The sequence below is a fragment of the Melanotaenia boesemani genome, chromosome 12, assembly GCF_017639745.1.
Source record: "Melanotaenia boesemani isolate fMelBoe1 chromosome 12, fMelBoe1.pri, whole genome shotgun sequence".
In the NCBI taxonomy this organism is placed as follows: domain Eukaryota; kingdom Metazoa; phylum Chordata; class Actinopteri; order Atheriniformes; family Melanotaeniidae; genus Melanotaenia; species Melanotaenia boesemani.
In genome coordinates, this window is record NC_055693.1 from 5,478,250 (window position 1) to 5,550,338 (window position 72,089).

At 38.8% G+C, this 72,089-nt stretch overlaps 1 protein-coding gene and 1 long non-coding RNA gene across 2 annotated transcripts; both read right to left on the bottom strand.

Annotated features, from left to right (window-relative positions):
* Positions 1-965: 965 nt before the first annotated feature.
* Positions 966-18,705, bottom strand: LOC121650244. The gene is made up of 3 exons (XR_006012227.1): positions 18,694-18,705; positions 9,702-9,709; positions 966-1,038 (listed from the first exon to the last, which is right to left on the bottom strand). It is a non-coding gene; the product is annotated as an uncharacterized LOC121650244 (long non-coding RNA).
* Positions 18,706-67,020: 48,315 nt separating this feature from the next.
* On the bottom strand, positions 67,021-68,172 carry LOC121650241 (trace amine-associated receptor 3-like). The gene is made up of 2 exons (XM_042001637.1): positions 68,000-68,172; positions 67,021-67,831 (listed from the first exon to the last, which is right to left on the bottom strand). The coding sequence occupies exons 1-2, from the start codon at positions 68,170-68,172 to the stop codon at positions 67,021-67,023; spliced, it is 984 nt and encodes a 327-aa protein (XP_041857571.1).
* Between the last annotated feature and the right edge of the window lie 3,917 nt (positions 68,173-72,089).

Genomic DNA, 72,089 nt, shown 5'->3' on the forward strand with positions numbered 1-72,089 from the left:
CAAGTCGGAAAATTAACTTGAACAACATATTTAATTCCATGTTTGGTTACAACAGAACAAATGAAACATGTGGCTTTTATTCAACAAGGGATTAAAAGAATGAAAAAACATCCAAGAAACCATGTAAGAAAATAAAAAGTCAGCAGAGAAATTGATTTAATTGTAAGTCAAGATATTGACTTAACACAATGTTTTCATAAGCTTTGGACAAAATTTGTAGCGTTAGTGCAGATGGTATCAACTAGAAACCTCTTTGTAGCACTACTATAAAAAGCCTGAACCAATAAATAGGTTTCAGTAACCTTAAATATCCTTCACAGGGTTTAAACTACTGAATCCCAGTAGGGGATTTGTAATATAATGGTCTTTACTGTAATAGAATGTGCTTTGTTTCCAGTCATGCCAGAAGTGACAAATTATTAAATGGATTGCCAAGACGTTTGTTCAAATATAATTCTCTTAAGCTTTTACATCAATGCAGGGTTGTCCAGATCCGGTCCCAGAGGACCATTGCCTTGCAGGTTGTTTTCCTACTCTTACACAAACATTTTAAATTAAATGGGTCTTTTTAGCTTGTCCTCAAGGGCAGTGGTGTAGCAAACTTTTCAAAAGTGTATAATAATAATAATAATAATAATAATAATAATAATAATAATAATAATAACAATAATAATAATAATCATAATCATAATAATAATAATAATAATAATAATAATAATAATAACAATAATAATAATAAATGTGTGTGATATATATCATTGGCTTTTTCTTTTACAAGTTTTACTTCACTTTTTAACATTAAATTACTTATTAGTTGTAATTATCAGTTCAATATTTCTTAAAATCTAGACATAAAAAATGATCTCATTTTGGCCCCAGTACCCCTGCCTGGCCCCGCAAAACATTTCTAGACCTGAATCATAAATCCTTTCTACCAACTGTCAACTACTTTGTTAGAGAAGGGTCCTGCTTTGATTTGTATCTCAGAACCTGTTCATAATTTCTCTCATCACATTCATGGCCCCTCAATGATCAGACCTGGGACCAATGATTTAATGAAGACATCTGCTACCTTTTGCTGTTTCACTCTCACTTTATATCTGCATGGCTGTCTGATGACTAACAGATTTTACAGATGTGTCACTAGCAAACCTCATTACCTTATTACATGAAAAGCTATATGAAATAAAGTTAAAAAATATGGCTGTTATCAACATTTCTCATTGTTCAGGTTCAGGTGAGAGTGACATGGCTTTGATTGGCATGAAACCGCTAAATTTTGCTTACTTTTGCTAAAGCGTCCAAAAGCAATACTTTGTGGTAAATATGTGCTGGCATGACCCATAAACTGCTAGATTCCTCTTTTTAGCTGAACGATAAACAAACACAACAAGAGAGACAATAATCTTAGAAAAAGCACAACCTAAATGCAGCATGTAAATTAGATCTGCATTGTTGCACATTCTGTTACAAATTGCATTATACCATGCAATAAAATAAGCAATTAAAATGATAAATTACAAATTATAGTACGTTACTTATACAGTTACAGATTACACATGATTACACACCAGAATGGACCTAAAAAAGGTTTTCCAATTTCTCTTAAATCAAGAGGCTGGAACTTTCTCTGACTAAAGGCTCATTTTTGCTCCAGTATGTACATAAATACTGACATCCCTTTCAAACGTTATCATGTGTCGCCATCCTCATACTTCCATGTGTGTTTTGTGTCGCCATGGTTGTTAAGTCAATTCCTCTACCATTGGGCAGTGCTAAGTTCAAAGTTCACTCCTGCGAGCTGACATCAGTTTCAAACAGCGTTTGGCAGCAGTAATGCATCGCTGTAAAGTTGTTTCCAACTGGTCAACACGCCGTAAACATTCGTTTATGATTGTTCTTCAAAAGCTCTGGGAATTTCTACAGTTGTTCTACTTTCTTCTGCTTTTGTTTTCCCTTCCTGAGTCTCTTTTTCTTCTTTGGTTTGTTTCTTTCCCTGGTTGCATGTCAGCTATTCTGCTCAACACTGCCCCCGTGATTTCCGGTGGTTTTGCTCTGTTTTCTGTGTCAAGCAACAGATAGCTAAGCTCCATGAAAACTGACCAAATTACGCTTGTAACCAATGCAGAAGACGGACGAAATTGTCTGTCAGTCTGCGTTACCGTCTCTGCGTCATGCATAAATGGCTTTATAGGTGGGAAACTATTCCATAACATGATGCCCCTGATAGAAAGTGTATTTCTGTTTAAGGTGTATTTTTTGAATTGTACTATACAATGCATTGGCTCAATTGTGGAGAAAATAAACTGTATAATATTTTATAAATCATGCAGCAGACTTTAGGAGCGATAACAACAGAAGCAGAAAGGAACCGCTGAAGCTTCTTTCCTTCATGATGGGAGATTTTGAGCACCCCTTATGCCAGCAGTACCACCTCCAGATCAATGCATGGAAAACCTAAGATCTGGTGGTGGATTTCCGCCAGTGTGAACACTCTCTTCTGGAAGCAATGAACATCCAGGGAATGGACATCGAGGGGGTGACATCTTATAAGTACCTGGGTGTTCACCTAAACAACAAACTGGACTGGTCAGAAAACACTAACGTACTGTACAAGAAGGACAGAGTAGGCTGTATTTCCAAAGGTGACTCAGGTCTTTTGGAGTGCAGGGGACACTGCTGAGATCCTTTTTTGATTCTGTGGTGGCATCAGCCATCTATTATGGTGTGGTCTTCTGGGGGCAGCAGCATCTTGACTGCTGACAGGAAGAGACTGAACAAACTGGTTAAGAAGGCCAGCTCTGTCCTGGGATGCCCCCTCTATTCGGTGGAGGTGATGACAGAGAGGAGAATGTTGGCTAAGCTTTCATCTCTGATGGAGAAAATGTCCGACCCCATGCAAGACTTTTTAACAACACCGAGCAGCTCCTTCAGTGACAGACTGCTTCACCCGCGGTGTGTAAAGGGGAGATACCACAGGTCCTTCTTTCCTGCTGCTGTCAGACTCTACAATCTGCACTGCTCCCAGTAGAACACACAGCCACAACAGAAAGCTAATAACGTACACAGATGTGCAATATCATTACTTGTGCAATGATGTAAATTCATTCTGTATATATGTTTTTTTACACAGATTTCTATATAGAATTTTTTTACAGACTTTTTTATATAGTTTTTGGTCTGTACAGATTTTTTTCTTATCTATAATGCAGTTTTTTTACACTCTGGATTGTTTCACTCAGGAAGGAAAGTTCCTAAACAAAATGGAATATTTGACCAGAAGCCTTCTAATGACCTATAGACAAATAATTGAAGGCAGGGAAACCTTGTGGGGCAGTTACTCTCAAAACTCTAATTTTCTGCTTATTTAAGGCCCAGCTGATGTTTTCTGAGGCTTTGTAGTTTTTTTTTAGTTTTTTTTTATTATTATTATTATATTAAATTTAGGCTTCTTCTTCTTGCATTTGTCTGCTCCACACCTGTTTTGAGTTGGTAATTACACTCATCTATCCACACACCTGTTTGTCATTACCTTCTTCAGTATATGACCACTTCATCTTATTCACCCTCAAGTTTCTACTGAAGAACTGCCTTTTCATGGATTATTTGAATATGGAAGTAATTAAATCTGGAATATTTAGTTATGTGTAGCTTCAACAAACACCAAATCTGATGTGAGTCACAGTTTAAGTTTGCTGTTTTTGGTGACAACAATGACATTTATTTCAAGTATTCACCCACAGACAGTAATTAGCTTTGAATATAAAAAATGGCAAAATCACCCCATTTTTGTTGCTAGTATACAAATATTTTAAAAGTGAACTGCATTAATGCACCATGTTTAAGATGCCTAAGGATGAACATTTGCTCAAATGAACAAATTACAACAATAAGCTGGGAAATTTCACAACTGCTAGCTTGTAAGGTAGCTAGCTAGCCAGCTAGCAGTAGCATGCCCAACCTCCACAGCTGGTCTGAGGCTGCAAGAAATAATGGTCCATGTCAACTAAAGTACACAATGTAAAACATCCAAAAAAAAAAAAAAAATGAAGCATTGGCAAAAGTTCATCAAGGAAAATCTTATCTATTTTGATTGTTCTCTTTCTTGTCATATGGGTTTTTCTTTCACAACACTTCTTCCCCCTTTTTCCCAACACTGTCAAACCTTCCACATTAACCATGACGTTGCTGAACTGGTCACACGGTCTTCCTGCTTCTTCTATTACTTTTAGTTTATTTTCTTTCCTCTTTTTAAAAATCACTTCTGCATTTATTCTTCATTTAGACTAGTGTGTCACTCATCCCACCTCCCCCAGCTCCTCACAGAGCCTCAGCAGATATCTGTGTCCTCCAAGCCCACATGGTTTAGACCCCAACCTTATCCTTTCATCCATCATGTCACTTCACCTTGTTGTACACCAAACTTAATACTGTTTGTTGTTCACCAATGAATTTGCATCAACTTTTGATTTGACTCTTTTTTTTTTATTAATTCTTGATGAACTTCAATTCAGTTGATATTTTAAACTTTTTTTTTTTTTTTAAATGGCTAATTTCTTAAATATGGGACAATACAGCGATGGCCTGCATTTCCTTTGTTCTTTAGTCACATTTTGCTATTGTTTTTATCCTTAACTAAGTTAGTTGCCCTTGTTAAATTTGTTAGTTTAGAGTAATTAACTTCATACAAACTTCTGATCAAGGTCTCCAAAGGAATCTACAAGAATTGAGAAATAATCTAGCAGAAACAATCATGCCATATGAAATGCTGACCCAATTTTGGTTTTTGAACTAAGGACTCTACTGTGATTCAAATATTTATAAAAAGTCATGATATTGATTTCAATATTTGTATGCCCAAAGGCCAGTGTGTCATACATCTGTCTGTAAGAAATGTTTAAGCTTTGTTAAAATGTGGGTCAGGTGAGTCATTTTGCAAAACTTCATACCAGACAGGAAGCTAAAACTCCTTTCAGATATGGTAATTTTAACTGAATTTTGAGAATATTGGTTTGATCTATCTGGCTACTATGAGTTTGTGTTCACTGTAAATTCTAGAAAACATCTGAGCTTTCTTTTGACAAGATTTGTTAGCACTTTCTTAAAAGGTGGAGCTCTTCAGTTAAGGATCAGAGTGAAATCTAAAAAGAGTGAATTAACTGAAACAATTAAGGAGTTTAAAAAAAACAGCAGGCCTCTACTTCAAATGTATTTATTTTTATTTACCTAATTTCTTTATAAAGCAGATTCCTTGCTAAATCACAAGGGAAACAGACCTGACAAACAGACTTCTCAGACCTGTGACCTTCCAAAGCTCAAAGCTCACTTGGATCCCTGCTTTATTTAATCTTGAAGGCTTTTTCTCCAGGGAACTTCAAAAGCATAGAAGTGGAAAAAAATCCCTGTTTTTTATACCAGTGTGACAAACTGATTTGCTCACAGGTGGAGGCAAAGACATTAAAAGCTGTGTTTTATGATGTTTGTTGGAAACAAACCAGTCAGCTGCAGACATATGGAAACAACTGTCTCTGTTTAGTCTCACAGTGACTGAGTTGTCTATGTGAATCTGTGGATTTAACTGCTAACCAAACAGACTAAAACAACGACTCCTCCGAAAAAAGAAAAAAAAAAAAAAAAAACTCCACGTTTATGTTCTAGTCTGTCCCAGCTGTGGTTAAGGTTCTGGTTAGTCTTACTTGGTTGAGGTAAAACTGTGTCCTTCAACAATGACACATCAGCCCATTAGTCACTGTTGTCTTTATTTACTGGAATATTCCCCATAAATGTCTAAAACTGAATTTTCGGCCCCTTTTAACTCTTGTTGTTCTCCTTCATGAGGTGGCTCCAACAGCAATTACACGGGTTTGCTCAGACTTTTGTTTTTAGAGTCTAAGGAGGAAGAGTAAAACCTTTAGCTCTGGAAAACCTCAGTGTCTAATTTGGACATAAATATAATATAGATGCAGGATAAATAAGTGATTAGTGAATAACAAATACCTTGGTCAGAATATGTTAAAAAGCAAGGCTGGAGTGTTGTGTTGACAAAGCTAGCTAAAAGCAGATATATTTGAAATTTTTTTTCACTACACAGCCTGCGTGCAGCCTGTTGGCAACAGATTATAGAGGAATGACAGAGACATGCCGTCATTTTAAAGGCTACAGTTGACCCACTTAAGACGGTCAGTGTTTATCAATGAAATCTAAAAGTAAACATGCTCCTTCTGTTGAAGCTTAAATGCAGAGAACTGAAATTGGCAGGTCTGAGTGGCATGCTTACATCACTGCTAAGTGGATCTGGAGTGATTACTACCTGCAACTTCATGAAAATAAATTAATCCGGCTGGTGCACAACTGAATGTTGGTTGCAACGTTTTCATTTGTGTAAATAAATAAATAGATAAACTTTTTATTTAGTGATTGTGTAAGGGCTGGCTGGGGTGTTTGTAGTAGTTGATCAAATGATTACTTGCAATGATTCTTTTGATTCAGTTGGACATTTATTGGTTTCAATATCAAGGAAACGATTTCTGGTCCCTTTATTTAAATTATTATTTTAAAGGTGTAATATTGTGAACAGCTGATGCACCCTGCTGAGGTGCAAATGGAGTCGAAGATGCTTGTCGGGGGTGTGTACACAAGCCTTGGCTGAGTTACACATGACGAGAAGGTTCTCATTTACGGCAGCACCTTCAGTCCAAACACGTTTAGGAAAAAACATGTCTTTCATCTTCACGTGCTCACTGGTTGCTTCGCTCTGGATCTGTTTCCCTAATCTCATTTAAGTCATTGTCTTTATGCTGACAATTTTGGCTGTTGCCATGGTAACGTCTTACATGTGAAAAGAGGGGTATGGCACGATTAAGCCTTTCAGACATGTGACTCTGAGCTTCACACCTCAACGATGGTATCAAGAAGTCATTATCGCCTCTCGATGGGAAGGAGATTCCTTGGAGAAGGTGGGATTAATCTTGCTGCATTTCCACAGCGTGTATGTGTGTGTGTGTGTGTATGTCTGTGTGCTGCTTGGCTCATAGTCATTATCATAAACTGAATGTTACCCCAGCGAAGAGGATGCGATTGCTTTCAGCTTTGTGGAGAAAGAGCTCTTGCACTCAGTTGGAGTCACATGTTCCATTGCATACAGACCACATTACCCATGAACCACACTGTTTTAAACCCTCCCCCGTTCTTGTGGAATCTTTGCTTTTAGGCTTCCTCCATAGTCCTTTTTAAAATGTAAACTAAACCAAAAACAGAACTCAATCTGTCTCACAAACTTCATGGAATATCTCCTAACATGTTTGTTTTACTCAGTCTTCTCGACATGGTAGATTATAAAACTGGATCTAATGGTGAAGTGAGTATTTCTCCTTAGATGCAAAAAGAACTCTTGTTTATTTTCCATGATCTGCTGGCAACATTATAAACATACTGTGCCCATAAATCTTCCAGCAGCTCCATTAGCCAATCTTTGTTTTGATTCATTTTGCACTAAAACAATTTCCTCACACCCAGACATGCCTCATTAAAAATTTGTTCCATTAAGACACATTTAGGTTAATTTGCTTTTGTTTCTTTTTAAACTGAAAGTCTTTCCCCTTCAGTACAGTGTACTAATTTCTACGAGGTCACTGATTAAAGTTTGTGTGTATAAATCTTCTATCAACATTATCAAATAATTCAGTCTGAAGTTTAATTATTTTCTTTTATCAACTTTGCTTGTGATAAATAAAAGAAAATACATCATCTGGCAAGGTTTCAGACTGCCAAGTCAGTGTAACTAAGAAATATTATCCAGGACTCTAATGAGACTTAACTGTGGCCGTCAGCGTTGGCTCAAACAGCCTAAACAAAGATCTGAGGTCAGATCGTGACTCTGCTGCTTGCCAGAGGAGAGGTGGATTAAAGGGCCACAGAGTCGGTCACCATCAATTGTTCTTTAGGATGAAAGCAAAGAAAGGCGCTGCCATGGCAACCAGTCAGCTGGTCCACGTCCAGCTGTCTGTGGTTGTTTTCAGGATTATAGGAATGTTAAGCTCCGCCCCCTCTCACATCCATAGGGAGCCACTTGTTTGGCTGCCAGCCAACCCCTGTGTGCAGTCACACATGGCAAAATGTTGGGAGTCTTTATGGTGGAACATCATATCTGAAAACACTGAGATGTAACCTTGGAGAGTTTGTGTCACTGGATGTCATTTTAAACCTGAAGATGGCTTTGATACCGACAGAAGGAATACGCATATATGGAATTGTTTTATTTGTATAGCAAAGGTTTGTCTGCAAACATTAACTTAAAACATGCGGTCATGATCTCTAGAGAATCAATCTAAAAATAATAATAAAACAAAAAACTCAGATTTTAGTCAAGACATGGCAAGTTTTTAAACTTTATTCCACTCTTAGTCTCAGAGGATGAACATGCCCAGCAGGAGAAATGAAGATCTTAAGTGACTGTTTAGCCTCTTCTTGTAGAAACATCATGAAAAAGGAGGCATGTTTGTCTCTTTTTGTGTTTTAAATAGATATTTCATCTTTCAAATGCTCCTTAAATTTACGTTCTGGAGGGGAAAAGTGTCTCACATCTGAGCCGAACACAGAATACATAAAACATTATAAAACACGTCATAAATACACATATAAAAGCTAACCTATCATCATATATGTAAAAAGACAAGTTGGGTGTCTTTCTGATGTTTTAAAGTCCTGAACTTGAGTGTTTTCAGAATACTCTGAAACATTTTTGTCTTATCTCTGGGTCTCTTTGGTGACTCTAATTATGAATTTAAAAACATGAGCAGCTGATAGCTCTCTGAACTCATTGACACTGATATCACACACACTAATCCCAGCAAGCCAATTAATGAGGAGGTTTTAAAAAGGGAAATACAAGCAGGGTTAGAGCACTAACTCTGTGAGAAAACCTCCTTGGTCCTTTGAAGCACAGATGTATTAAACGGGTCATGCAAGGGTGAGCTTCATCCAGACTCTGCCTCACAGCAGTGGGTGAAGTTGTATTTTACTATCTTTAGTTTTGTCCTGCTGAGTGATTCCATGTTTTTCTGCTAATCCTGCTGCTTCAAGCTGCACAGTAGTCTGGTTTTTCTTGTAGGTAAAATAATTCTTGTTCTCTGGGGAAACGGTGGGAATATAGTGGATGTAAACCAGGTTCTGCAGGCTCTGGTAAAGAAGTGGTCTAGAGATTTAAACCAAGACTCCAGGTGTCTAATGCAAGATGAAAATTGGATCTTTCAGACTATTAGAAAATTGTTATTCTTGATAATAAAAAATAATAATAAAATAAAATAAACAATTATTATTATTGTTATTATTATTATTATTATTAGTGTAGAAACAATAAAAAAGTGAATGTTTAGTGGTAAAATTTTTCAGTAATTGTACATGTTGAGCTTAGCTGTCTGTAACCTATGAGGCTAACTGGATTTAGATGGATGATAATAAAATACCAGTATAGAGAGACTACTTATCCATGCATGAAGGACACAAACTGGATTATGTTTATTTGCATGAATGTGACTTCTTATTTTGTCTATGATTATGGTTCATGGAACATGGAGAGCTTAAGCAGAGTCCTGTATTATACTGATGCTAGTGTCAGTGATTTCTTTTGCATACTGTTTATGGATTGTGGCGGGGTTCTTCGTCAACCAATATGAGTGATTTGTTTTGGGGTACAATGCCACTTTTAACACTGTAAATCTGATGTCTTGCAGAACTAAAGTTAACATATTCAGGTCTTTTCAAACAGATGATGAATGATCTGAAAACTAAATTTAGGATATGACGGCTAAAAGATTTATACTCCTGCAGCGTCTGGTAAGATTGCGGTGTCACCGCCGTATGCGCCGTGGCGGCTCAACACGCACGCCTTCCACACCTGTAGTGCACCCAGAAGTATGCAGAAGTACTCCCTTGTGATTGGTCAGTTTGTGATTACGCGTTTGCGGATTTCTGGAGCTTCTCATTGAATTTGTGTGGTTACCTCGGAAGAAAAACTGCAACACAAAGGTGTGACCATACGCTCGGGTGCGAGAGCACATTTCACTGACATCAGCAGCGACAACCCTACCATACACAGATGCCATGCGAGTATAAATCCAGCTTTGATGGTCATTTGTACAATAAAGAAGAAATTAAATGAATTGTATCAGTGACAGTTTTCCTTGTTTTTGTGATCCTCAGAACTGTCAGTGCAGCATGTTTAGAAAGTTTCTGTACCCCACTTGTTTAATGAAAACTGAGATGAAAAAGAGAAAGTGGATGGAAGGTTTCTTATGAAAACAAAATGAAAACCTCTACCGTCTGTGTTATGTGAGAACAACGTAGCCACACAACTGGAGGATATGACGTCAGTGTGGCAAACACGGGGCGATTCCCAATCCACGCCTTCTTCATTTGTTTTTGCTTTGTAGTCCAGCATTACTCGAAGAAGTAGCTAAACTTCTTTATCAGTCCAAACAAATGTTTCTCTTCTGCCTCACAGTGAATCCTTAGCCATCTTCTCTTCTTTCAAGTGAACTTCGTGCAAGACACAGTGAGCCTTTATCTGCACATGCCCACGTCTTGTTCTAGCTTTGACGTGTTACTCTTTAGTGCCCCCACCAGCCTTCTAATATGTACTACAGTGGTTTCGTGGAGATGGTGAAGCCTTTCTCCTAGTTTTTACCACCGGTTTCACACCTGAACCGCCTTCATCGCCGTGTGGACCAAGCCTAAATGATTCCAGCAGAGCAGCAAAGCAAACATGTTTATGATACGTTTCTTGCTAATGTTCCACAGAGGTCTCTTAACTGGTCAGGATTTAAAAACATAGTGATTGGTGATATTTTTGTTGTAATACAAATCCCCGTAATGGATGCCCTCATGACACACATGCAGTTGCTACATGCTGAATGGTCTTTTAATATCATTGTTAGACATAAAGAAATGAACCATGGGGAAAGCAAATGAGATAAAATCCACTTCCAGTTCAACAGATGTGTTGCAGGGTATAAAAAAAAGGCCAGTTTCAAAAAGTGTCATGTGACTATATCATACTTTAATCATGACTGGATCAGTTTTACAATTTGAAACCAGAACATGGACACTTTGTGTAAGGAATGGCATTTTAATTGGAAAAACACCAAATTACAGGGTATTAGAAAAGTAGCATTCATGCATTCAAACAGCTGACCTCAAAGTGGAGACAAAATGCAGAGTAATCAAAACCACTTTAAAAAATAACCAACTAATCTAGACAAATGATCCACAGTGGTATAATGGTTAGACTCATTCCTAGTTTTTCCATTTGGCCTTGCCTCTTGGTCCCATCCATTTATTTTTCATTCATACTTTTAGGGTTGGTAGGATTTAGGACATTTGTATAGGTAGAGTTGTTACCACTTTCCTATTTGGAGCTCAAGGTCCAAAATGCCACAGGTCAAAGGCAAAAAAATACCACTACTCCCACATCCTCATGAGAAGAGGTCCACCTTTTTCCTGTAAAATGAAGGACCAAGTGATGAAGTCAAAAGAACGAATTGGGATTCAACCTTTTTCTGATGCTCTTCTAGGAAATTACAAAAGTCAAATCTTACACAATAGACAAACCTAAGCCAACTTTATGCAACTCTGGCACTGATTCATCTATAAAGAGCCCTCCAGGTTTGTTTTCGGGAATGACAGGTGACTTTTTTAAATTGCATAATCATCGTTTGTACTTGAAGTTTTGGCTGCCAGAAATGTGTGAAGAGTTGGCAGAAAGCAGCAACAGCAGACTTACATTCTAGGTAGTAAAACGGTCACAGGCCTTTGGCAGCAGAACATATGGATTACTTGAAATGGTGATTTGATATGCCTGTTAAAAGCGTATTAGGTTAAGAAATGGGAATGCCGGCTGTTGGGTTCAGTGTGAAGTGCCTGCTCGCTGCTGGTAATTCAGTTCTCAGAGGAAAATTAAGTTACTCAAACAGACTTCTACTGCAGCTTTATATTGTTATAGCGACGAGAACCTCAAGCTTTCAGACTTCATTTTAACCTACTGTGTAATGCAGTGTGAAAGAAACACCTTTAGTAAGTCTCGGTTCAGGTGGCAGCTCATGTTTACTTATAAAGCAAAGAATAAAAAATCCATGTTGGATAAGTCTGGTCCTTCACAATTTGTTTTTTTCTCTAACCTGTTTGTGTGTGTGTGTGTGTGTGTGTGTGTGTGTGTGTGTGTGTGTGCGCCCGCGTGTGTGTGTGGGTTATCTGCCACTCAAAGCCACTGTAGACTAATGTTTGATTCATAGAAGTGATCCTGAACCTGTGACCACAGTTGCAGAAATATTGACAGGGAACCTGAAACCACACACATCCTCCAGGGAGTCTGCTGGGACAGTGAAAGGCATGATGTCATTCAGGCCACATGTGACCAATGACCAAACGCATGAGAAAGATTAAAAACTGGCAGTGATTTATATTGTGGTTATGACCAGCAAAATAAATACATTTTGCATCATTATTGGAACTTTTTTTGGACCAGCAGTCCAAAGATGAGATAAGAATCAACAAAAAAACAGCAAAAGTCAATACTATTTGGGTAGAGTCTGATCACAATGAAAGCAGATGTCTTCCCTGGATACATGATATAATGCAAATAAAGATCAAACTGAAATATGAAATAAAACTTGAGTTATTAATGTTCTTTGCAGGAAAGTCCAAAATTTTATTTTTTTATCTACAGGCAAAGCTAAGTTGGTACTAGTGGGAAAGGGCTACAAACACACACACACACACACACACACACACACACACACACACACACACACACACACACACACACACACACACACACACACACACACACACACACACACACACACACACCACCCCTTTTTTATGCTTTCTGTAATGATGGAATCATTTTAAGAAATTGTTCTTCTTGTAAAACCAGTGTCTGGCTTATAGGTGGTGCTGTAATGTTGCACAGAAATGCACCGAAACCAGAGAAGAAGACTTGGAGCACGAACAGAAACGTGTTGGTGTGTTTGTGCATGAAGGTTAAGGTAGAGATGGAACAATGGCATCACTGGTTCAACAAAGATGGGTTTGGATTGTAAACACAGAAATAAAATTCTGGCATTTTCAGATTAATTCACTTTAGGATTCATTCATTCATTCATTCATTCATTCATTCATTCATTCATTCATTCATTCAATGTGTATTTAAAAGCAGTTTAGGTTATGATCTGAATTGTTATGAGTACATATTGTCTCATGACCTGTAATCTGCCCAGACCAGTTCTTGCTAGTGTTGTAACTGAGCCACAGGTGGGAAAAGTAGCCGAGATTAGTCCCAAAACACATCTCCAATCTGGGGTATTATTGACTAGACTGTATGAAATGGCTGTTCAGTTTAGACACAAGTGACTTTAGTAAGATTTGGGGTTTAAATATATTTTAGATGTATTAGTTTTTGGGGTCTTTTTTTTTGCTGAAAGACTAGTTTTTGTCAGATAACAAAGACATATTGTAAGTATAATTTCATGGTGGATTTTGGAGGACACCAACACTGCTGTTGGTGGATTAAGAGCTTGCATGCTGGGGGTTTTAAGAAGAGTTGACAATCTGGCTCCTCTGGTTTCACAGCAGGAACTTATTCACAACTCAGAACCCCTAAATTATAGAATGAGACGCTCTTCATGAATCATTTCAGAAGGAATCTCTTCCAAGCCATGCTTGCATACAAAAAGCTTGTTTACCCCCCAACCATAAGCCGATTTGAAAACGCAGGGTTCGGAGGGGGTTGGCATAAAACATTAAAATGAAGACTTGTCATGTTGTAAGAAGAACAAATCCCCAAGTTCCTCTCTCTTCCATTTTACTGCTTTAATCAGCTCCTAATCTGATTATTGTAACTGATCTTTACTGCTTGCACTCAGAGGACTGCTTCTCTTTCACATCCAACAAAGCACGCACTTAATATTCAGTAAGCGTTCAATCATTCCATAAAGGTTTTACAGATAACTGAGATAAGATGCCTTGTTAAGCTTATTGACAGTCATCCTTATTGTTTTCTTTAAATAATAGAAACATTTTTGGAGTGAGATAATGAGGAACTGAATTGGGGGTCTCTGATATTCATAAAATGTTAAATATTTAGTGTATTCCCTATTATGCTGATTAATAATCTTTATTATGTGGATTAATATTCCAGATTTAAAGTCTCAGTTACACTCCGTTGTGGATTATCACATGAGGAGCTGCAGGCGGCATGTCATATTATATGGCCTGCTGCTTTATAAACACACGTTTTAAAGGAAGATATTATCTGTGCTTTGGATTAACATTTGAAGGAGGTGAGGGCACATTACTGTTTCCCCAAAGTTTAAATGGTTTTTTTCCTTGAATTACTGAATATTTGCACATCTTGGCTTTTGAATGAACTTGTACTAAGTGACAACATCTTGGACAAGAACCCCACAATGCCTCCCGATGTGCCTTTGGGGGTATGGATGTGTGTGCTAGTAGAAAGTACTTACTATATAATAATAGAAGTGCTAAATGAGTGTGTGTGTGAATGGGTGAGTGTGACATGTAATGCAAAAGCACTTTGAGTACTCAACGTGTAACTAGGAAAACGTTATAAAAGTATTGCTTGTTTACCAATAAAGCAGAACATTTAGTGATCGATTTGTGGTTCAGACTGTTTTTTAGTGGAGAATCACCTTGTTAGACAGCAGCATGTTGTTTAGTAAGAACAGTGCATTTTAAGTCCATTCTGACTTTATACAAAAAACTGATTGTTCCTAACTTTTTGTGGCGTATATGCAGATATTCCTCTCATCTTGTACAGTCACAGACCCTCTAAAAACCATGTGGCTCGGATTCCAGTAGAATCGCTAACAAATTCTGGGATGAAGAAAGTATTAGTGTCTTTGAACGCCACATGAAGGGAATCTGTATTTGGACTTTTCACATGAACATGGTCAGCACGAATCAATTCAGTGTTTTCAGAAAACTTTAATTTCACATGTTGTAACTCACTGTTTGGTTTTCAGGAATGGCTTAAACCACAATCATTCTTTTTTCATCGTATTTCTTTGTGTATTAGTGAGAAATTAGGATTCCAATCTTTTCATTATACATTTTGCACTTGATTACATTATAGCATTCAGTCACTAGATGGCTAAACTGTAGGCCTTTGCAGGAAGTTCAATTGTTACTGATTTATTAGATTATTTTGGGTCAGACTGTAAAGTCATCCAATCTTGCACCAAATGTATTCACCAAGCATCTAGCTTACAAAGCTTCCCCCATTACGAGCTCCATTTAAAGGCGGGGAAGGCAGAATCCTGTTGTCAGACAGATTTGACTCTAGAGTAGCTACTTTGGTGTACAGAGGAGTTCATGTTTATTCAATGCATGCAAGGTCTTCAAATCCTGTGGCTGCAAAAGAAGCCCAGATCATCATCCCTCCACCACCATGCTTGACAGTTGGTATGAAGTGTTTGTGCTGATATGCTGTATTTAGGTGTTTTCAGCCCTGTGATGGGCTGGTGACTTGCCTGGCTGGCTTGTGTACCATTTCAAGCTATTTCCAATGAGTAAACTAACCCAAATATTGGGTAAAGAAGGGACGTTTATCCAAAAGATTTAGCATCAATCCCTGCTTCTTGTTTACTTGCAGTCAGTTAGGGCCAGTTTATAAAATCTGCTGGTCTTTTTCAAAGTTCAAAATCTAACCATTCAAAATGTGCATCACTTTCTTTTTTAAACATGATTTGGATCCTAATCTTTGATCAAGGTTTGCACAGCTCTTTTTCTTTATCTAAAGTCAATATTTTTGTATAAATGTGAGTAAAAACAGACATAGTTCAAGTTTTTTCTTTACTATTGCTGTTCACTTTGAAGAATAATGCACTCCATTTAGAAGGATAGTGCATTTATGTAATGCTCTGGTGGCCCATCAGCTAAATGGAAGAGTGTTTTGAAAAACCTATAACCTTTTGCGTGATGCCTGCAGCCTGAGAGTGAAAAGCCTTCAGAAGCATCCGAGACAGCAATGACCCAAATGGGCAAATTCTGTATGCGCTAAATATAACCTGAAGTGATGGAGGAGGACAGTAATAAAATACGAGAAGCTTTAACATGGAGACGTCCCTTCAAAGCCTCCCTGTCTGACATGCACGCTCACCCTAACAGCTTTAATGTACTGGCTTGAATCTTTGCCACAAGAAAAACTTGTATTTAGTCTCGACAATATTTGCATTATTGTGACTGATGCTGTACTTTTTTTTATTTTTTCCAAAACATGTTTTAAGGGATTATAAGAATCTAAAATGTTTTAAAAATACTGTAGACGCAAGTACAGGTATAACACTGTCAAATTACAACAGCAGAGAAAAGATTTTACTCCCTAAAGTATTCAATTAATGAGCATGCAGGTTTTTAGATGCACAAGCATTTTAATGACCCATTAACTTGAGTCAGGTGCGTTGCAGCAGGGTAACTTCTAAAACTTGCAGGACACTGGCCCAAGAGGCCCTGCTTTGGTGATACCTGATATTGAGCCTGCAAATAAAGCTCCATTTGCAGCTAGATCATAAACCTACTGGATAAATTCCTGAAAAACTTCCATCATAACATTCACCCTAAAGAGTTACAAACTACCATTCCTGAGAAATTATTGACAATAAAAGCGACAGCGCTAAGAGGCACAGGCAATCTAGTGGAATTTTAAGGGTTAAGAAAGGGAAACGCTGCGGTGCAGCATAAACAAATAACAGCTTCCACCTCAAGAATAGAAACATACTACTACTGTAGTTCAAACTTTCATGAAAGAATTAAAAAATGTCTCTCTGAAAATAATCCTTAAGAATAATCCCAGTTTTTCCTAAGTACAACTTTGTCGAGATAATGTTGTTTAGCGACCCCCCTCATGTTTGTCCCTGTTTTTATATATTCTCACCTTCCTTTGAAGCTACGCTTTAAACATATCTGATTCACATTCGAAGCCACAGCTGAAAAGTTGACTCAATTTCTTTGCCAATTATCTAAAAATGGACCAAGTAACGGTGCTAAGATGCTAATGTTTAGCAGGTATGTTGACCTCCTTTTTTCTACTTAAGCATGATAACGTGCTAAAATATGGAGCGTGAAACCAAACCACAACAGAGATATGAATGCTGATGTCTCCATTAGTCTGTTAAGGTGAAGCGAAGGCATTCAGTCATTCACACATTTGTCACTTTTCCATTAAAGTTTCTCACCCTTCCTTCGGACAGGCATGTAAAAGTGATGAAAGGAGTCACATGCGAACATGACATTTACAGTTTGTGCAAACCTGGATAGTGCATGGAGTGGAGTTTAATATTCATATTATTACAGAGTCACAGTTTTCTGACATTTGTCAGGTTGCTATAATGATTCATATCAATGTTATATGGAACAACAACAATGGACGGACACCTTTAAATATATTCTTATTTGGGTTTAACTGCACTAAAGTAACCATGTAGATGTTATTAGCTCACTGAAACCCCCTTTATTTCACCTGAGATGCTGTCTCCACACCCTCAATGCTATTTTTCTTCAAGATAATTAATCCTTATATTTTTCCTTTCAATTTATTATACTGTACAAACATTTCCTAAAAACAATCTCTATGTCAATATTGCACTTTGTTATATTGGTGAGCCTTTTTTTAAAAAAAACCTGAATATTAATAAGTTTTAAATCTGTTATCTTGTCTGCACCAGACAGAGGTTTTCTAATGTTGTTCTATGTATATTTAATGACAAATAAATTTGATTCTGGTGAAAGAGGCTGAAGCTAGACTTGCCTCACTTTCAGTTTGGAACATCCAACCAGTGGCTTTCCTGATGGGACTGCAGTTTTCTAACTGTGTACAGTGAGTGATTTAGGGTTTGTTTAAATCTAGGGCAGCTTGCATTACAGCAGAGCTGCTGAACAAACATCTCCAGCAAAGAGGTCACCCTGTTCTGTCATTGTATGAACTGGGACAGGTGGAGCTACTTTTGTTCTCCAAACAAGGGTGGGTGGGGGAGAACAGCAGAGGCTGAAATACTATTCATCAGGCGTACACTAAAGTCATCTGCCTGTTGAGCCTGAGCCCACTACAGGTTGAGGAAGGAGAAATGGGGGAGACGTGGGAAGGAGGATAGTCTTCAATTAATAGTGGTGGTCAGCCAATGGGAGTGGTCCCTGCAGCCCTGACATAACATGGGGGGATGAGCTGAAGGGTTAAACCAGGGAAAGGTTAAAAAAAAAACAGCACAAAGAACCTGTTGTCTGTTCACATTGGAGTGTAGGTTTCCCAGGAAGGCATTACTATTCAGCTACAGGTCTGATTGAGAGAGAACCCCCTCCTCCCTTTGTGTTGTGGCTATGGAGGGGTCAGGAGACCGCGAAAGAGAGAAGAGGAGGGGTCTCCAGCTGGAGGATGTAAATTTACTGCCAGTCCAAACCAGATGTGAGTGGTTTCTCTTTGTTATGACTCTAAGATTTGCAGTAAAAGCTTTTAAGGAATGTTTATGTCATTATTAAGGATGTCGTAACAAAGACCAAAGGGAAACCTGCATTTTTGGCTCAAAAGAAACTGTTTCATTAAAGATATACGTTCTCCATCATAAATGACCGAATAGCTGGAATCTAAAGATATATTTTCACAGATTATTAGAAAAAAAATTACACTTTGCACAGCACTTTTTTCTCCCATCTTTGAGATGAAGTCTTTTAAAAAAAAAAGGCATTTGGCTCCTTTTTTTTGTTTTATGTGTTTTGATAAAAATTTTATTCAGTACAGAAACAAGAACCTTTTTTCATTTTAAGAAAATATTGCATAAATAGGAAATTCTTACAGAATAATTACCTTTATTTGTCATGGCTTCTTCTAAAAGACAGTGATGGCTAAAATGCATCCCACCCTGGTCAGCACATCCATCTGTCCTCACCTATGCCCATGACTGAATAAAACTATTCTGTCAGGGTTACATGGCGTGGAAGGTGTGGACCGAAATGCATGCAGATGCAGCAGGAGGCAGACCAGTGCAGGAACAGTTTGAAGAAACAAAACTAAAGCACATGGACTGAATTTGGTATGATTGCCAATCCATTCATAGTCCTCATGCTATGTTTCCTAGTCTTTTTGTCATGTTATGTCGACTTTTTTAATGTAGCAGAGACTAAATGACAGTGAGGTGTGTATATATATATATATACACACACACACACACACACACACACACACACACACACACACACACACACACACACACACAGAGGACCGATGACGAACAGCTGAAGTGAATGAGCTAAATCAAACCAGGTGCACTGATGACTGGAAGCAGAAAACAGAACAAAACACACAAGCCAAGAAACTACAAAAATAAAACAGGAAACATGCCTGAACAGTAAAAAACAAAAAACTACTGAACCAAAGAACCATAAACCACATCATATTCAACCTTTCCGCTCATTATTATGTTCCCTTCATTTTGTTACACTCTGCAGCTTAATATTACCTGATTTCTGATTTCCGTGTCCATCTATGCTGGGAAAGAAGCGCATGCTGGCTGGAAACTTGTTCCAGACGTTTCACAAAAAATTTTAAAAAGTGATTAAAAAAACTTTCTTGTTCTCAACAAACTCCTGTCATTAACAGTATTTAATCTTGTAATACATACTTCTATAATAGTTTTAATTTTCAATACATATTTTATGTGAAATTTGCTTTTTAAGCTAAACATGCCGTTGCCTGACCACGGATCACATGTCACTCTTTCTGGTGTTTCATACCAGGAATATTAAGAGGAACTTTTAAACTGTAAAAACAGGTTTGAGGTCATAATATTTATATTTCTCTTGAAACATCATTTCCTCCCTCACAATATAGAAGTGCTGAGATTGTTATCCTGCAGAGAAACCAACCTGTTGGCTGTAAATTCACTTTTAGATATTGATCCCTCAGTGTTTAGAAGGAAGGCAGCTGCTGTATGAAGGGAATATTACTGTTAAAAAGCAGCTTATTCGTTGAGTGTTTGAAAAGCAAAAGTTACTGAACTACTTTACAATTATTTTTACATCACATGATTAATCACAGTTAGAAATGAATAATTGTTTATCACTACTTAAAATTTAGAACCAAACTTTAGAGATGAATAGGGGAACCTGAGTGAAGACTTGGCAAACAATAACACCATATTTTCACCCTCTGTGAACTGTCTCCAGCCTCTCACAGGAGCTGCTGAGGCTTCTTTTCTTTTGTAATATGTTTCTTATATCTATTCTGAGGTTTTTGATGATGCTGCAGGAATGGTTGCAACATGGACGTGTGCTGCAGGAAGGTGGAAACTGATGACGCAGGGGAGTGCTATGTGAGTCTACAGCCACGTCAGTCCAGGGTTGTGTGCACATCTGTGTTTGATCACAGGCCAGCCCAGACTTGTTCGTCAGCCAAGATTGAAGACTGAGCCGGGCTGTAACTTGTATTTACTCTGTTAAGTACGTTAGAAGCACATTTTTTATGATTTCGGGCGGAGGGTGTGTTTTTAGAACAGCGAGGGGAGGTTTGAACCTGTCAGAGTTAAATGGAGATTTGTTATATTTTTGAGAAGTCACCCTTGCAGCCCACGCATAACAGCTCATCACTTCCTGCTTCTTGCGTCTGCAGTGCTTACGGGAAGAGCAAACCACAGAATGAGAGTGAAGCCCTGAGTTAAACTTAAAAACAGCTGCAAAAAATGCTCATGTAGTTCTTGCCTGGTACTGATTCTTGTATTTGTTTGGGAAAGTTTTTAGTGGCAGTCGGAATATTTTCAGGGTATCAGTAATTCAACAAATGGCCTCAGAGCATCATGTCATTCCTGTATCTTTACCATACAGATACAAAAGCTGTAGAGACTTTCTTAATTTCTGCTCCTCTGGTTATCAGTCACATGATGTAAAATCTGCCACAGATATTTTATCAGACGTGTGCTGACATGACCGTGACCAACTCATCCATCCTGGCAGGTGATGATGAAATTCTCTCTATAACTGAAACTAATAATGATGTTTTGGAGGTAAGTTATTTATCCCCCTGACATACTGTTTTAAACCCACTCAAATAAGTTATACAATGATTACACATTAATTATATTTGTTAAATATTTGTTTTGTTCCACCATTATATTATGAGAAACCATCACAGAACAGCAAAAACACTGAAACCTCAGGATGATTCAGCTCTTCTGTGTGAGTTTATTGTCTGTCAGTGAATGAGAATTTACTGCAGGTCAGCAACAAGAAGTAGCTGACATGCAGTCATCCAACCACAAAAAGTACATTTTTAGACATGGGTAAAGAGAAATGATTCAATGTTTTTCCACTTTATATTCCTGCTACTAAACAAAGGAATACAAATATGTTTTAATTTTGTTTGACCAAGGTTATAATAGTTTTGGATTTTTTATTAGTTTTAGTTTTTGTTTCGTTTTGACTTTTTCTTTTCAAATTCAGTTAGTTTTAATTAGTTTTTAGAGCAAATTTTCTAGGTTTTATTAGTTTTCGTCTTTTTAAAAATGCTTAGTTTTAGTTTAGTTTTTATTAGTTTTAGTGTTAGTTTTAGTTTTTTGTTTGTTGTGCAAAATTCAAAATAATCAGAATAAGCACCGTATAATAAAAACTTAAGATACAATTTTTAAAATCTGTATCAGGAGGAAACATGAACAGCCATTGACAAATCAAATACAACAGCCCATAAGATAGCAGCCTTAAGGTTAATACTGTAATCAGAATATACTGAAAATTCACACATCTTTTATTTTCGTTAATTAAAAACTTAGTTTTATTCTCTTCTGAAGATTAAAACTTTTCTTCAGCACACAGTGCAATGTGACAAGTAAATATTTTAACACTGTCAGGACACAAAGTCTAACACTGTGCTACTTATGGGGAAATGGTATGAAATATATCAGATTTACATTTTTTTGCATCACACTAGAAGCCAATTCCAGCGAGTTAACATCATGCCTCCTCTGATTCTGCAACACCATAATGATTTGTGAAAGTACAAACCAGTGTGGGATTAGGGCAGCTTGTTTGGCCCAGTTATGAATTGACAAAAGCGACTTAGACTGTGGCTCACATTTGCAGCTATATAGCAGAGTATGTAAGTAATCCCTCAACTACAACTACTTTACCTTACCATGCTCATGCAATGATGATACAATATTAATTCAGAATAATATGCAGTTAATCTGGCAACATATATGGCAGTAGCTTATTTACTTATGCCAGTAACTGTGTATGATTTTTTTTTTCAGCATGCCTTTCCTCCAGGTGGCTTTTTGAACTTTTATCTTACATCTGTTTGGTAAAAGCTTGGCTCATGACTGATAATGGTGCCCGTATCAGAATATTTTGAATTCTTTGCCTTTAATATAAATGAGCTGATTATGCTGCAACAGACTGAGAATCTTGCTAAACATGAGCCATTTTTTATGAAAGTGCACAGCAGCAATGTATTTTTATGCTGTTCTATTGTTTTAACCATCTCACAGCCACAGCACGTTAATCGGTGACCCCTTGCAGGGGGTTGGAGCCATCACCACAGCTTAACGCTCTAAAACATTGCAGATTTTGGAGAAACAGAATTTTATTTTTTAGCTTTTACAGATGACATGGCCAGTAGCCCTGTGTGGTCACACAGATATGCTTTGAAATACTCATCATAGACAGGATAATGGAGATCCGCTAGTCTAATTCCTAATCCAGGACTAGCCTGCTTCTGTGGCCTGGCAATCACACTGCAAATTGAACTCCATCTTGGTTTCAAAAGGAAATGATTAAACAGCTAGCAGGCAGTGACATAGGTTTTTGCTTTTGAATAAAAGTGATGCAGGGTTGTCTCACTCGTCTTACACTGAAATTACAAGCCATCACTGTCTGAACAGCAACAACCTCCTCAAGGGTGCAGCCAAGCAAACGTGTCGGCAGTGGTTTGTTGCCAGCTGTCGTCTGATGTTTTGATTTGGTGTGGCAGAGCGGAGGTCTTGATGATGATGGACAAGCACATAGTGAAGAGGCCAGAGCCTCTCACAAGCCTTCACATGTCTGAAATATTCCTCTTATCCTATAGATAGACCAGTGTCAGGGTCTACAGCTGGGCCGTAATAGTATTTGATTACAGACCTAAATAAGGTGGGGGATAATTGCGAGAATAGTTTGAATGGTTGTAACTGAGAGCAAACAAACTTTGAGCTCCACCAATTAGAACAAGGGTTATTTCTGCTGTCAAAGATACATTTCACTTAAAATATGCACTATTTATTTATCTTTTATGGCCAAAATAATTAGAATAAAGGATATTAGAGTATATTTTTGTATCATAAATCACATGAATTGGAAAAAGCTATATTTGAAGCAAGAGATTAAAGCAAATATTGACAGTTCAGAAAACATTTTCACATAAACTGCATGAAGGATTTTCCTGTCTTGTGTCTTCAGGGAGCTGAATTGGACACTGAAACATAAAGCTATGTCTGCTATTTGTAGTTATAGAATGTGACAACAAGAAACTCTTTATTCACATTCAAAGACAAGTTTTTGTAAGAGTGTATAAACTTGCAGCTGCCCCAGTTGCTTTGTGGCAGCTGCTTTTCATCAGATATCAGGCATCCCGTGGTGTTGACCCTGTTTCTAAAACCAACATAACAAACTTCACATCAGAGATAAACTTCTTGGAAATGCAGTGTTGGACAGAACACATCGAGGGTAATCCTGCTTTCTCAAAACTTCACAGAAATGCAATTAAAAAATTTGACAGGTTCCAGAACAAAATCTGTTTATTTGGAAAATTGATTAGGTTTAAGACGTGTTTGATAGCTAAAAGTGACTCATCTGACAGCATAGCCACAGTTAGACAGAACCAATGGTAATTTCTCAAGATAAACCCCCTTCTGATTAAAATCAAGATTACCTACTGGATGTGGTTTTGGCTAATAAGCACACGAATCAATGCAATAAGCTAACAAGTCTGTACAAGCTAGGTGGGTAATATTGCAACATTCAACAAAGTTTCAGATATGTTGGCTTTTGACAAGATAATTAAAACAAGGTCATCTGACAGCACAGCCACAGCTGGATAGAAGTGATGCTTATTTCTTATGATAATACTCTGTTCTGATAAAAACTCAAGATGACTTGCTGGATGTGACTCAAGCTAATTTGCACGCAATGAAATGATCAGCTAGCAAGTCTGAGCAAGCTTGGTGGAGAAGATGTTAGAAGCGAGATGGAGAAACTCGTCTGTGTTTTTTGTTGCAAACCACCTGATATGACTCGCTTATGGTTGTTATTAAGTAAATTTTGTGAACCTTTCGAGTGCCCAAGATATTTACATGACCCATTTTAAGGCTATTAAGAATTTATCTTACTGCAAAAACACACATTTTAGGGAATTAATGACTGCTGGAGTGGAAACTTAAACACCTCCAGGTTGTTAACAAATGTAATTTACGGTACATTAGCACATTTGAAAATGTTAAATAATCTGTACTGCACAACCACTAAATGAACCATATATCTCTCAATGTTGCTGTTTTAAGAGTTGTATGTTGATATTAATAGAATTCAAATTAAAATTCTAATTATGGTGATTAATTTAATCTTATTCTTCCCATATAAATAATTAATTCGGGAGGACCTGTTCCTCTTCATGTTGTAGATTTTCCTTCCTATGTTGAAAATCTCCATGTTAACAACAGCAATGACTGGCTTCTGAGGACATCTCTGTAATAATCCCTCTGCAAAGCTAAGAACAGAGCAGCAAGATGAAAAAGAGCCACTATTAGTGCTGCCAGCCCTCATTTTCTTCCATACCAAGCACCCTGTCACCAACAATTGTGCATATTCTCCACTGAGACTCTCTGGTGTCCCAGGATGCTTTGCATGTGCAGACACTGCATCAATATGCAGAACACATATAGGGAAGGGTTAACTATCATGTCAGACATTGCTTTGGTTTGACTGAAAATTTTCAGCTGTGTAAATCAAATACCACATCACATCTGGCTATGAAACACTGCTTTAATGTTGCGTCTAATACAGGTTATATACATTATGCATTCAATCTGCCAATGATGTAGTGCTTCAGCCTGTTAAGGCATGGACCAGTCCTCAACATCTGAAGGTGTCCTATGGTATCAAGCTGCAGAACCTTTGAGCCCTGTAAGCTATGAGGTAGGGTCCTTCATGGACTGAAGTTGTTTTTCCAACAAATCCCACAGATGATCAGTTGGATTATAATGTTGCGGCACTGAATTAAACACCTTGAACTTATTTATGTTCCTCAAACCACACCATCAGGAAATGCCACTGGTGGTCTGAATCAGTGTTTAGGTAGGTGGTGTTTGTCAGACTCATAAGTGAATATCAGTTCCTCAGGTTTTTTTCAGTAAGGGGCAGCATGTGTATATATATATATATATATATATATATATATATATATATATATATATATAAATGTATATATATCCATCCATCCATCCATCCATTTTCTGCCGCTTATCCGGAGTCGGGTCGCGGGGGCAGCTGCCTAAGCAGGGAAACCCAGACTTTCCTCTCCCCGGCCACATTCACCAGCTCATCCGGAGGGATCCTGAGGCGTTCCACCAAATGTTTTCACCAAACCCTTGCAAGGTCCTTCACAATGATGTAAAAAAACTGTGCAGTTTAACAGCCTTAATTTGCTAGTCTTAAATCAGCTGGGGAGTCCGTACACAGATCTTTTAACTTAATGTTTTGTGGTCCCAATCATTTAATTTAAATTTATATACTATAATCCTCCCTATGACCTTACAACCGCGTTGCGTATCAGCTGCTAGTTTTCTGGCGAATGTAACCTCTGCGTCTTCGCTGACAGCATAAATACTCTACCAGAAACAGACCAAATATATAGCAGCACAAACATGACACAGAGGTCCGCCATTGCTGTTGTTGTGCTTTTCGCAGGTTAAGCATGGTCTGATTGCACAAGTGAAAGATGATGTGAAAGACATCATCGTCGCCAAAAGATTCCACGTCCAGTTTACACTGAGGGGGCTCTCCTTATGTTGTGAGAAAATTTGACTCTTGAAGCCATTGTCAAATCTTTGTGGTTTTATCCACCTAAAGCTCTGTTACTGTGTAAACAAGAGACCAGAACACAGTAAAACTTGTTTTACTTTCTCAGCATTGTGGTGAAAACAGCACCTAATATAAACTATGTGCTTTTAACAGGGGAATGGTGACCTAGTGGTTACAGAGGTGGACTTGGGCTTAAAGGACCGGTGTTCAAGTCCCCAACCTGGCCTCAGAGGTGAGCCACTGTGGGCCCCTGAGCAATGGCCCTTAACCCCTAACTACTCCTGGGAAAAAAAGGCAGCACAATGGTCCTACTGTAACTAGTGACGCGTTAAAAGCAAATAACTACTTTCGTCTGTTTCGTTAGATGTATATTGCTATATATACATATATTCTTTCTTTCTTTAATCATTAAAACAGGGAGGTAAGATCCATTTATTGGTCATTTTAGCTCTAAACAGTTATTTTGAGCTCACCATTCTTGACTTGACAGCCCAGGAAACATGGTAATACCAAGAGAAACATGGCCTTAATCATAAACCTCAAAAACCTCAGGAAACAAAATGAAAAACTCTGCTGGATATGAGAGATGTATGAAAAATATTGCTTTTGGTGTCGATGACCTAATGAATATTCACTTCAACATTTACTTTTTCCCTAAATTCTTTCTGTTCCGATTGCCATGAAGCCAGTGACACGAGTGTAAGCAAACTCCATGGTAACCTAAAACATTACAGTAGGAAAGTGGTGAGTGAGGGTTGAATGGAGACAAAGGTCAAGAGGTTGATGGCAGACAAACAGACAGAAACCGCATGATGGATTTGGGGGAGGGTTGGTGTTAAAGGAATCAGAGCAGTGATGTTTGATTTCCTTCCAAGCTTTCTGCAGCCTCCTGGGGATTCAGAGCAGCTGCAGGGCTGGAAATCCCACCACTTGGCTGGTTGAACTGTGTCAGACATGAAGAGCTGAGCTGACTGCTGCCTTTCACTAAATCTTTTACTTGTTTGTCCTTTCTGTTGCTGTTCCAGAGCTTGAGGGGGGGGGGGGAGTCACATTTACACACGTGAGATGTGGCAGCTTGTAAAAGAACAAGCATGTTGTTTTTTAGAACTTAATATTAATGCTAACAATAGATCATGTGCAAATGAGTCTGTCTGAAAGTTGGAAACCACAAGTGTTTAATTTGTTTCAAATCAGATGCCAGCACATCATGAATTGCTATGTTTACAGAGATGGCGCTCTGTGCTTGGAAACCTTCACACAGACAAGGAAACGGACTGTTAACGGTAAATCGAAACTAGCAAACTTGTGAGGCTTACATCATAAAAATGTCAGTGCAATTTTTTTTTCTTTTCTGTAGGTAAAGCAATGGAGATACTGCATAAAAAGCCATATACACGCATCAAATTTTGCTGCATATAGTCAGTTATGTTTCAGCATGTTATGTTATGTGCACAGACTTTTGATCCTTGACTTTAGTCTTCAGGGCAGTCTCCTAATGCACGAAAACCAAACTGCTAAAACCCCAGGGGTGTAACCATACATTTATCTATATTGATACATCAATTTAGTGATTAACGAGCCAAAAGCATCCATCCAATCTGAGAATATCAATCAAATGTTAATTCAGTAATTGTTTTAGAACATGTGGAATTGTTTACATTTACTTGGTTCTAACAACCAACAGCACACAAACACACACACTGTTGAATTTTGTTTTGAGTGGCTGGATAGCTCAGTTGGCAGAGCATTTGTCTCCCATGCTGGAGACTGGTGTTCGGCAAGACCCTTAACGCTACTGCCTAATCACTGTAAGACGCTTTGGATACAAGCGGCAGCTAAATGACTGTAATGTAATGAATGAGGAAATTCAAAGTGGTGAGTAACTTTAGACCCATTTTCACCAATGGGTCCAGTGTGGTACGGTGCGGTACACATTTCTCTGCTTCTTCACAGGCAAAAACTGGTAAGGGTGCCAAAATATCTGTTCCAACCTGAGATATTTTGTTTGGGACCTCACACGTAAAGATAAAAACTCAGGAACAAACTGGAGACGGCGTGAACACGGACTTTATATCCTTCCTTGTTCTCCAGCCAGCTCGCTCTCTGATTGGCTACATTCCAGCCCACGTCATCATCCACGCAGTTACAATTCATGAGTCGTCGGCTTTCCTCACACATATGAAGCTATCAGGTCGTAAATATTGAAAATGTTTACTATTTCCGATTCTCAGCTACAGCCCATTTCGGAGCGAATTATCGGGACAAATCTGCTCATAACACACCTCAGACCAAATAATAATTGTACAGTAAAATCTCATAAGACTCATGATAATTGGGCATTTGCCATCCTTGGTCGGGAAGAGGCAAAATCAGGACAAAAACAGCCCGAAAATCCTTGTGTGTACCAGGCTCAAGACGTCATGCTATTATGTAGCTGATGCAGTTTTTTGCTGTATGACCGATGCAACACCTACCAGGTAAACATATGGTTTACTGTGAAAATGCAACAGAGATGAAGGTTAATTGAACCGTTCCGTCCCAAGACGCACCCCTTAGTGGAAACAGATATAGTTTGAGATTCTAAGTATTAATAAGGCTCACACTGTATCCTGCTTTAATATTATCAAATAGGAACCTATTCTAATATACTTGTGATCTACACCCCTAATTAAACAAATCACATTATTATTACCACCTTAATGTATGCTGCTGCCTGGGTACAGAATCACTTTTACCTATTGTGACACACAGCAAGCTGCTCTGTTGATGCAGGTTGGCAGTCATTCCTCCACTGCTGCATCGTTCTGTAGTGCAGGAATACGTCTCATTAGTAATCTCCTGTAGTTTTTTTCAAAATAAAAGCAATATTTCTACAACTTTGACAAAGTACAATTGCGATTTGGTCTCCATTGAATGGTGTTTAGTGCATAAGCCTTCATTCTCGTAAAATCTCATCCTGCAAGACTCCACTTGGATGGAGATGGAGGATGGAGATTTTTAATAACTTGTAAAACTCTGCTTTTGTTATTTTTTTGCTATCAAGGATGGCAGTTATATTTTTCTCTTTAATTATTTGTAAAATGATTTCCGTCTCCTCCTCTTTCCCTACATACCCCACCATCTTTATTTCAAACTAACTGGTCACGTGACCCCATACATTATACTGTGATGTGGAAATGTCGAAAAAGTATTATGATTACACATTGAGATATACTTCTATATCAACACGTCTGAAAAATTACCTCATGAGAGTATAAAAACTTTTTAGCCATATTTGAGTTTTTTATTTGTAGGTGTTTTTTATTGCGATATTTAGGTTTTGTGCAGTTGGGCCAATGGAAACGCAGCTACTGACTAAGAATAATTTTCTCTCATTTTTGTTTCTATTTTAATTTTGACATTTTTTTTGTTTCTTTTTACTCATTTTGCTCGACTACTGTCCTGTTTTAAGAGGCATTAAGTTTTTCATTTACCTTGGAAAAGACTCATAGTTAGGCATATAAATGCACAATAAGACAAAATGTTTCACATAACTAGTGAGGTATCTGGAAACTGTTCCGTTACCAGCCTGGGAAACCTGCACATCCAAAAGTGACACTTTAAAGGTACCTTGTGTGTTTGAAATGGACGCAGTAGTTTATGGCCAAATGTTAATAAGAGTTGGGAGTAGGACAAGGTTGGTAAAACTGTGCCAGGTTATAGTTGCCTTGACAACAAAAAATTAATTTGTAATTACACATTTTTCCATTGTAAATCATAGGGAATAAATAGATTTTTTTAAAAAAGAAAAGAGAAAATAGTTTCAGCTTTATTAGGTCACGTAGGTCTCTTGCTTAATACACATGTCAGATTTGTGTCTGAAATATTAGATTTGGTATGTCAGTAAGTAAATATCACACCACCAAAACACAGCCATGAATAAAAATAATAATAAAGTGTGTAAACATGTGTTTACACAAGTTTTCAGGGTTTTGAACAGAGGTGTGAAGGAGTTCAGCAGGAGCACAAACACTGTGCTTCCTACAGCATGCCAGCATGTTTCTACATGTTTATCTCTGAACCAACACACTCTCCAGGTGTGCAAACACAAGCTTATGTGTACCTGCCTGGAGCTGGATCTCGCTGTGTCTGATGGTCTCTGAGGTATTAGCAGTGGGTGGTGTTTTCATTTTGTTGGCTTTTGAAGAAATTTATCACATTATCTGCCAGTCTGTGATGAACAGATGTGAATGTTTTGCCACGTGAATTGAATTTTGAAATAGCTGAGGCCTTTTTATTTTTCTTAGAAAGCAGACCATAATCATGTTTTATACCTTTAAGCCAAACAATTCTCAGCTCCTTACCTGTCTTGAAATTAGTGACCCAGTGACTGAGACCATGAATAATCAGAACTCTTGGGTTCAGAAAGTATTTCAGCTGTGGTCTGTTCATCCCTACATGGAGGATGCTTGAATGAGCCTGTAAATGCAGTCTGTTAATACTTTGTGGTTTGAGTCAGATTACTTGAGTAAGTTTCCAATGCTGTTTTCCTTCATCCACTGCAGCCCTAAAATGTGCTCCAGACTATTTGCAGAGGTTATCTAGCCAGCAATGTAGAAGTTAGTCTGAAAAATGGCACAAGTGAGACAATGACTGACTCAAGCAAGTGATCAGACGAAGCATTTTCAGCCATTGATTTCTACAGTGCATATTTTGGGTAATGTCCTTTCTTCTTGTACTTTATTCAGTTACCACTATGGAGTGTAGGATAATTATGTGTTGAAATGCAACCACAGAGAAAGTCTGAATTTAATTCTTTACGCATTCAGATGTGTTCTGGTGTTCATATGAAACAGTTCAAGTCAGGTCAGGCTGTGACTGATGACCTGCTTGGAGATCAGTGATTGTTCCATCTGCACATACTACTCCTATGCAACCTCTTCCAAGACAGATTTATGGGAGAAAAAAATATGAAGTGTTGGTTTGGCACTTCATATATTGTTATAACCAAACACCACCATACTTAAAACCAAGCAGCTCACCATCAGCAATGCGAGATGTTGCATATAAAGTAGGCTGACTCAAAAAATAACAAAAACAAAACAAAACAAAAAGAAACATTATAGTTCCTTTGCTTTTTTTTTTTTAAATTTCATACATCCATAGTTACCTGCACAACCTTTATTATTGTTATGCATAATAGTGTTTTTAAATGATTATCAACTAGCACAATGTATTCTAAAAAATAGAAACAAAACAGCTTAAAAAGTAAAAAAGTGAGTGATTCCCTTTATCGTTCATGCCACCAGTCGCCTGTTCCAAGAATCACAAATACACAACTTAGGCTCTTGCTCTACAAAATGGGTATGTTTGTTTTGGGTATTTCCAGGTTTGAAACTAAAAACACTGACAAAAAGGAAGGGAAAATCTGAAACCATTACTTTTTTTTAGTAAATATCTCCCCACCAACTTGGGCTCTATCCAAACAGGAGATTCAAGTGATTCTGCCATAGCTGTTTATTATTTAAGGAACCGCCATTCTGGGAATCCGAAACCCGCAGCTTCTTCTTTGTGTTTCCAAAGTGAATATCTCTGCAAATGGTACCCTTTTTCCTTTCAATATGTACAACCTAGATCAGGGGTAGCCAACGTTGGTCCTCGAGGGCCCCAATCCGGCAGGTTTTCCAGATTTCTGTGCTCCAACACACCTGACTTAAACTAACGAGTCATTGTGGAGATCCTTATAGGCTGCTGGATCCATTTAATTTGAGTCAGGTGTGCTGGAGCAGGGAAATCTGAAAAACCTGCCGGATTGGTGCCCTCGAGGACCGACGTTGGCTACCCCTGACCTAGATGCTGTTCATCCATCCATCCATTTTCTGCTGCTTATCCGGACTCGGGTCGCGGGGCAGCTGCCTAAGCAGGGAAACCCAGACTTCCCTCTCCCCAGCCACATTCACCAGCTCATCCGAACGGATCCCGAGGGGTTCCCAGGCCAGCCGAGAGATGTAGTCTGTCCAGCGTGTCCTAGGTCTTCCCCGGGGCCCGGGGTGGGACGCGCCCGGAACACCTCACCAGGGAGGCGTCCAGGAGGCATCCTAACCAGATGCCCGAGCCACCTCATCTGGCTCCTCTCAATGTGGAGCCCCTCCTGGATCACCGAGCTTCTCATCCTATCTCTAAGGGAGAGCACGGCCACCCTGCGGAGAAAACTCATTTTGGCAGCTTGTACTCGCGATCTTGTTCTTTCAGTCACAACCCACAGCTCATGACCATAGGTGAGGGGAGGAACGTAGATCGACCGGTAAATCGAGAGGTTTGCCTTTTGGCTCGGCTCCCTCTTCACCACGACAGACCGATGCAGAGTCCGCATCACTGCAGACGCTGCACTGATCTGCCTGTCGATCTCCCGCTCCATCCTTCCCTCACTTGTGAACAAGACCCTGAGATACGTGAACTCCTCCATTTGGGGCAGGACCCTATTGCAGACCCGGAGAAAGCACTCCACCCTTTTCCGGCTGAGGACAATGGTCTTGGACCTGGAGGTGCTGATTCTCATCCCAGCCGCTTCACACTCAGCTGCGAATCGCTCCAGTGAGAGCTGAAGATCACGGCCCGATGAAGCCAACAGAACCACATCATCCGCAAAGAGCAGAGACCCAATCCTGAGGCCACCGAACCGGATCCCCTCAACACCTCGGCTGCGCCTAGAAATTCTGTCCATAAAAGTTATGAACAGAATCGGTGACAAAGGGCAGCCTTGGCGGAGTCCAACCCACACTGATTTACTGCCGGCAATGCGGACCAAGCTCTGACACCAGTCGTACAGGGTTCGGGCAGCTCGTTCAAGCGGGTCCGGCACTCCATGCTCCCGGAGTACCTCCCACAGGAGTCCCCTGGGGACACGGACAAATGCCTTCTCCAAGTCCACAAAGCACATGTAGAATGGTTGAGCAAACTCCCATGCCTCCTCAAAGACCCTGAACAAGATGTAAAGCTGGTCCACTGTTCCACGACCCGGACGAAAACTACACTGCTCCTCCTCAATCTGAGGTTTGACTATCTGATGGACCCTCCTCTCAACCACCCCTGAATAGACCTTACCGGAGAAGCTGAGGAGTGTGATAGCCCTGTAGTTGGAGCACACCCTCCGGTCTGCCTTTTTGAAGAGGGGGGACCACCACCCCAGTCCAGGGGAACTGTCCCCGATGTCCACGCGATGCTGCAGAGGCGTGTCAGTCAAGACAGCCCTACAGCATCAAGAGCGTTAAGGAACTCTGGGTGGACCTCATCCACCCCCGGGGCCTTGCCACCGAGGAGTTTTTTAACAACCTCAGCGACCTCAGCCCCAGAGATGGGAGAGCAAGCACCAGCTACCCCAGACTCTGCTTCCTCATCGGAAGACGTGCTGGTGGGATTGAGAAGGTCTTCGAAGTGTTCCCTCCACCGCCTCACAACGTCCCGAGTCGAGGTCAGCAGCCCCCCATCCCCACTGTGCACAGTGTTGACGGAGCACTGCTTTTCCCTCCTGAGCCGCCGGATGGTGGACCAGAATCTCCTCAAAGCCGTCTGAAAGTCATTCTCCATGGCCTCTCCAAACACCTCCCATGCCCGAGTTTTTGCCTTAGCGACTGCCAAAGCTGCGCTCCGCTTAGCCTGCTGATACCCATCAGCTGCCTCTGGAGTCCCACAGGTCAAAAAGGCCCAATAGGACTCCTTCTTCAGCTTGATGGCATACCTTACTGCCGGTGTCCACCAACGAGTTCGGGGGTTACCGCCACGACAGGCACCGATGACCTTACGGCCACCGCTGCGGCTGGCCACCTCGACAATAGAGGCACGGAACACAGCCCATTCGGACTCAATGTCCCCCGCCTCACCTGGGACATGGATGAAGCTCTGCCGGAGATGGGAGTTGAAACTCTTTCTGACAGGGGACTCTGCCAGACATTCCCAGCAGACCCTCACAACATGCTTGGGTCTGCCAGGCCTGACCACCATCCTCCCCCACCATCTGAGCCAACTCACCACCAGGTGGTGATCAGTTGACAGCCCCGCCCCTCTCCTCACCTGAGTGTCCAGAACATGTGGCCACAAGTCCGACGACACGACTACAAAGTCGATCATCGAACTGCGGCCTAGAGTGTCCTGGTGCCAAGTGGACACTCTTATGTCTGAACAAGGTGTTCGTTATGGACAGTCCATGACGAGCACAGAAGTCCAACAACAAAACACCACTCGGATATAGATTAGGGGGGCCGTTCCTCCCTATCACGCCCCTCCAAGTCTCACTGTCATTGCCCACATGAGGATTGAAGTCCCCTAGCAGAACGAGTGAGTCCCCTGAAGGAGTGCTCTCCAGCACCCCCTCCAAGGACTCCAAAAAGGGTGGGTACTCTGAGCTGCTATTTGGTGCATAAGCACAAACAACTGTCAGGACCCGTCCCCCCACCCGAAGGCGGAGAGAGGCTACCCTTTCGTCCACCGGGGTAAACCCCAACGTACAGGCGCCAAGTCAGGGGGCAATGAGCATGCCCACACCTGCTCGCCGCCTCTCACCGGGAGCAACTCCAGAATGGAAGAGGGTCCAGCCCCTCTCAAGGACAATGGTTCCAAAGCCCAAGCCGTGCGTCGAGGTGAGTCCAATTATATCTTGCCGGAACCGCTCAACCTCGCGCACCAGCTCAGGCTCGTTCCCCGCCAGAGAGGTGACATTCCACGTCCCTAGAGCTAGCTTTTTCAGCCGAGGATCAGACCGCCAGGGTCCCTGCCTCTGGCAACCGCCCAGCTCACACTGCACCCGACCCCTATGGCCCCTTCTGCAGGTGGTGAGACCACGGGAGAACCTAGATGCTTAAAAAAACAAAAAACAAAACAAAACAAACAAACAAACAAACAAACAAACAAACAAACAAACAAAAAAAAACACCCTAGATGCTTATTTTTGTTTTTTTACGACCCAGTGGTGCAATCGCCCTAGTCTCCCTTAAGGCCCATTGATCTTTCCTTTACGTACGAGAACACACTTCGGTTTCAAATGTGCCTGCCTTCATACATTCATGTGTCCATTACATAGTCGTTGTTTTTGGCCAATACATCCACTAGAAGGCAGTGCAGAGTTCAGAATTCACCTCCAAGTTCTGAGGTCATTTTCAGACAATAACAAACATGGCGTCAGTGGAGGAGGTCATGATAATTCTCATTCTCAAAGAGACTTAAATGTAAAGCAGAGCAGTAGATGGCAGTTTTTATTACATAAGGCACATAAATGATCATGGATGAAAAAAAAATAAGAATAAAGAAGATGGATAAAATACTCTGTATCCGTCCCATCCGTAGAGGATAACTGGAACTTTAGAAGACATGCACAGCCCTCCTTCTTGCCGTCTTCTCAGGTTTTGATGTGTTACTGTGGCAGCGCTGCAGCCTCACTTACAGGCCTGTATGATAATACTGTGGGTTTGTTTGTACTGGAGTTGTGAAAATTCTGGTAAAGCTTCCATCTGGGTAAAAAAGTTGTATTTTAAAATAAAAACATATTTTTTTTCTTCTTTGGGTTGATGTGGACTTAAGCAAATTATCTAAAATAAACTTGTTGGGAAAAGCCCTGAAAATGCAGGAAGTGAATGGGTTAACCCACAGAGTCCTGGAATCACAACTGTTGAGTCTTTACTGTTTTAAACCCTTTACTGTTTTATCATATATGTTTTTATATTCTCTTTTTATTATTTTATTGTTTTTATTTGGTGTGAAGCACCTTGGTCAACCGTGTTGTTTTGAAAGTGCTATATAAATAAAGTGGAGTTGGAGTTGGAATAGTTCTCTTTATTGTAGTAGATTCAGCGGGTGTTGTCTTCGCTCGGGTTTCCCACATGCCTCAATTAATGAGCTCCTCATTCAGACGCAGCCACCTCCCTATCAGCGCTGAGGGAGGTAACTGGAGTTGGGTGAGGGAGGGTGTGTTTAGCTGCAGGGTGATGAACACAGTAGGAGTTCCCTTTTTTATCACTTCTATAAGCCTGGGTAATTCTGTCCCATATCCCTGTTAGCACAACAATGCCTCTGCCTCTCTGCGGGCCGTCTCTGTTGTTCTCCAGCCTTCTATTAGCTTTGTTCTATTTCAATTAGAAGAGGACGTTTAGTGCCAATAAAGACTAAAGTTGCATCTCTAAAGGGAGTCGTTTCACAGAGGAAGTCTGGCTGAGGAGACTGACGATGCTCCAGTATGATAGGAGGGATGTATAATGTGATTGTACATGCTGTAGTAGATTTGATTTTAAGTGAATACAACTGGATTTTTTTTCCCCATGGTGAAATTGTCACTTTAAGGGAAAAAAAATTACTGGTGGCCTGTCCAAGGTGTATTCTACCTCACAGCCCCTGCGATCCTGTTGTATGAGTGGTACTGACTATGAAGGCATCGAGTTTATGCATCAGTCCCAGCGCCAGGACACAGTAACAGATCAGGCAATTGATGGCTGTGGGCGGGCTCCATTTGTCAAGTGAAGTTTGATTTCATTACTCCAAATTCTAGATTAATAATTTAATATTTGACAGATTTGGTATACAATACCCGTAAAGTATGTTTTCTCCACTATAAAAAAAAAAATCCGACACTTGTGACTAACAGATGTACCAGAATATGTAAAATTTTGTTCATGAATAGCAAAGTCAGTCTAGTTATCTTAACCAATAATCAGACTTTACAAGTAAATCACAGACTTTCTGAGGTTGAGATATTTTAAACAAAAAACAAATGCTCTGAGCAAATGTTTTTATCAAGCTCTTACCGCTCTATAATCTACATCCAGTCAAAGAGGAACTGTGGAGGAATATCAATGACTAATCTGTACAGGCACTCTACTAGTTCATTGTAGAGAAAGGCTGCTGGAGCTCAACCAAACTGATCCCGTTTAATATTGTGAAACTTACTTGAACTCTGTAAAACATCAATGAAACATCTGCAGCAGACAAAAACCTAACATACCAAAATACTGTCAGTAAAAATATGTGACTCCCTACACTTAAGTAAGAATGAGTGGGACTGAGTTTAATCCAGCTGCAGACGATACCTCTAGAGGACAAAGACGCTGTTGAAGCCTATACTGTCTCCTAGTTGACTAAATGAAAAATTTACCTACATTGTTCCCTAAATAGCTCTAAGACTTGTTTTTCATTTAAAACCTTTTTCTTTTTCTTTATTTTTTCTTTACTTGAAGCACCTGGATTGTGTTGCTAATTACCTCTGATCTCATAACCAAGATAATCCTGATCTATCAGAGCAGATAGATCAGATCAGCATTAGGAAAGTCAGAGCATGATGTCTGTTTGTGGTCTTTATATTTTTCTCACTGACATTTACTGAAGATTCTGACTTGCCATGCGAGTCAGTTGGAACTGTTAGACACACATCAACTAGTTTCAGACATGTAAAGGAAAATCAAAGCAAACAGGATGCACTGGACCCCTGAGTGATTACTACAGAGAACAGCCAGTAATTTAGTAAATTAGAAAACAAATTAGTTTAGTACAAATGTGATTTGTTGAGAGAGTATTGCTTCCTCTTCGTTTGAACTCCCCTTCCAGGATTTTATTAGACCAATTAAATAATGTTATTTTCTCATCTCACCTTACAGTGTGAAAGAGGCATGTTACGGAAGTGACTGAATTTGTGTTGATGGACATCAAACATGAAGTTTTTACGTGTCTGTACCATTTATTTTGCAGATGTTTGGAGATTTCTAACAAGAGGTAAACATTGTGAGAGCATTTTACAGCAAGTAGTGGGTTTTTTTTTCTAAATATGAGTAATTTTAAATGAATAAACTTAACCTAGTCTGAGTGCTTAAATTTGAACATGAACTTAAAGTAATGATTGTTTGTTAGTCATGTGACTTCAGTAGTTTAGCTTGTGGATAAAAAAAAACACTATGTCCAACTCAGTGCTTATTAAGGCCATGAAAAGAGATGAGCTTAGCTGTAATGACTGTTGTTTGGATGTTTCATTTACATGGAATCGTCATTTTGTTCCATGTTTACAACCTATACACATCTTTCTGTAACTGATGACACCACATCTCCGGCTCTGCCTTCTTCTGCATGTGCAAACCCTGCAAACAGCTACAACACTGGTGAATTTCGTGTTGGGTTTGTGCTGCAGAAGCTATGCGGCATTGTCATCAGTCTATACAAATGTCTCCTTTCGCTTTTTTCTCCACTATCTTCTTCTTTTTATGTCTGTATACGTTGCACTAGTTTACGAGCATATTATATTTCCGTGGCAGCGCAACAGCGCCACTCACAGGCCTGGCATATGTATACAACAGCATTATTAGTGGTTTTGTGTGGATGCAAACGTTTCTTAAAAAAATAAAAATACACACACACACATATATATATATATATATATATATATATATATATATATATATGTGTGTATTTTTTTATGTTTTTTTTTTTTTTATTATTAAATTGATTTAACCTCTTTGTGTTGCCTTGAACCAGGGACCTAGAAAGAGGGCCATGTTGGCACTGGCCACCACTGAAATCACCCCAAGGAACACCTCAGGGGCCACTGTAGATGGTTTGTAGGTAGTCTTTCCAGACAAGTTTGGATCGCCAGTGTCACTACACCAGTTAAAAATTTACTTTAAAGTGGTTTCCTTATTAGCTGTTTTTTTTTGTAGAAATATTGACATGTAGCTGCATATTTCTAGAAGAGATTTTCTCACTGTGGAAGTACAACTACTGTAATATATGGCTATTAACCTGAAGTTAACCTGAAGCTACGTAGCAATGCTAAACTCATTATTTGGTAGCATTAGACTAGTTTTAAGATAATGTGGAGAAACCATGTCATATTTAGTTTTTATTGAGTGCATTTAGGGACTACACATCAACTCAGTTTTGCAAGATTTTCACATCGGAGTGGAAAATAAAGTACAAAGAATGCTCAGAGTGTCTCAGTGTCCAAGTTACTTTGTGTTTAATAGGCTATAGCTACATGATCCGGTTTAATTTAAACAGTAAGCTAGCAAGGCTTCTGGTTGATTTTTAAAATAAGCTACAGCATGAAAATATGTAGAAATATATCCTATATATATATAGCAACAAGCTATATTTAATATGGACCTTTTTGAACTTGTTGCAAATATTTCCTCTTGGTGATCCAAATGATTGATGTAAAGATGTTTTATTTCTCACATCTCTAATGTACCCACAGTTATCACAACAGTAAATGTGAGAGTGTGTGTGTGTTAAGTAATGATTCTCTTTTCTTTATTTGTAGATTTACTTTCCAGATATCACAGGGAGAAAATGGCTGTTCCACTGTGAAATTATGCATCTTTACACTAATCTTGAGTTTCTTCTGAGCTTGTTGATTTCATGCTGGCGTATTAAGATTTTCTGCTTGTTTCATGCGAATAAGCACGACTTCGGATTATGTGCTGGATCTCCAGCCAGTCAGGACTAAGGATTCCCTCTGTTGCTCTCTATGCCTGCCTCTCTCCACCCAAACAGGCTGACTTCTTCTGAGTGAATGCACCACGATCCCATCACTTGCTGTCTCACATGCAGATGGGGTTGCCAGGCAACCGTCTTGGTCACCCAACAGCCCTGTAATCCAACAATAGATGTGGATTCTGTGTGCAGGTTTGGGTCTGTGTGTAAGTACACGTGCACATAGAACATGGGCACGTGAAGAGATTTGCATGTCAAATATGAAGCGCATTTCTATTAAGATTTATCTCTTGGCACAGTGGAGCAGGTGTGTGTATGTGTGTGTACAGTACATAGTGTATCAGTAGCAAAGGCTCATTTTGTATTCTAGGCAGAATTCCTAATGTGGAGGCCCCAGAGTCTATTTAGGTGAGCATAAATCTGAATGCATGTGTTTACTTTTTTTATATTTGTTTTTCAGAGCAGTGCTGCAGAATTTCAAACAGCTGGAATTATTTCCGACTAGTCTTGCCATACTCTAAATTACACTCCTAACATGTCAAAGTAAAAAGTTCTCACTAGTTTCACCTGCAATTCAATATTTTTAGGTTACTTTGTGTTTTTTATGTTTTTCCTCACCAAAAGGAAATAATATCCTGAATGAAAATATTGATTCAACTATATAATTTACAAAGCATCCAAAAATTCTAAATAATTAGTTAGTTTTGTTAAAGATTATAATCAACCCCAACAAATATCTAGTAAGTTTTTATTTACTTTTAAATTCAACCATTAAAATTACGTAAGGCAGTTTAATTGGTTTTCTGTGCTTGTTTCAGTACAATCGATTAATTGAAATATAGCTTGCTAGCATTGGGCTTTTTATGGTCGACATCTTTTCTGACAGACCAACACAATTAAGCAATTAGCTAGCTAGAACCTGGTACTACGTTGTTACGGCCGCAGGTTTGCCAGCCTGTGTATGATGGAAAGCTGCAGCCAAGCCTAATGATGATTGACAGTGAGGGCCTACTGCAACCCGCCTTCCGCCTTGATTGGTCAACCTGCACTCCAGTTCCCAAGTGGCTGTCCAATCCAGAAGAGAGGGCTCCTATATACCAGCATCATCAACTTTCATTCAGGGCAGCTGTGGACAGTGGGACACAGCTCGCCAGTCTGAGTAAGATTAGCTTTTGTGTGGTAAAGAGTTTTCCCTGTGTGTGGATTTATCAATTGACTTAAGAGTAATTTGTTTGAGTACAGAGTTCTGTTTATCGTCCCTGCTTGAAATGAGGCAGCTTTTGGTTTCTGGTAACAGTTTTTGGTTTGGTTATGGTTGTGTGTGCGTGTAGCCCGTTTCTGGGGACATTTTCAGTTCCATTTGGTTTTCAAAAAGAGGGACACTTTAAGTTCTGTATGTTATTTTAATCGAGTTCCGATTATTTGTTTAGTAAAACCATTTTGTTTATTGTTCAAATAAATCCTTGTATTTTTTTTTATCCTTTTGTCCGGCTCTCTTTATGCTACAGTCCAGTAGGGGGATGTAACATATGTTGAGTGGTGAGTCAGATTAATTTTATTTATGTGCAATGTTAAATACACATTAAGACGAAGCCTTCTGTCCGTGCCCTGCATTAATTTTTCATATTTTCATTTCATTGGCATATTTCAGTCCGTGTTCAGACCTTACGGATGTAAAAAGAGTAGGAATCATGGGGACAGTGTTGTGCAACGACGAAGAAGCAATGCTGTATTTGATGGGCCCCAACAGACCACCACTGACTACTACACTGCCTTGGTTTGTCTTTCTGCAAACGTTCATTATCATGAGCTCCTCTATTGTTGCCATGGTTGCTGTATTGCTATTGAATGTTGCATCAGAACTTAGAAGTGAACTCTGAACTCTACACTGGCCTCTGGTGGATATGGTCAATATGTAAGCATATTGATCTCATTGGTGATGTTGTGTCTATGGTAGTTACTCAGTAAAAACTGCATCCTGGTGTTGTCTTTCCAGACTGTGTTTCTTGACCGTAGAGGGACTTATGATTAAACGCCTTTCTGTCTTGGAAAATGGCTGCAACCATGCTGTTTAGCTTCAGTGGTGGTGAAATGCAGGAAGAGAAGCTGTTATAATGTTGCAACAACTTTTTTCTCCAGAGGCAGAAAGCATAATAACGAGCTATTTCTGCAACTACCATCAAACTCAGACTTCCCAAGGTAAAAATTTGGCTACCATAATGGTTCTTGTTGGCAGAGTTACTAGCGATCTGAATGGATAGGTACATTACACACTTTGTCTGACACACACTCCCACACACCCAGGCACACCCAGATTTCCACAAACTCCCTGTCTTAAAGGAAAATATGTGCCCTGTAACACTGGTCACTGGTGGACGGATATGTGGTGATGAGTCTGAGGAAGTATTTTTGAATAAAAAAGCTAAGAAATATAATTTTAATACAATTATCTTTAATTCACAGAAATTGCTCAAGAGAAATTTCTGTTACTTCATCTCTAAGGTTATAAGGAGCTGTTGGACTGTTAGTTGAGCAGCTGATGCTACTTTTCTCCGTTCAGTGTGCCTTACTTTATCAGCTGTTCTTACATAATGAATGTGGACGTATGCAGGGTGTTTGTGTTTGTGTTTATCGTGGCTCATGGCTGCCTGTGTTTAGTTTTATGCATCTGTGATTTACTTCAAGTGAATACAGAGAAGCTGATTTTGGACATATAGGTGCCCTGTCACAGTGGTGAACCGAATACAACAAAAAACACTTTTTCTTCCTTATTTGTGCAGATTCAAATAAAGTGATCATAGTCTTCAAGCCTTATGTGTGGAGTATGGCGACAGGATAGTGGTATGCAGATCGATATATATGTGTATATGTTACAGCCCCAGGCTTGCTTACCTGCAGTCGCTTATATGCTACTGTGTTGGAGCGACTCAAGGATTGGCTGTGAGCTCTGCATCAAGACTCCTCCCTCCGATGTCCGGATTGGTCGACTGATGTCCTGGACAATTTCAGGCAAAATGGAAGGATTCCTCGCCCATAAATACTGAGGAGCATCCACCTGTGAGGGCAGCTGTGTACTCTAGGCACACAGCTCGTCAGGTTGGAATTGCTTTTGGGTAGTGTTTGTAAATTACCTTGTAAAGGTTTAGAAATTGGCTTTGTTTTGTACTGAGTTTCTTTATATCGCTTTGGGTTTGGTAAAAAGACTCTCTCGTTTGTTTATGACAGAATTTGTGTTATTGTTTATTGTTTGAGTTAAGACGTTCTCATTAGGAGAAGCTATCGTGTTTGTTTAAATAGACTTAGAACTTGTGAGGTCCCAGAGGTCGGTTAGTTTTGTCTTTTTTTTGTTTTTTTGCCATTATGGGTTTATTCATGTAAAAGGACACATTTTGTTGACTCGGTTTTTGTTTTAATTGATACTGCTGATTTAGGGAATATTATTTATATATATATACACATAATATATCTATCGATATAAAATATAGATACCAACATCGGTATTGATTAGTGTAATAACATTGATGCTTTAATGTAAATAAGAAAGTAGCTACTATTTATTGGGCCCATAGCTTTCGTTTACCCACAAAATAGCAGACACTAACAGAAAAAAATGCTAATCAACCAGTACTGTGATTTCCAAAACTTTAAATGAAGTGCATGCTTTTCTCAGTTGCTGATCTCACCATCTTTTTTGTAAAATCCTTGGCTCGCTCTCCTTTTTTTAAGACTTAAAGAGGAACCCTGAAGTAACCTTGATCAGGTTCACATTTCGAACACTTGGAACAACCGAATGCATTGCAAATGTAAGGTATTTTTCATGTAGAACATGTTTGCCACACACATATACTGGTCTAGCATATTGTTTTCTACCTACGCACATAGCTTGCTGCATAAATAATGTTATGGGAAAATATTGGAGCTCTTGCCAACCAATACACACTAAATGGGATGAATAAATAAATAAATAAAAAATCTTCTTTACATCTTATGTCTTTTTGGTTGGGCTAGTATGGTTTGCCCTGACATAAGAATCCCATCTCTTAACTCATCAAATGTAACATACTGAAGGAAACATTTCAGTTCTTAGAGAAAAGAAATCAAACATACATATTCTTGATCATCTGTTTTCAAATAAATTTCAATAGAAAGGACATTTTATAATTCAAAGATCCCACGTCATCTTTTAGTTGACAGTTTTAAGATGAGTGATACATCTAAATTATAAGTGTCCAACACCAGCCTGTGGGCAGTGCAATACTTTGTTTTTAATTAGTAGTTTACGCTCTTCAGTATTGTCAACAAAAATGTTCCAAGTATTCTGAAGAAAAAAAACAAGATTTAATTTTAACTGAGAAGGTGAGGACATGATTCAATATATGACTCATGAACAACAGACTGATCCGTCTTCTTGATAGAACTGATGAGTCCCACCTAACCCACAGCCTGCAGCTGAATGAGATAATCACCAGTTTTTACTTGAGAACCAAAAGACACTGCAAATCCAGTTGGTAGCTGTAATGATGGCTTCTCTCTCAAACCAGTCTGATAATTCATAACTTTAATCCTTAATTAGATTTAAACAGGTGAAGCTGTTTTCCTAATAGGTGGAAAATCTGTAGAGACCATAATAGTTTTTTAAGCAGCAGGTAGTGGTTTTACCATGAGAATCTATGGTGATTAATTCATTTTTGAAACCTCAAGTGGCCACTCGAGGTGTTATGGCCATTTCTAAGACTGGCAAGTTATTGATCTGCAACCCCTTCAGCCTCCTAACTGCCCACTCCCCGCTCCCTGATCACCCCACACCTCCACCCCAACCCTTCCAGTTTCAGGCATTTTTCAAATTTGGCAGTGGGTGGAGTTATATAAAAAGTAGGGTGTGGATTTATACTTTAATAAGGCAGCTTTTGCTCCTGGCATAAAACATTGCTGCAGGATGGTACATAACATCAATGCCAAAAGACACCCTGTATGTATCTAAGTGAAGCTGCTTGCTCTGACAGAGCAGTAGTATTTGATCCTTTTGATGTAAAATAGGGGATGGGTTCAGACTATGACTGACACACTGATAAGTCTATAGCTACCTCCATCACACTTAAGTGTGATCTGTACACAACCATGAAGTGACCTGCATGCACAGAAGACAACAAACTGCTATATTTGTACATAAATACACCAGAAAATTTCCAACAGCTTTTACAGAAAAACAGAGCTGCCAGTGTTTAAGAGTTCTTAAATAACAATCAAATCAAAAAGACATATCACAAACGTATCACACCAACCAGATACAAACTCACAGGAAAAAAAACAAAACAATTCTCAATTAATTATCAATTATTATAATTACTTATAAGGAGTGATCAGTGATGAGGAGTGATGAGTGAGATCATGCAAATGCGACCACTACTCTACGGAGGCTAGAAGCAGACCAGGATAGTCCAGAGACCCTGGCCATCTGCAGCAACACCAGAGCACAAACCCAAGCTACCACACCCCAAAGACGACCCAGCCCCACCTGGAGGGTGGCAGAGAAGGCCCCAGTGGGCCAAGATCGACAGCTGCAGGCCCCGTCAGGAACCGGCCATCCAGGGCGGCCCGAGCGAAGGGTCCAGGGCCCCAGGAGCCCAGAGGCAGCCATCACCCCACAAAACGTAGAGGGACCGCACCATGCCTAGGAGAGGTTATCCTGTTTCTCCTCATGTGGTTCTCATGATCCCAGAAAACAGGAAACGAGGGTCCCTCATTAAGGTTGAATGTGCTGTAAAGAAGAGGAAATATTCCAGACAAGATGCAGCCGTCTCGTCAGCTCTTGCTGATCCTTTCACCTTTATTAGTTTCAGCTGCAGAATTTCACTTTTACAAGCTTCAAGTTACAAAAAACATTTAGTTGTTTTCAGAATTATGGTGTGGGGAAAGAGGAGTAAAACTAGCATTCACAAGGAAAATATGAACCAACTGGAATCACTATGGAACGATTGAAGTATGGCAGTTTCTGTTTTCTAGTTAAGCTGACAAAAGTTATGGATGCAATGGAAGGGTATAGAATAGATTAGAAATAAATACTACCTCTGGGGGAAAAAAACATGCACAATGCATGAAACATTGCAGAGCTGAAGCAACCAGTTCTTCCAATAACTTGCTGCACTGGGTCACAGAAAGAGGAAAGTATGTCTTCAAGCTGCTTCTTTTTTAACTTGCCGGTTCCTAAAAAAACAAATCAGTAACCTTGGACTGTACTGAAGATCCTGTGATTGCAAACGTTACATAGCAAGTAATTAATAAAATGCAGATCGAGATTAAATTTTTTAATGAACAATCAATGTCGCATGTTAAATTACCTTGGAGATTGAATAAAATATGCATTAAAAACAATGGATTGAAACCGATGATGTCTCCAGATTTTTTCAAATATACAGCAGTAATATAAAGTATATTGTATAATAAACAAGGTAATGAATTATCCCGCTTTGTTGCTAAATGAATCTCTGAATGATAACCAGTGTATCATTTAATTTTGTGTTCATTATTATACATATGAGTTATGTAATAAGTGAAAGCCTTAGCTTCCAATCAGTGATGTAATCCTGGACTAAAGTACTTTTCTCCATCCTAAAAAAACCCAAAAACAAAACAAAACAACAGGAAGTCTTTAAATAAAATCATGAGATGCTCTGGTGGAAAACAAATCTAGGAAAATCTGGTGTTCAGCAACATGTTTCATTTAGTATTACACTTCCTTGTTTGTCATGTGACATTGTGGTGGCAGAGGTCACATGAAAAACAGGGTTTGTTTCATTTGAGGTTAAACAAGCAGAACATTTCTCCTAAGATATTTGTGACAGACTTCAGTGCTGATTGGGTTAAGATTTGTTCACATGACATCAAGAACTACAACACTAGCTTTCCAGCTCTGGAGGTCACTTTTCCATCACTCAGCCTGAGGCACTGCAGTGTTTCTGTTTGTTTTGCATTCAGATGCAGGCAACAGGCGCCTTGCTTAATCCTAATATGTGGCATATTAGTGCACACAGCTCCAGGAGACCAGTCTGAGAATTAAGTGTCTAGAGTTTCTGCCCTAGGCAAAAAAGAACAACCGCATAGCTTACAGTGAACTAATGATTCACCTCTTCCTCTGACCTCCAGCTGTGAGGACCAAGTGCTGTGTTGGAGTTTGGCTTCACTGTGGCCTGTTTCAGTCATTCAGCTCCGCCAATCACAATTAACTGTGTCAGCAGCTACACGCTGGTTGCTATGCAGAAGATTTGCATCTGCAGTTCAGTCCCCTCCGAAGGCAACATGCTCCAAAATGTTAAGCTTCATCTCTAATAGAACTATGTAAAATCTGAAAAGTTAGTGTGTGTACAGTCATTATTTATTTATATATTGCAAACTGATCCAAGCAAAGCAAGATTTAGCCCAAATAGATCAAAAGTGTAGCGGATTAATTTGACCCAAACAGACTAATAAGTATATAATAAGTAATACTAATAAGTAATAGATCACTAACGCCTGCCACCAAAAGAAGAGCATTAAAGAATATAATTAATTAGCAAGCAGCAATGCAACCACACAAAAACAACATTTTAGAAGCAAATATGAAATCTGAGAAACTAAATAAATAATTTAACTGCATCACAAAACCTTATTACAAAGTTGCCATGCACACAAAGATCCACTTTAGTCCTGGCCATAACGGACTCAACCCATATGGGTTTACATATAAAAGGGCTGTGAAAGTCAGGAAATGGCTAAAAACATCAGCATGAGCTGCAGTACGACTGATTTCTGCAGCTTGAGAAACCAGATGGGTGAAACCCTAATATTACAAACAGGAAAAAAAAATCAGCAAAGAAGCTATTCGAAAATAATTTTGAACCACAGAGATGCATGTAGGATGACCCAGAAAGCAAACAGGAACTGATCTGGAAAAATTCAGATTTGTGCTGTTGAGACAAAGAAAAAAAGAATCAGATCCAAGTAACATGGGGAAAATTATATTTATATGCAATGTGAATATGCAAGTTTAAGAATATGAAAATAAAATTGGGTTTTATTTACAAACATCTGAAGCAATCAGTCTAATTGATTTTGTCTGTGAAGTGCCCTGAGATGAAACTGTTGTGAACTGGCGCAGTGCACCTAAAGTTGAACTGAGCATCCAACAGAAATCAGAGATGAATCACACTAATCTAGAGTAAGCTCTGTGCTTGATGGATATGATAGTTTTGGAACTGCAGACTGTACCGGAGTTTATTTCAGCTGCAGTGAACCTGACGCTGTCAAATCCAAGTAATTACGGGACTTTGGACCAGTTGGTGACATGCAGATAAAAGCCAGGGTTTGAACCAGAGCGCGCTGAGCTGCCACAGCTTTACCAGGTGAGTTAAATACAGACCCACAAATCCCACAGCTGGATTTAATCCGGAGGAGCTGAATCTTGATGCGTGCAGTACAGATGATCTACTGTATGCGCACATTAAAGAAGTAACAATCTTAGCATGTAGCATACAAAAATAACTGGAAGAATCTCAGCTCAAAGCAGCTATGATATTTTCAAAGTTTTTGTGGTTTTGTGTTTTATTTGGATGGAAATGCTCAATAAAGTCTGTCTTACCTTTTCTGTCTTGTGCTCAAAACCTATATTCCAGGTGGAAAAAATAAACGTTGACCCTAACCCTTTCACTGTGTGTTAGTTGGAAATGACTCACAGTTCTAGGTTATTTATATAAATAAGATTTTTTATTTATTTTTTTTTTTTTTTAGCTCGAGTGTGCCATCTTTCTATAATATACTACCTCTGGGTTCACTTCCTTCTAAATCTCTATTGGTGTTTCTAATGTTGGGTTTACACCAAACGATTTTTACTGTCGCAGACTAAAAAAGGAAGTCTTAGTAAAAGTCTTACAGGAGTCACAGCGCGTTCCCATCATCTCGATCGTTAGGCTTAAAGTGGTAATCTGCGCTGTTTCATGTCAGTCTTTCCCTAGTCTTAGGTCTGCAACAATATCAAAAGTATTTGATATTATCGCAAGTTGCAGTGACGTAACACAATCAACAACCAATAGATGAGCTCTGACAAAAGCAGAAACAGGAATCCTGGCAGTCAGAACAACAACAAAAACATAAAAAAAAAAAAAAAAAAAAAAAGACAAACAAGAACCGGTGACGAAACGTCGTAGATGGACCGTCCAGTAAGAGTACTGTCCCCGTTAAGAACCGCTAATCTAGACCATAATAACATGAACTTTAACTTACCTTGTCCACAAACTCACTTCCAGCTGTAAATGTTGTCTGTGTGGAGATCAGAATCAGAATCAGAATCAGTTTTATTGCCATTGTCAGTGAAGGTTTCACAGACTAGGAATTTTTCTTGGTGCAATGGTGCAACATCGAACATGGAACATAGACTAGCAAGGGGAAATAAATAAATAAGGGCATGCAATTAAGTATAAAATATTTAAAATTGTACTGTTTCCATGCATTTTAATGTAATTCTTATGATAATGATAATATATTCTTATATTCTATAAGTTTATTTGGATTTTTTCCATTTAACTTTATTTTATGCTTCACTTAAAATAAAGCTGTATTTGTAAGGTTTTGCAGCAGCAGAGGGGGTTGACTGTGGCATGCTGTGGAAGATTAAGCCATGTTGACATGAAGACAATCTGTTTAGCTGCTGACCTGCAACACTGGATGAGGAGGCTTTGATGCAGGTCATCTGACTTTAGAGTTGCGGGATTTTTTCCAAATATTAATTCAATCACATTACTCATAGTCACTGCGATTTAAGCCCACCTTCATCAAATATGCTGTCAAGGTCAGACTCATCTGAGCTTCTGAGATCTCCAACAGGTGTTTTGAGGTTTTATTAAAAATTATTTTTATTGCATAACCCGTAAGTAGATAAGCCTGGCTAAAGTGTGGATCAAAAATAAGTATCAAATCAGCTTGCAAACATACATTTTATGTTTTATTTTTTACAAAAGAGGTTTCTGCTTAAAGAGAAAAACAATGAAAAATTAACAGTGCACAGCATCAAAAGGATTAACTTAAACGAAAATTTTTAGACTAAGTACAGAAAAATTACACAGAGATTATCTTTTCATTTCTTTGCCTTAAAGCCGCAATATGAAGCAAACCTTCTGCTGTAACCTCGACCAGAGGAATGTTCAAGACAGCCCTGAACCACTTTACAGCTCTCAGTCATTATTTAAAAGAAATATGTTATGGTTATTTCCATCTTTTGTTCTAGACTTCACACTAGCAGCTTTGAATGATTCATGAAATCCTCATTACCATATAAGATTCTTTATAGATTCTGACACTCAATTCACTACCTTAACAACCATTTTAGTTCTACTTTCTTTAAAGCTTGCTAAAAGCTAACTTGTCTGATTGGCCAACAAGCTGAAGGGCAATACATCTGTACTTTGCTTGTCTTTTTATTGCTGGATCCCCTTGCACCTACAAAGCGCACTTCTTTCTCGAAGGACTCTGAAAGTGTTTAAGTTTGGTCAGTTTGCTTATGAGTGACTGATCATTTAACACAAATATAAAGAAAGGGCTGTCAAATGATTAAAAATTTTAATTAATCATAGCTTACAAATGAATTCATCATGATTAAACCCCTATTTACGAAATTTGCACGTTTTTACCGCAAGCCACTGATGTCAAATAATTAGTGTTAACTGACCTTCCCTTGGGGGAACATCAGATGTCCAAGGGTCAGTAAATGCAGCATTTAACGTACTTCTGTTCTGCATGTTCTAGCTCATAATGCAGAATTCATACATGCATCATCTCACCAACCATATACACATGATCACATGGTGATAATATCTGTCATAAAACCACCAGATGTTGACAAATTAAATTAAACAGATGATACTGATGAAGAAATGCTGATAATTCTGATGATCTGGCTAAAAACATAAAGGTCTCATTTTTGCCCCCCTTTTCCTGGTCAGTGCCCCTACCTGGCCCCCCTTCTAAAATTTTCAAGACTCGCCCCTGCATAGCTGAAGTATAAATCCTTTCTACCAGCTGTCTACTACTGTGTAGAAAAAGGGTCCTGAAAAAAACAATACTTTGGGGTAAATTTGTGCTAGTGTGAACCATGAACCGCTAGATTCCTCCATCTCACCTGAGCAAAAAAAAAAAAAAAAAATGCAACAATAGAGATGGTATTTTATTTGCAATAAAAAAAAAGCTGATCAACCGTCATTATTCACAGAACAACAGGAGATGGAGAGGAGGAGCAGACACAGAGAAGAGAGCCATTAGACCAACCACGTTTAAACAGAATGAAGATAAAGTTAAAAAGAAAAAAAAAAAAAAAAAAAAGTGTGGGTGTGGGACCCTCTTAACTCAAAAAGTGAGGATGTTAAAACACCACAATCCTCGACAGGGGTGACGCCCATTTGTTGTTCCATCAATGTTCTTTTTATTCTCAAATCCATCCAAATCCATTATCTCGAGTTAACTATTATAAAAAGAATAATAGCTGATAATGGCCCATCCCGGCTTCCCCAAATAGAATAAAGAGGATTTTTTTTTATTTAATTTTTTAATGTTTTAAATGTGTTTGACTCACTGCAGAACTTCAACGAAGTTGGACAGAGATCCACAACTATATCTCATGCAGAAGATTCCATCACACACACCGCAACAGTCATTACACAACATGTCGATATGCCCTTGGGTCTTCTGCAAAATCATCGGTCAATCGTTAAATGACCCTTTGTTTCCTGGTGAAAGCTATAAGCTGTGTTTGATTGCAATCCATACAAAGAGATTTGAGGATTTAATCTAAGGCCCACACATGATTGGTTATTTATTTATTTATTTTCTTCAGTAATTTGCTCTGAATAATCTTCAAAATCATTGGAAATTTTAAATGTTCCTAAAGTTACTCTTTATTCCTGACTTTAACTTTAGCTCCATCCTTTTTCTCAAGTTTGCTTTTTTTTTTACTCTTGATATTATCATAACTATTTTACATATACTTCCTACAGTTTTGCAGAAGCTATACCTGATGAACCTGTAACTTTATAAAAGTCTGCTCAAAGCATCACTCATTGCCTAAACATGTAAGATATTCAGCTTCACCCGTTTCAAAGGGCTTTTGATCTCTGAGGCAGAGACGGTTCAGTCGGGGAGACAAGTCGACATCCATCAGGATCTCTACTCATAGTTAGCGGGAATTCTTCAAAGCTGCTTCACACTCAGAGCCAGCTCTGTCAGTTCTCCATGTGTCCTCGTTCTACTGACTGATCACATTGTTCGGTATAAATATCAGTACAAACACGGTTGACAAGAAGATTGATTTGACTGTCACACTTGTCTGTTATGTTTGTGGTTACAAGCGTATACTGTATTTAAATGATAGCTGCAGGGTCTGAAACGTGAAGCCAGTGTCTAAAATGTGCATTCTGCATAGTGGCCAGCAGAGGGCAGCTGTTTTAGTTGCAAAGCTGTACATATAATCTGATTATAAAATAATTTAGAGCATTTATACAGACTTTATAGTCTAAATTACTTGTGTAATGTACTTCAGAATAGGATAATGTTAATTTTGAACATTATAGTCAATCTTATAGCAAATGGAAGTTTATGCAGGGTGTGCTGTTGATGAGACTGAATGACAGTCCTCTAATCAGATGGTGGCTATCAATCTGTACACATACATTTTTTATAGTATATGGTTGTGAGTGGGGGTGTAAATCACAAGTTCTATCACTATTCAATATATTAGTTTATTGGATTACAATTCAATGTTTCACATCACAAATTCTGCCATGAATCAATTTCACTTCAGTTTAATCACATTTTTATTCATTATTCATATTAAATAACAAAAAGAACACGAAAAAATATCAACACAGACATTTAAAGAAAAGTTTAAATAATAAAACAATAGTTTTTCTTAAATAGACTCACATTCTGAATACTGTTCTTTAGATAATTCATGTAATGTAAAAGAAAACTGAAAGTATAAATGTTTTATTTACAGACATGAAAGAAGCAATTTCACATGCTCTGTTTTAACCCTGTCTTACTAATGATTACTCAGTTGTTCCATCCCTCTGTTGCAACCAGAAGCCAGGTAGCTTTAAGCCTTCAGTATTGTTTTGATTAATCTTGAAATCCCTTGGTTGTGGTTGTTTTCTTTGAGTTTTGTTGCCTTTTGCTTTCAGAACTGTTCATTTAGCTTCAGTCCTTTTTGTTTTGATTGTAATATATATATATATATAGTTTTATAGTTACATGTGTGTATTCAGGAAGAATTTCTTTGTCTATATGAGGATTACCCTGTTTTTAAATACAATGTGGAATGAGGCTTTTTTACTTCAAAGTATAATTATATAAAGGAAAAGAGAACATATTAGCTTATGCAATTTACTTGTATAGAAACATTATTTCTAAAGACAGTAAGCCTAAAAATGCGCCTGAGAGCTTTGATTAATCAGAGGTAGATTTTTTTGTGTGTGTGTAGATAGAAACGAGTCTTCCCCACAAGAAAACCCCTGACAGTGACAGATGAGTGACACTGTAGAAACCAGGAACTGGTGAACTGTCACTGTATCACCTCTGGAGTTTGAGCTTCTGTGTTTTTGTTATGGATGCAAATGCTTGCCTGCCTGAGGGTGACCTGCTTCCACTGAGTTCAGGTGATCAAAGATTTAACACTTGCTCCTCCAAAAGCACTGGGAGTGCCCAACCATTCGGTATGGTTCACATCCAGGCATTACAATAGCTGTCCTTAAAATAATCCAATTACAGCTTCAGAGAAGTTGAGACAGGAAGGTGGACGAACAAAGGCATGAGCCTAAAAAGTGTGCAATACAAAAAAGAGCATAGTTGTAGGATGCTTACTCATGCATTTGTAAGCCTCCATGAGCTTTTGCTGATCAAAGGGTGACCTGTAGGAGATCAGCCCTTCTGATAAACTCATTTATCCTGTTAACACGATAACACAAGCACAGCAGGAGTCTCCTGTCGGGACAAAAGTGCGGGTGAAGAAGCTTAACCAAAGCCTTGTGGAACATGAATAGTTTTTGGTTTGATGCTTGCCTCACATTGGATTTTATCGGCTGTAGCTGGCTGACCAATCAGATGAGTCGCTCAGTGTGGAGTCACAGTTGCAACCATCCAGTCCCCTTTCAATGCCGCCGCTTGTTGCCAGGGTTGTTTGCGCCCTGCGGGGGTAGAGGTGGAAGTAGAGCAGAAAATGTCAACGGAGAATAGACGGGCTGTTGATCTGCCACCTCAGAACAAACATTACATAGAGTCCCAGCTTGCTGTAGAGTAATAATGAGAGGCTGAGTATTTACAGGAATCCAACAAGAACCAGCAGGTAGATAAAAACTGTCTTCTTGCATGACTGAACAGTTCATGGCATTCCCTGGAAGATGTGTACAAACATCCGGGAGAAACACTGAGACAAAAGGATGGTGGCCATAAACTTTTCCTGTGTATGAGAAAAATAGTTCAGCTTCTAAATTGAGGAAAGACGAATTCAAGGAGGATGTTAGCTTAAAATCACCACATGTAGTTCTATCACAATTATATTAAAGTAAGGACTGGAAGCCACAAAACAAAATTAAATTAAATGTAGAAAACAATGAATAAAAACAACAAAAATAAATTAACAGAGCAGGTATAGTTGCGGTCAAGGTTTAATTATTTAACCATGTGTGAGTGAAAACAGATACAGAAATTTAAGGGCATTCTATTCTTTTTTTTTTTTTTTTTTTTTTTTTTGTCAATGATTGTTGGCATTATTTTTGAGTTAGGGATAATTTCACATCATGTCGATCTCCCCTATGTTGATCTCTCCCCTCCCAGATTTTCATTTCTGAGATTTCCTGAAAATTAAGTCAAAATCTGTCAATAACTTTTGTAGTTATGTTGCTAGAACAGACAGATAGACAAGCCAACACATGACTTTTGTCATGCCTAAATCATGATCCCCACCTAACAATCTCCAGCAAGCACCTAGTGTTTAAACATTGTCTCCTGGGACTTGGCTGGGCTCATCCACCTCCATGTGGGCTCACCACCTGAACTGGGGGAAATCTAAATCAGGTGCAGCGTGAGCTGGGTGACAGGTAAAAGTGGGAGCCTGTGCATGACAGTCCTCTGCATTACAAACTGGCTATGGGATGTGGATGCTAGTGGGGAAGGTGCCTGAGCTGTTGCACTGAAGATGGAGGTGTACTGACTAAGTATAGTTGGTCTCACCTCTGCACAAAACGCAGACTCTGAATCCAAAGTTGTGGAGAAGGAACTTACAAGTGCACATATGGAGTAACCTGGATGATGTGATTCAGAGTAATTGGCCTCTTGGATTTGAACCCATGCAGTGATTTATTGTTGGGCTTATGAGCTAGACAAGGATTGTCAATAATGAACACAATATTCGAGTAGGCCAAATTTTGTTGATTGATTTTGTAATTATATCATCAGAGGACCTTCTGCCCTATGGGTGAACAAAGGGGCGGAGCTATCAACTAATCACCACCTGGTGGGAAGTTGGGTCTGACAATGGGAACGGCAGCCAGAAAGACCTTGTAAACCCAAAAACGTAGTGAACTGGTGGAGCAAACTGGGAATGTCTGGCAGAGGACCCTGTCCTTCAACACACTCCTCTGGCAGAACAATCAGGAGTGTGTTGCTGGTGCCTGTTGTTACTGCAGCTGGAGGAGTTAGTGATGGACACGAGGGAAGATGTCAAACTAAAGAAGGGGGCCTTTTGGACTTGGTTGTCCCAGGGGTCACCTGAGGCAGCTGACAGGTACCAAATGGCCAAAAGGTCTGCAGTGTAAGTGGGAAGCAAAGCTAAAACACTGGTATGGGAGGAATTTGTTGAGGTCATGGACTACTTTTAGTTGGCTTCAAATAAGTTCTAACTGTCTAAGTTAGGAAGGGACATCAGGGTCAATTGCAGGTATTTCGTAGTCTTGTTTGAGAACCTCTGACCCGAACTGGGGATATCTTCAAATGGTGAAAGGAATGCTTTAGAGGACATAGTGGCTAGCTTAAGGAGATCCTCAGAGTCTGAAGATATGGAGGAAGGCTAATTACAAAGCTACATAGCAACAGGTCACCATTGGTAGATGGGACTCGGCCCAAGATGCTGAATCTTGATATTGTGGAGCTGTCTTGGATAACACACCTCTTCAATGTCCCACACATGTGGAGTGGCAGATGGAGTTGTTGGTGCCCATTTTTTAAAAAAGGGACCAGATAGTCCATCTATCAGATATCACACTTTATTTTATTTCTCTATCTACTTTACACTTGTTCTGCTGTAGTCGTGAAAATTTACCTTCTGAGAGACAAAGAATTATTCTATTTTACGTTAAATGTTCTCATCTTGCTCTTCTTGGTACTATTCTATTCTATTCTATTCTATTCTATTCTATTCTACAGTCATTTAGCAGACACTTTTCTCCAAAGCGACTTACGTCTGGGAGTAAGAACACAAGCAAGAAATCAAACAGGATGGGACGTCATAATTAAGTGGAAGTCAGACTGCTGTGAGTCCAGTTGGACCCAGGTGCTGTCGTGTAGTGCTAGAGGCAGTGCTTTTTTGTTTTTTTCCCTTCCCCTCCCTACAATGGTCCTTTGTTTAATTACAAGATCACAATTTTATCACACAATACCTCGTGCCTACATTTGGTTCTACCACTCAACTTTGGTTTTCTCAGTTTGTCTTGTTAATAAATTGTCATTGAAGTTTAAATGTTCAGTTTTAACAAACAAAACAGCAGCTAACCAAACTGCTCATAACACAATACATCTCACAACCCCAGACTCATTTCCTTTGAAACCTTAAATTTTGGTAAGATGTCCTGTTGATAACTTTTCTTTCTTTCCTTTTTTTTCTCCTTTTTTAATACTTTATTTTGTCATTGTAAACTGAATTATAAATAAATAAGATACACATTAAAGAGCTCTATATGCTGCCTGGATCATGTAGTATAGATAATAGAAAATATAGATTCTATTATCTATCCTTTTGGAATAATGAGATGCACTTTACAAGTTTAAAAATCACAAATGCCTGAAGGTCATGAGGTATGCTGTGACAGAATCCACAGCAAATATCAGATTCTGGTCATTCAAAGAATTCAATCCCAATTTTTGGTCCAGTTATTAAAGTGAGTAAACTATAAAACTTTTAAAAATATTGTGTTGAATATGAGTCATAAACAGCAACTTTGCACAGCTTGATGTGGCAAGGGAAGTTGTTGGGAATGAATTGAGACAAGTTTTTGCAGATTATTTGACAGTGTGTACATATAAATATGACTGCTGGCTTCCTGCATACCAAAAGCAGCCTAAGTGTGATCCTAACAACATGTGATGTAAACAAACAAATAACCCCCTCTTGATGTCAGCATCACAATGTCAAATTCTATAAGCGAAACTTTCATGCATATAATATACATATAACAACACTATACCGTTACAAGAAGACAAATACTCTTGTATAATTTTACAAAATGAAACTTGCACAGTTCTTGGTGTTTTTTACTATAATCACTTTTTTCAGTCTTCATCAAATGTGCCAACAAATCTTCAGATCTGTGGACTCCACAAAGTCCAAGAGAGAAAATTTGTCTTGCTCAGGTTCAGTCAGAATTTATGCAGGAGTCTTGAAGTTCCTTCAGCCCGGCAGGGGGGGTTCATAATTGGGAGTGTCCTGCTGATTTTAATGTGCTGGCTACTGCATATTTCAAAGGTTGGAATTTCAAAGTAGAGAAGGGAAGCTGGAAAAACAGGCCCTTGCTTTCATTAAGCACAAAAAGATTTATTCGGGAAAAGGAGGAAAGGTTAATAGATGGCACAAAAACACGCCTTCAAAGTTGATGCTAGAGTCACTGCAAGACAACACTTGCACTGCTCCTGCAAATGTTCTGCTGTTAGATGGATGATAGGTGAAAGATGCATTTCTTTTTACCTCCAAGTAATAAACAAAAAAATTTATTTAATCAATAATACTGACATGCTTATGCTATGTTACCTGGTTTGGAATAAAGTTTGCATCCACCCTTTTTTTTAAATTTCTCTTTCAAGCTGCCAAACTTTGTTGTAACCTTTGAAAGTGGTCTTGAGCAAAAGTTGTCTAGGCTTTCTGAATCTATTTAAAAAATTTTCTTGGGACATTGGTTGCTTTTTGACCTCACCATTTTCTGAAGAATGTTTGTTTTGTTATGCTTTTTAAAACTGACTTTGAATTAATAATTAATTTTAAAAAAGAGTCAAACTTCAGGGGATGAACCAATGTTGTAAAAAGTTTTAATTTTATCTCCAAAAATGATAAAGGGAATTGACTAAATAGTATTTTTGCACCAACAAGGTGAGTTAGAAAGAAGTGTTGAAGTGCAAGGAGTCGTCTTAAATGAGTACTTGTTTTCATGCTTTCAGATGTGTTTTTGCTACTTGGGCAACTAGACCATCATACTATCCTACCAGTGGCAGTCTAGTCTCATCAGAGAATGTACTATGTACATTTGACCACATCTGCTAAACATATTAATGCTTTCCTTAATTGGAATCATGTTTTGTCCCACATTACTACATTAAGAGCAAAAATGAGAGATGTTGGATTGAAAATAATGACCTCCTTCCTCCCAAAATAAAAATACCAGACCTAGTGGATTTTGAAGATTTTTTATTATTATTTTTTTGCATTCATGACATCATGCAGCAGCATTGCTGATCCAGCCTGATACTCAGACTCAGTCTGCAGGACTTCATTTCAAAACGGGCACGTCTTTGCCGAAGGAGACAAGGTCAGAGACAGCTTCCCTCAAAGGGACGTCAGCTCTTATTAGGGGTAGAAGTGGAGAGTCTGTGTTTGTGTGTGTTGGTTTATTTTCATTCTGTCCTGATGTGGCTTCCCTTTGGGGTAAAAAAATCCCCAAGACCTGTTCATGTAGCTCAGTGTACCCTCCACTCCAGTAATACATTAAAGGTTAAATACTATTATAAACAGAAGAAATTACTGTCAGTGCAAATCAGTGTAAATGTCATGAAGTGATGGAAACACGACTTTGTGTGTTAAAGACAGCCCCCGCTATGAATAAAACACAGGCATCTCCAGGATAGCCATTAGCCTAACACATCACCTCTCACTCCTCTTTCATCGTCTGTCATCCTGAAATGAAAAAGTTCTGAGTTTGCAAACACGTTTAGTCTTGTTCCTACAGGAAGTGGGGAGTGGGAAGGAAAGAGAGAGGCAGGGCGGTGACAAAGGTTATCTGGTAGGAGTTGAGGAGTCATAGTTGGCTATTTTCATTAATCATTTTCATTTCCTGCATGTCTTCAGGGTGTTGTATACTGGAATTTTTGTAATCATGAACATAATGTTCATGATGATAAGGTGGTTATTTTAAAGGTTTACCAAGCAGTTTAATTATAGAGAATTTTCTTTACACTCAACAGAAAAGCAGCTTAATTTGTCTGGTGTTAAAAGACAGTCTGATCGAAGCAAGTCAGAGTAAAGGCGTTCCTAGTCTTTGTGCAATGTTTAGGATTACAACATGTCTAAGAAATCTCTTTCATGGTCTTACTTTAATGCATGCAGGGTCACTGTCATACTTCTGTGACATCTCTCTCCACAGATTTACATTTCATGAAATTTACAAATGTCTTCTTTGGAAAATGTCTGAGGTGAACTGAGGTCTTCTTATTTTCAACCAAAAAAAAAAAAAAGACACTGTCAATAAATGTCCTGATGTGGTGAGAATATGTACTGTAAGATTCCATTAATTCTGGAAATGTATGTGCCGTTAGCCTTTTTCACATACTGGTTCAGTTTTTCTTCATATTGTTGCTGTCGGGCAAAATCCTCCTATGTCCAAAATTCGTGATTTTTGTTTTCCATCATAAATCAGTACTCTTAGTCACCCTTTATGTATGTCTGTTGTTTTACAAATATTTAAGCAAATATATATTATGTAAAACACTATACTAAGTTTGATGACATTATGTCCAGTTATTACAAAACCAAACAGTTTTTTTCATTTTTTGAAAATGACAGTTTTGGAGATAGGAGGTTTGAGCCCGACAGCAGTGATATGCAAAACACAAGATGTCCATGTTAATCCGCTTCTGTTCTTTTTTGGTAATTCACACATATCAGAGGCACCTCAGTGCCACATCAGCGTGTGCTGCTTACAAAAGCAAGTCAGTGTTGTGGAATTAGTTGAGTGAGGAAAGTGTTTTTGTTTAGAGTGGGATCTGAAAGTTACCTTGTGCTGGGAGCAACCCTCTAGAGCAGGGGTGGCCAACGTTGGTCTTCGAGAGCCACACTCGTGGAGGTTTTCCATGCATCCCTGCACCGACACACCTGACTTAAACTAATGAGTCATTGTGCAGATCCTTATAGGCTGTTGGATCCATTTAATTAGAGTCAGGTGTGTTGGTGCAGGGATGCATGGAAAACCTGCAGGATTGTGGCTCTTGAGGACCAACGTTGGCCACCCCTGCTCTAGAGCAGTGGTTCCCAACCTATTTTTTGGGGGGATCCCTTCATGCAAATATTTAAAAGCCATGGACCCTATGCTCCACCCTGTGCTGAAACCATGCTTGGTGTTATGCTTTCAAAAGTGAGATTTGCACCATAAATGATGTATTCTGGCTGAGTCCTGTCCTTTGATAAAGCCAAAGGTAAGTTAACAACATACGGCCTTACATTTTTTCTTAAAATAGGGCCATTGTGTGGATATTAATCACAATGGCTCTGAATGTTCAAAGCCTCAGGGACTCCATGTGTATTTTGGGGAAACTCCTTGGGTTTTTGCAAACATTTGCAAACCCCAATACAGAGATCCTGCTAAAGATTTACATTGCCAAATAAGCCAGTCCTAGTACATAGCGTGACACATCCAGGAATGCATGATGAACAGCTCAGTAATCCTGGGGGTAACTGAATGGCAGCAGTGTTTGTGTCATAGGGCAGCACTTGGTGATCGCACCATTTACATGAGTCATTCTGGCACCCTTTTGTTTCAACAACCAGCTCCTCATTGTTGTACGCACAGTGGTTATTACTTTTTTTCACTGGGTGGAGAATTCTATTTAAAGAATTTTAAATGTATAAACGTGCTTCACAAGTTGGAACATTTTTAATGCTTTTTGGGATAATTAGAAATCACTTAACATAACAGCAATGCCATCCAGTAAAAAGCCACAAACTGGGACTCAAACATGGGCCAGCAGCATTTAGGAAGCTGGTCTGAACACCTCAAGCATGAATTGTTTAAATTCATATTTAGAATTTCTACATGAAAATTTTTATAGAAAGTGTTGGGGTAGTTACTCTACAAAGGTAATTAGTATATTGTAATAGACTGTAGTAAATTGTAATGAAATTACTTTGCTCGTTACTGCATTTGAAAAGTACTTATTACTTTACTTTACCATTTCTTAATTCACCGTGTAGACATGGACAAACACCATAGCTGAATCATCACTGCCTGTCTGCATAGTGTCTACTGTATATTGTAATCAAAATGGCTTTAAAACCATAAGGACAACGTCCCTGTATGTGGGTAAAAATGGACACACTTGTCTCATTACCATTTTATCTAGTATTTTTACTAAATCTGGGCAATTCAATAGTCAATGGTCTCCTACAATGAACCCTGCAACTAGCTTGTTAATATCTGTCTGTCTTATCAGCTGCTGCACTCCAGGAAATGTTGAAAAAATCTCAGCTTGTTTAGGCGGGTCGACTGCTTGTTTAGGCGGGTCGGCTGCTGAAGGACTCCTTCCACTGACCAACGAGCAGGATCTTTAACCACAAGTTTGGACTGAAACTGGACTGAACTTAAAATAACGCGAATGTCGCAACTGACCAAAAGCTCGTATCTCCGACTCTCCAGCTTCATTTTTCTTACTCTTTATTTGGTGCGCAATCAGCTACATCACGCAAATCAATCTCTCTGGCAACGTGCACAGGCAAGCACACACACAGGCAGCAGCATGCGCACACCACTTAAAACAGATCAGAACTTTACACATAGGCTTGAGTAACGCAGAAAAACACGTTCCTGTAGTCCAGTAAAGTAATTTCGTTACCAATATTTTAAGTGTAACGCACTACTTTACTTTATTACCCCAAAATGTAATATCGTTACTGTGTAACACGTTACTCCCAACACTGTTTATAGAGTAGTTATGAACAAAAAGATCAGACTTCTCACTTTTCATTTACTCATATTTGCATATCAGAATCTTTCATTAATTCATTTTTTGTCTCAGCAATCAGCAGGTGAGCAGCAGGGTACCTATTTTTTCAAAATGTAGAATATAAATCACACTATTTGTTTGTGGCTGGATAGCTCAGTTGGCAGAGTATCCATCTCCCATGTGGGAGACCATAGTTCACTTCCCCCAGGGGATGAATATTAACAACTTCCAGTTGGGTCCTTAGGCAAGACCCTTAATGCTAGTACCTAACCACTGTAAGTCGCTTTGGATAAAATGACTGTAATTGTAATTTTGCTTCATTTCAGTAAGGTTTGTTTCATCTGTTCAGTGATCATTGAAGTAAAAATCATTGAGAAAAAAATAAAAGAATAATCTAAAATAGAATAAAAACATGAAGATTGAGGGATTTAAATAGATTATGTATATATATATATATATGTGTGTGTGTGTGTGTGTGTGTGTGTGTGTGTGTGTGTGTGTGTGTGTGTGTGTAGAATAAGCTTGCAAAAATAAAAATGTGTCTTCATATTTCTAAGGCACATCTATAATTAAGGAATTTACAGAATAATTACAGCAAAATATGTCAGATGGAACGTTGGAAATGCCAGTTTTTATGTTACATGAGTAAAACCTGAGGCAGCGATGGAGCCGGTAAACCTTTCAGAAAGAAAAGTGCAATAGCCCCAGTATGTGACTTAGCCTGAGGGGATGAATGTATGATAAAAAAGCATTTTGAATTTTATCCAGCTACACTAGCAACCCATCAGTAGTGTAACCCTGACTCTGATCTGCCTGCTGAGCTTCCTGCCTGTTGAACAGCTGGACGCTCCGGTTGGCAGCCGGAGTCACGCCTGGAGATAGAAGAATGTGCTGCAGCAGATCCAGACATGTTGAGTTAAACACAAACAAACAGGCCTAACTGTGTGTGTGTGTGTGTGTGTGTGTGTGTGTGTGTGTGTGTGTGTGTTCTATCGGCCTTTGGTGTTTGATTTTCAGTCTTTTTATTTTAAACAATAAAAATTTTTTTGTGGTTTGACTGGATTAGAAATGTATTTGGTTATTTCATTACATGTAAAGTTTTACCAGCTACAAGTCACAAGGAAATGTGGTGCAAAATTTTAGAGGAACTTTCACTTTAATTTCTTTACATGTCACTTCTCTACTATTCCACAGTTCCTGGTCCAGTCCTCCACTGTTTGACTCCCCGGATGGAAAAAGGGTTCACAGCTGTCCGAGTCCTCCTAAAGTCCACAACCAGTTCCTTTGTCTTTGTGCCATGTAGCTGCAGATGCTTCTGCTCACGTCAGCTGTTTGCCACAAACCAGCAATCATGCTTAACACACTCTCTAATACATCCAGCTACTGCATAGTAACTGGAAAACTAAAGGCACTGGCAGGACTTTGTGTAGTGAAAAAAGTTCATGGTGTAGAGGGTGAAGAGGAATGGGGAAAGAGGTCAGAACCCTGTGGGACCCCAGTACTCCTGATTGCCCTGTCTGACAGTCTCACAGGCACATATACTGTGGTCTCCCTTTTCTGATGGTCCACAGTGGCAGGTCCAGGTGCGCCTAGATGCAGTTCAGGATGAAGATGGTGGAGTCCTCATCTCCAAGACTGTTGGTAGGCGAACGTGAGCGAGTAGAAAAGTGGTCTGATCAGGACTCTGAACTGTTCCAGGATGAGTCTGGACAATCCACCAGTAAACAAGAGCAGAGCACCATGTAAACAAAGCAGTGGACATTTGAAATGTGTAGAGGGGAAGTGAAGACCTCTTGTGGCTGAAACGATCTATAAACATACACAGTTTAAAAAAGTAGAGCTGCAATCATCATAAAATTATTTTGTGTTTTTTAACAGAATTATTTATGAAGGTAAATGAAGGCAAATCATATCTAACTAGTAATTAATGTGGATAAAGTTCCCCACCAACTCCTTGTTGCACCAACTCATCTCTTTACTTTTAGGGTAAAAATTTAATCAACAGCTCCATCTTCTGGCAATTTAAGAGAGTGGCCCAAACTAGAATTTACATTTATCCATCACTATCACCCTCAGTGAGTCCACTGGAACTGAGCATGTTTAAAAAGAAGGAGCTCTGCTGCTACATCTGGAGATGCTGCCCACACACTGCTCCAACCACAGGAGATTAATGGGCAGGTAGTGGAGCAGGTGGAACATTTTAAACACCTGGGCATTGAGATTAACAGAGCACTGTCCTTTTCTGACCACAGCTGCAGCTTCAAAAAGGCTCAACAGTGCCTCTTCCTGCTGAGAAAGCTGAGGACTTTTAATGTAAGCAGAAAGGTTTTAACAGCTGTTTACAAATCACTCAGAGTCAGTCTTGACCTACAACATTTCATCCTCTCTGTTAAAGATAAATCTAAACTGTGGAAAGTCATCAAACATGCTACTAAAATAACAGGCAACACTCAGATTTCCACACAGGCAGTAAACGTAAAGCCAACACCATCATAAAAGACTCCTCACACCCACTCCACAGTTCATTTCAGCTTCTTCCATCTGGCCGCCGTTAAACGGTACCATTACAAAAGACAAACATAGTAAAGAAATCATTCATTCCAACTGCATTTTGTGAGCCGTTCTGTCGAAGACAAATTTCCACTGCTCTGCAATGGACAATAAAGTTTTTCTAAGTCTGTCTAAGTCTAATACTAATTTATGCTGTACACCACATGTATGAATCATTGCATAGTTTCTTTGCTTTAGACAGACTATTCTACAATGAAGAGCAACAGAAGTGAGCACACCTTTCTGAGATTTGTTCCACTTTGGTTTGTCATTTTATGTAGTCTTTGAATTGTAAATTTAGCTACGTATCCTCTGCGTTTTCTATTTTTCTGATAATTCTGACTCATACTGAAGTAACATTGGTTGATTGACTTGTTCTCCTCAGCATTAAAATTGTATATTGTAGACCTTTTATTTTCCCACTTTTATCTGTCTCATCAGGTTAAACACTTGCATGTTTGTTACTTAATTGAAGGAAAACATCTTATGTTTCCTCTTACTGTTGCTGAAACTGTCTACACATATAAAGGAAAAGAATGTGGAACCGTCTGGATGATTGTTAAAATATAATTGCATGAAGTAGAGGCATTCCAGGTCCCTTCAGCAGTGTTCTGATATCTAAATAATATGAAGATGAGGATCATATAAACACATAAGTGGTGTCAGCTGCTGTGCTATAGTGATGAACGGATCGATACTGAAATATTGATATCATTACTGTGATCAATTCTCACGTTAGAGTATCAATATTTTGATTATTTAGGATAAATTTGTAGTTTATCACAACCTAGAACTGAGTGGAAAGTAACTCCAACATCAAGATCTTGTTTAAATCATACCCAGTTGGTAGGAACTAGGCCCTGTGATGGACTGGCGACCTGTTCTGGGTGTATCCTGCCTCTTGACTGCTAATTTTTGGGATCTCTTGGGGTCCTTTGATGCTGCAGACAGGTACTATCAGGTACTATCAGGTGAAGTGAAAGGTATTTTGGTATTTTATGTTTTTGTGTTGATTCTCAAACAACAGGAGTTCCCCTCGTTCTTAAGACAAAGGCATCCTGTTTAATTATGAACAGCATTAATTAGGGTTATGAAATAAGTAAATGCTATGATAAACATCTGTGTCAGTTTGGCTTGAAGTTTTATGAGTTCTTGAGATCCCCAACTTCAGTTCAACACACCTAAATTTATCTTTGATTTGAGACTGGGTGTCAATAAAATATTCAGTAAAGCAGCCATGGTGGGCTTTAAAAAAAGATTAAAATACAGCTGAAAAATATTTCATAGATAGGATACATAGGCATTTATATATTTATTTATAAATCTGACTGATAATTTCAGTTTGAGCCAAAAAGTATTCTATACAAACGTAAACTATCACTTCTTTTCCTCTCAGCGTAGCCTGCTGTGACAGTGATTTTCCAAACACATTAAGTGTCTGCACAAAGCATCGTTATTGGATCAGTAACGCTGATACTAGCTTGAATTTTCTTGGTATCATCTCAGAAAAAAATCAGTAGTGTTGATTTAACTGCAGAGAACAACATGAGCTGACTCAGAGAACAGCACAGTGTCATAATAAAACTTACAATAGGAACTTTTGTCCATATGTGCAACATTTAGTAGTGTAACAGTAAATCTAACTAAACAGTGGAATGAAACCATCCTGCAATCATTTTTATACATTTAAGTCAAACTATGTTTATTGTCTCCCAAAACCCAACAGTCATCTTCAGGATTGAGTCATATCGAGGCCGAACTTCTTCCACGTCATTGTGAGCGATTTTCAACAAATTTCATGCAGTATTACTTTTTTTCTTTTACAATTTAGCATGATCCCAAACACTGACATGTTACAACTTGCAGAGGAAAAGGTATCAACAGTTTTATAAAACATCAGCATGTTTTTGTTTTCTCTTTTTTTATTTTTGTTTTGTTTTTTTTTTTAGCAGACATAGGTCTTCAATCATTTCAGAGCCAACTGACTCAAACATGCGGTGAAAGTTGTCTAAATATAATTATTTAAATGCTGTACTTACATTAAATTTTAAGATAATTTTAGTTTGTTTTTAAAATATTTACATTTTAAACTTCTTCTAACACACTTATGTGGAAAATAGCTTACATTTTTCTTAATTATAGTACAGATTATTATGGTTTGCACAGTCTACAAATGACTTATCAGTATATGAAAAGTTTAAAAACTAAACCAGCTCCAACAATAAAGTGTCAGATGTCAGTTAATCAGTATAAATAATTAACCCAGTAAATAAGTAATTAACCCATTAAGAATGGAGAAATAATTGGACACACTAGGTTTGCTTTAAATTAGGTTTGTGTTCAGCTAAACATTCAAAATACATGAATAGTTCTCTTAAAACACAAGAAATAAGGTCAAAAGCATTAATTCATTATATAAATTTGAGTTTGAATCTCTCACATTATTTATAATTCATGTTTCTACTTTATTAAAAGCTTGGTAAAGGTTTTAATATTCAATCTAGGATTCTGCCAAAGTTCCATAAAAAACCCTCAAAATTATGTTTTATTTAAACATATCTGTCTCAGTAGGTTAACACAGTTCGGCTGTTAGTGCCTCCTTTGTGGGAAACAGGAACTATTATCACATTCTTAGGGTTTGAGTTTGTTTCAAGGTAAACTTTGCTGCTCCAGCATGCCATGATAATTAAGTTTAACACATATTTGAGCCTTTTCCTACAGTATTTTGGCCTGACAGGACCCACGCTGCAGTATCTGAAGAGTCACAATGAATTTTACAGCTTTTCTGAACCAGGGGTAGAACAGTGTGTAGATCACAGGGTTTAGAGTGGCGTTAAAGGAGAACAGGTAGTACACAAAGAATGCAGTAGTGCTATTTAGAAAATCAGGCTTTGCTAGAGAGACACAGTAATATGGGATGAAGCATATTAGAAACACAACTACTAAAACACCAAGATTCCTGGCTGCTTTTAACTCAGATTTCTTTGTTTGAGTCACTGAAAGCTGGAGTTTGATCTCTGTAACATGAGAGCGCATGGCCCGGGCCTGAGACACAGCCACCACAAATACTTTCAAGTACAGAACTACAATGATGGAAACAGGAGCAAGAAAGGTTACAATGAGATCAACAGTTCCTGTAATGTAATCAACAAGCACACATTCTCTGTAGCAGGAATTATGTCTGCCTGGTTCAGACAGGTCATCCTTTACCAAAAGAATATTGTAGAGAACAGAGCAGAGCCAACACAGACAGACACAGACTTTAACTCTGCTCTTAGTGACTCTGGTTTGGTAATGCAGAGGGTCACAAATGGCCACATAGCGATCGACTGAAATGAGCACCATGACTCCTATTGAGGATGAGGAGATGATGAAAGATGCATAGTTAAACAATGAACACAGGAGGTCACCAAGAAACCAGCAACCTGTGTTCCGCATCATTTCTCCTGGAATTGTCAGGAGACCGACGAGAAAGTCTGAGACAGCCAGAGAGAGGATGAGGATGTTCGTGGGTGTGTGGAGCTGCCTGGAAGGAGACAGAGAGGTATGATAAAATAAATGATAATAATAAACTAAAATATTATCATTTATAAAAACATGTTTTATTATTTACCACATCTAAACAAGTCATAATATTTGACCTTTTAACACATGTTCATTGGAAAAAACAAGCAAATTCTGTTAAACTCTCTGCCTGTAGTGGGAGACTGAGATGATGACGAGGAGGTTCAGAGTCACGGTGATCACAGATATGGAGGACTGTGTGATGTTAAAGAGTAAAAGTTCAGGAAGGGAATATGCAGACTTCTTGCAGGAGGTGTTGGACAGTTGTGGAAAGCAGAGTTCTGCTCTGTCCTGTGTTTCCATCTTCAGAGATCTGCAGAGATCTGCAGCTCTGGTTGCTTTCTGAACCAAAGTCAGTAATATTACTGCTTCCTCTCACTTGCAGCTCCTCCCATCTTTTTCTGTTGGACACTGATATCACTCCTCCTTTCCGTCTTTACAATCTATCACCATCTTTATTTATTTTTTTTTTCTCCATCCCTGCTTTTATCACTGTCCCATTCTGTCTGCTCTGTCTTAATGTTAATTTCTTTGTTTTCCAGGCTCACTGCCTTTCTTAAATTATCGAAGCCGTATTTAAAAAATAAAAGTCCTGCACTAAAAACCTTTGTTAACAAAACTTCCTCATACTGAGATCTTTGTGCCTATGATACTTCTTCATAGCCACAACACATATAAAACAAGTAGATGTCCACCTGCAGTGTGCATAGTGTAAAAACGGGCTCCACACCCACCTGTTACCAGAATAAAGACTGTTCAGTGTTACTCATCTGAGGGGAGACCAGTGTTTTGCGGCCCTGCTTTTAGGAGACAGATCTGTAGTCTTTCCTTGGTTTGCTGCAGTTTGATCAACTTGATCTGTTCTTCTGCCAGGAGTATCTGTGCTTCTGTTCTTCCGGTTTCTCATGTGAGAAGTGATTCATACACATCATCATTAGTACTTGGCATAGGATGCTTCACGTCTGTTTTCTTTGTACCTGTGATTTTCAGCTCTACCATTGAGGGTCCCACTTCCTCGACAATAACAGGGCTGAGGTTCAGAGTAAATGTGTTCTCTGAAGTAGGAGGACCAGGCTTGCTCTGCTCCACAATCGTAAGCTCACCATCCCCTTCAACACCTTCGGTTCCGTGCAGAGCTTTTGAGTTCTCACCACCAACAGTGTCCAGAACCACACCTGTGTAGTCGCCTTTCTTAAAGGATTTGTTTCCAGTTTGTGTGAGTTTTGCATCAGTGAGGTCCTTTGTGGTATTGGGCCTCAAGTTCTTCCATCTGTATCTCACCTTCTCCAAGGTCCTCCTCTGGCCAGACCCCATTGCATTCACGTTCTGGGTGATTTTGGCCCAAATGTCCTTCTTCTTTCTATGTGTGGACCGTCCACCGACAATGGCACTTCCTACTAGCACGGCATAATGGCACTTGACACCCTCCAGCAGTGCACAGGTTTCCGCTACACTGCAATTCGGTCCTTTGGACTCCATGGTTCACGCAGACACAGACGCTACGTGAGCATAAATCAGCCTAAACACCAATAAAATAGATGGAAACCTAATTTTTTATCGTGGGTTAACAGTTTTTTTTTTTACAAAGTACTTGCTCACTGGCTCTGAACACAGATAAACCGCATGCAGAAGCTTGTAGTCCATGCCTCTTCCTCCATGTCTGGTCCTGCTGCAGTGGAGCATCTGATGTAATCAGGAGAGAGCTGGTTTATTAAAATGACAAGACATTTTCTGTCTGGCACTTAAGAAGAAAAAGAAGCAACACTTCTCTCTGTCCATCTAAACCCATGCAATTTTGGATGATTTTGGATGATAAACTGCCCCTAAAAGACATAAAGAAATGTAGATTATTATTATTTTATTATTAGATATTGTTATTATTATTATATTATATATTATTGTTATAATTTTTTTAAACAAAATGCTGTTTTATCCTTGTGGATATAAGTTCTGAGGCAAGACATAAAAGGATATAGTTACATTTACAGACCTGATATTACACCTGTAAAACCAGGTGTTAACCCATTAACTTTTGGTACCTAAGGGTGCAGGTGCAAGAGGTTAAGCAAAACAGTGAAGCTACAAGTTTAGGAAGGAATACAAATTTACAGAATTCATAGGCAAGAAATCTGGATAATGAAGCACTAAAGGATGGATGTATGGATGGATGGAAGTTATTGTGCATATTGTGAATATTTTTTTCTCTTCCCCATCTAGAAGCTGTGAAATTCTAATCCTGCTTTCTTTCTGTTCACCTGATGCTGATATTCATCACATATTGTTCCTTCTGTGTTTAGAAGGAAGCAGCTTCACAGCATTCAATTCATCTTGTTGACTTGTTACCTTTTAGTTAGTAAATCCTGAAATTTCCATCCTTCTTTTTCCATAAATATTTGATTTTATATATATTAAGAAATATTTTAACTGTTGCTGTTTATGTGTTTAATGCAGCTGCAGCCTTTACAGTCCAAAGAGCCATTTTTCCCTCAGCTCAGCTAAATAAAACCTGTTTAGAGCCACAAATGTTATGAAACTTTTTGAAAACAGACAGCTTATAATTTTTGATAAATATCTACTATAGGAATTTTGTTGTCCTTTTTGAAGAACCACATTTTTATTTCTAATTTTTAGGTTTTAAAATAAGGAAAAACATAAAATTTGAGAAAAAACAGGACAGACAGACTTTCTTCTATGAGATGTAGATATTTGTGCAAAATGATGTTAAAAAAAAAGAAAAGCTATAGTTTCCAACCTAATGACAAGAAAAACAGATTAAAAAATATTCCTGGTACTTTGAGTGACATTATGTTGTGGAAGTTCAATGCAATTATTCTGTGTAAGAAAAAACAGAAAAATCATTAAGACCTGCATATGTTATCATATCTACATCTAACATTAGTTTGTTCTTTAGCATTTTTAGCCATTTATTAAGGCTCATTGTGGAAGAGAGCTGCAGGTTGCAGACCCCTGATTTAGTGTTTCCAAACCAAAATTTGCTGCATTTTCTTATTTTCTTCATATAGCAGTTGGCTTTCTTTTAAAGGAAAATTAAATTTTACTCATAACAATGCGATTAAAACTTTTAATTGTTGCCCAGCACTAATAACATGCTGCCCCTCTTGTCAATATCCATATGTCCTATCCCCTCGAGCTGGTGTGTATAGAATACCTGTCTGTGGAACCGGATGGCTGAATAAAAGATATGTTAGTGATGACTGACCATTTGACAAAAAATGCCATCGCCGTGCCAACCCCAAACCAAAAAGCTACAACAGTTGTCAAGTGTCTATGGGATAACTTCCTTGTACATTACGGCCTGCCCGAGAAACTTCAAAGTGACTAGGGCATGGACTTTGAGACTAAGATAATAAAAGCACTTTGTGAAATGGCTGGAATCTGAAAGACAAGAACAACCCACTACCTTCCTAGAGGTAACCCAGTTGAGAGGTTCAATAGAACCTTGTTGGACATGTTGGGCACCCTCACGGATAGAGAGAAAGGTAATTGGAAAGACTATGTAAAACCATTGGTTCATGTGTATAACTGCACCAAGAACGATGCTACAGAATTCTGCCTGTACGAGCTTATGTTTGGCTGACAACCCAGACTTCCAGTGGATCTAGCTTTTGGACTGCCGCTGAATAACGACAGATCTGACACTCATTCACAGTACGTCCAGAAGTTAAAATCCTTCTTGGAAGAGGGTTATCGTCTGGCATCTGAAAACTCCTGGAAACTCATGGGCCACAACTAACTCCGCTTTGACCATCATCATGTCACTCCATCTACCTTGAATATTGGTGAGAGAGTCTTAGTGAGGAATGTGTGTTTAAGAAGGAAACATAAATTGGCTGGCAAATGGTAGCCTGACTTGAATATTGTGGTCAAGAAAGCCGGCAGTCTTCCCATCTTCCCATGTCCATAATAGCTGAAGAAGATGTTTTGGCTGCGGATACAGCAGACTCGGGGGTTGACCTCAAATTGGAACAAGAAGATCCTGTTGATGACTTCAGGGAGGAACAACCGCCTTCCCAGTCTAAACCAGTTCTACCTTCTGAAATTGAACGTCACCCAGACTCACCTTTTTAATCGGAACCATCAAGTCCTGAACTAGCTATACGTCGATCTACCCACACTAGGCAACCACCCGATCGATTACAGTATTCACATCTTGGCCACCCTCTATTGAAGAACATCTATAGTCTCCTCCATGGCATAAG

Coding starts and splice junctions, on each gene's coding strand:
- LOC121650241 (XM_042001637.1), bottom strand. CDS start 68,172: ATGGAAACACAGGACAGAGCAGAACTCTGCTTTCCACAACTGTCCAAC. Junction 67,832..67,999: donor ATCTCAGTCTCCCACTACAG/GCAGAGAGTTTA, acceptor GTCTCCTTCCAG/GCAGCTCCACACACCCACGA.